The sequence below is a fragment of the Theobroma cacao genome, chromosome 3 (assembly GCF_000208745.1).
Source record: "Theobroma cacao cultivar B97-61/B2 chromosome 3, Criollo_cocoa_genome_V2, whole genome shotgun sequence".
NCBI lineage: Eukaryota > Viridiplantae > Streptophyta > Magnoliopsida > Malvales > Malvaceae > Theobroma > Theobroma cacao.
The window spans coordinates 9,632,996-9,696,528 of record NC_030852.1 but is presented as its reverse complement, the minus strand read 5'-3'; the positions used below and the strand labels follow the sequence as shown (position 1 = coordinate 9,696,528).

At 34.0% G+C, this 63,533-nt stretch overlaps 4 long non-coding RNA genes across 4 annotated transcripts; 2 read left to right on the top strand and 2 right to left on the bottom strand.

Annotated features, from left to right (window-relative positions):
• On the bottom strand, positions 2,869 to 4,615 carry LOC108661327. The gene is made up of 3 exons (XR_001927085.1): positions 4,578 to 4,615; positions 3,843 to 3,925; positions 2,869 to 2,997 (listed from the first exon to the last, which is right to left on the bottom strand). It is a non-coding gene; the product is annotated as an uncharacterized LOC108661327 (long non-coding RNA).
• LOC108661287 lies at positions 17,973 to 19,183 on the top strand. The gene is made up of 3 exons (XR_001927044.1): positions 17,973 to 18,013; positions 18,706 to 18,780; positions 19,152 to 19,183. It is a non-coding gene; the product is annotated as an uncharacterized LOC108661287 (long non-coding RNA).
• LOC108661312 lies at positions 27,970 to 29,865 on the top strand. Its single transcript, XR_001927070.1, has 3 exons — positions 27,970 to 28,092; positions 28,783 to 28,857; positions 29,729 to 29,865. It is a non-coding gene; the product is annotated as an uncharacterized LOC108661312 (long non-coding RNA).
• LOC108661299 lies at positions 36,629 to 38,298 on the bottom strand. Its single transcript, XR_001927056.1, has 3 exons — positions 38,261 to 38,298; positions 37,533 to 37,609; positions 36,629 to 36,666 (listed from the first exon to the last, which is right to left on the bottom strand). It is a non-coding gene; the product is annotated as an uncharacterized LOC108661299 (long non-coding RNA).

Below are 63,533 nucleotides of genomic sequence, written 5' to 3'. Positions count from 1 at the left end.
GAGGATTCCAGTTGACATCTCTACCACACAGACAGTAGGTTTCTAGCACCAACACTGGGTGTATTTTGGGCCACTTGTCATTGTAACCATTATTGTACATTATAACTTTGTAAATTTTTGTATGTGTGAATTTATTTTACTTACACGTTACAAAAGATTTCTTACACGTGTTTCTATAAATATTGTTTTATATAAAAAAAATACTATATTTTAATCAATATTTTGAATAGTGATATTTATCTATAAATCCTTTAAAAATATTTTTGTCTTTTGATTTACTTGAGCAGGAAACTACTGGAAATTGTTTAAAATGGAATGTTTAAAAACGATTGCTCACAGAAAATGCAAGAAACTAATATGTAAGCCTTGCTGGGTTCTGATTAGCATTTCGTGTAATGAATGTTAATTGGGACGTTGCAGCGGTTGTCATGGGCTCGAGGGAGGTTCCGGGTCGTGACAATCTATGTAGTTTTTGATGAATTAAATGCCTTGCAAAAGGAAATTCCTACTGATGAAGATGATACGAATGACTTTGAAAAACAAATGGAAGAAATGAGCTTAGATGACAATTAAAATAGTGAAAAAATTCCCTAGAAAGAGAAACAGAATCTCCATCCTTAGAAACCTTGCAAAGGACAGAAAATCAACATAATGATCTTTCAAAGAGCTAAAGGTATATCAAGGATCATCCACAAGAGCAAATCATAAGTCAAGACTAGGAGAAGAACTAGAGAAACATGTGAGTTAACAACTTTCATTTCACAAATTGAACCTAAAAGCTTTAAGAAGGCAGAAAAAGAAGAAAGTTGGACATTGGCCATGCAAGAAGAGCCTAATCAATTTAAGAGAAATCAAGTGTGGACTCTAGTTTCTAGGCCATTAAATCATCCCATAGTTGGCACAAAATGGGTCTTTAAGAATAAGGTAGATGAGCAAGGAAATGTTATTAGGAACAAAGCTAGGTTAGTGGCTCAAGGGTATAACTAAGAGGAAGGAATTGACAATGATGAAACCTTTGCACCTGTTGCTAGGATAGAAGCTATAAGATTGTTACTTGCATTTGCTTGTTTCATGAACTTTAAATTGTTTCAAATGGATGTAAAAAGTGCATTTTTAAATTGTTTCATTCAAAAGAAAGTTTATGTTGAGCAACCCCCCAGATTTGAGGATTATGAAAAACCAGATTATGTGTTCAAACTTCATAAGGCCTTGTATGGACTAAAACAAGCTCCAAGAGCTTGGTATGAAAAACTCTCTAGGTTTTTAGTTGAGAAAGGATATAGTAGAGGTAGCATTGATACAACACTATTTGTCAAAAAATGCTTGAATGATTTAATTGTTGTTCAAATCTATATGGATGATATTATGTTTGGTTCAACTAATGAAGCTTTATGCAAGAATTTTGCTGAAGAGATGCAGGGTGAATTTGAAATGAGCATGATGGGTGAGCTAAAATTCTTTCTTAGCCTTCAAATCAAACAAAGTGAGGAAGGAATCTTCATCAGCCAAGAAAGATACATTCAAGACATGCTGAAGCTGAAATCAATTAGCACACCAATGAGTCCATCCACCAAACTTGATGTTGATAAAAAATGGAAAAATGTTGATCAAAAACTCTATAGAGGTATGATTGGATCATTACTTTATTTGACTGCTAGTAGGCCTGATACTCAGTTTAGTGTATGTTTGTGTGCACGATTTCAATCACAACCTAAAGAGTCACACTTGACTGCAGTAAAAAGAATCTTTAAGTACCTTATAGACACACAAAATTTAAGATTGTGGTATCCTAGAGGAACATCCTTCAATCTTATTGGATATTCAGATACAGACTTTGCTGGGAGCAAAATAGATAGAAAGAGCACTAGTGGAACATGTCAGTTTCTAAGAGATAAGCTTGTATCCTGGTCGAGTAAAAAACAAAACTCAGTTGCACTCTCCACAGCTGAGCTGAATATATTTTTAGGTAGTTGCTATGCTCAGATTTTATGGATCAGACAACAATTAAAAGACTTTGGCATAACCTTGCATAATGTACCAATATTTTGTGATAACACTAGTGCCATTAATATATCAAAGAATCCTGTATAGCAGCACTCTAGGACCAATCATATTGAGATTAAACATCACTTTATTAGAGACCATGCAATTAAAAGAGACATTAAAATTGAGTTTGTTACCACCATGAAACAATTAGCTGATATATTCACCAAACCCCTAAATGAGGAAAGATTTTGTGAAATTAGGAGAAATTTAGGGATGGTTAATGTGTAGGAGCTATAAGAAAATCTTTTGAGTTTTCCATTCACAAAATAGTAGAGACTTAGTTAATTAAGAATTTCTTAGTCAACTAAGAGTATTCTGACTCTTTATATCACAAATCGATACCCCCCTCGAACTCGTGACAACAGTCGCGGTGTCCCGATAGACACTCATTACCCGAAATGTCAACTCGAAATCTCGCAAGGCTTTAATATTAGTATCTCATTTCCTTTGTGAGCAACCATTGTCAAATATCATGTTCTAAAAGATTTTAAGCTGTTTCCAACTTAAAACAAATAAAATATTAATTTTCGTTTCACAGGGGTATTTTGGTAATTTTTCTAAAAATTTCGAAACTAGCCAATAATGTAGTATATAAGTGCAGAACACATATTTCAAAATCAAAAATAAATTTAGATGTCTAAAACATTCGTTTAAAATGAAATTATGATTATTTGGATATAATAAGAAAATAAAATAAATATTAAGTAAAATATTCTATTTTCTTATTAAACAATATTTTCAGAGTTATATGTAGATAATTTTTGTAGCGTAAAAGCAAAGTAAATTCATACATACTGTAATATAGTAAACCACAGTATTTAATTTAATTTACAATGACCAGTGGGCCCCCGAATAACCAAAAGTAAAGAGGACTGTGAACCTACAGTTTGGAGAAATGCAAATCCAAGGGTAGTCCTCGACGAACTCAGCTATCTACAACCTAATCTGAACCTGAAATGGGTGGAAAAGAGAGTAGTGAGATTTTATAATCCCAGTGAGTAAACAAACATCATTCGAAATATCTAAAGTTGAGTAAAAGGAGACAATTTAAATATTTCATCTCAATATTTATTTCATAACATAAATATTTATTTCATTTAAATATTCAACATGGCTTATGAGTATCTTAAAAACTTGGCTCCTGCCAAAATCATTCTCGGGGATACCTTGGCCGAGGCATCTAACCGAGTCCGCCAAGGCTGTTAAAAAGTTCGTATACACGTAAACATATTTTAGTTTGAAAAACATAGCCATTCCTTGGCGTTAGCGAAATTCATCATCACGAGGTGGTTCAGCGTGACGTGAACTCTGTCCATACCTCAGGAGATACCCTACGCGCCTCTCCGATCGAGGTATATATATATATATATATCCAGATTCTGCACCCCTCTAATAGGCTCGTCCACAGAATCCACCCACTGCAGCAAGCTAAACCCACCATATAATAAAATTTTAACAACATGACAGGGCTAATATAATGCTACCCAGCCTGCAAGGGTAAAATAAAACAATTCATACAATTCATAAAACACAGCCCAACCAGTCATGCCAACACAATAACAATATAACATAAGCCATCAATTTCCAATCATAAATTTACAACATACCAGTGGTCTCCAATTACTCTATTTTTAAAAGCATTATTTCGTTTCAAGACAATTTATAAAATCTTTTCATTTAAACACATTTTGTTTACAAAACATAAAAATTTACCATTTGAACTCATTTTCATAAAATTCACCAAAACCTTATAAAACCATACTTTAGATAATTAAAATGATGGTAAGGTTACTCACTATTTCGGGAGTCGAATTTCTAGAGTACTCTGACTATCGATCCTCGGGTACAATTTTCTTGCCTTTATCGGAGGATTCACCACCTAGACATAGTACAAAATTGAGAAACTTACTACATTGGTACTAAATCGAAATTAAACTAATTTAGACTAATAATGCATGATATGGAATGCAAAAATGTTCGAATAGCCGTTTAAATATGATATTCGACCTAATTCGCACTATTCTCGGTGTAATTGGCTAAAACCTCCAATTTAACTCCAAATCGATTTCTTTCACTTTCTACACTTCAATTATACTTAAAATACCTCAATGACTGTGAATATGATCCAATTTATCAATCCGAATCACAAATCACACATGTCTATACATTAGGTAAAAATTCAGATTTTCATGCCAAAATTTCCCATTAAATTTCTAGCCTCACTAATCATTAAATATCACCAAAATATCATGAAATATCATCAATTTCAGCCTCAATATCCTCCCTAGAAAATTTGGCCTCTTTTGGGTAATGGGAGAAAATGAATTTTTTTCTTGTTGTTTTGTTTCTAAATATGCTAAACTAACTAAAAACACAAACATAACTTAGAATCAAATCGATCCAACTTCATTTTCTTTCCATACCCATTTGGTCAGCCATGAATTCATCATGCAAACTTGAGTTCTAAGCATGGAAAATGAAAAAGAAAGCATGGGTAGTGTAAATCACAAGATAAAATCACAAAATTTTACCTTTATTAGCTTAATCCCTTGAAATCCCACACTTTTTCTTCAATTTTTCCACCTAGGTTTTGTTCTTTCTTTGTTCTTCTTCACTTCATGCTTTGGCCGGCCATAATGAAGAAAATAGGGTGATTTTTGTTGATTTTAAAGCTAAAAAAAATAAATGGATATTAACATGCCATGTGTCACCATTTCATTGATCCATTTTTATTTCTTAACTATTAAGCTTTCTCTCTCCACCATATAAATTCCTTCAATTATCCATGATAAAATTGGATAAAATCCGTGTGCTGGACAAGTGTCAGGTGTGTAAAATTACAATTTTGCCCCTAAAATGGTACAATTACCATTTTACCCTTATGCTTCGAAAAATATCGGGATCACAATTTTTTTTTCACTTTTCAACCTCAAATCATACTCCTATACTCAAATCATACTCCAATAAGTCAAATGGGGCAAAAAAATCTTTTCTAAAAATTTCCATTTTGTCCCTAGGTGGTAAATGACCATTTTACCCCCATATAGTGAAAATTTTGGTTTAACTCCAAATTGATCCTCAAACTCTGAATTACCATTTTGAGTCATCCATGGACTGTGAAGCTCTTAATCTCACCTTAAAATTCCTATTTGATCTAGTTCGAGGCTTAAATCAACTTTGTTGTACCTTTAGGTACAATACCTACTTTTGTAAATTTTTCGGGACTCTCCTAGCATGCAATCATGCTATCATCACATGTATGTCATGACAAGTATTTTATAAGGTCAAGCTTTACACTTTAAATAATAAGCCTCAGTCACGTAAAGAGAGAATGAATAAAATAGTAAAAATGAACAATCTACCGGGTGAAGAAAAAAGAAGAGAAAAACCACCCAACTAAAAAAGATAAAAATGAGAGGTAAAGTGTTAAATTTTGAAAAGGAGAAAAACTAACAACATTTAAAGGGGAGTCAGATTGTTTCTCATAACTTCTCATCCATATTCTTCATTTTCTCTTACCAGGAGCCTCTACTCAGAAAAATCGAAATCCCATCTCTCCCCAATCCTCAAACCCTAAGCCAAAAACATCTCAAAACCAAATGGCAAAATCCCCCATGTCCAAAGAAATTATGGAAAAGAAGAAGTGCAAATGGCCAATGGAAGAGAGTCCACAAGCAAAAATTCAAAAAAAGAAGAAAAATATTGTGTCCCCCTTTGAGGTTAAGAAAATTAAGAAAAAGCAGACAAAGAAAGAACACAGAGCAGAGAAAAAGAAAAAGAAAGAAAAATCCTCCAAGAAAGATAAGGTTTTGTCCTCAAAGTTTAGAAATAAAACCCATGAGGATAGGTTCAAGAAAATTGATAATGCTCCGATTACATGTGGAAAATTTATTGACTGGAAGAGCTTCGATAAATCTATTAGATTACTTTGAGGAAATGAAACTGAAAAAATTTAGCACTTTCAAGAGCCGAACCTATAGTCCTAGCCTTGTAAAAGAATTTTATGCTAGCATAGCTATAGATGAAAATGAACTAGAGGAGCCTGAAGATTTCATTAAGGATGGTCTGAATGTCTTCATAAATGGAAAAGAATTTTTTTGTGACTGTTGCAGACTTAGGAAGCTTGCTTAAAATTGAACGTGAAAAGGGAGATTTTGAAATGCTTGAGAATTATGATCCATTATCTCTATGGGAGATTATAATAGGAAAGAAAGAAAAATACTCATCCAAAAGTAATGTTGGTCTCATTACAAGCCCCCAAATCAGAATTTTGCATTATTTTATTGCTACAAACATTCATGGAAGAAGTGGCAGCTTTAGCTATGTTAGTCTTTAAGACTTATGGCTGATGGAGCATGCTTTCAATGGTGCTCCATTCAATCCAAGCTGATTCATGATAGAGAGAATGAAGGGAGCTTGTAAAGTTGACAAGGTAAAATTTACCATATGGAAATGTGATCCCCTCATTGGTTAGGAAGAAGGAGATATGGAGCTCTAGATATGAAATGGATTTAGTGAAAAGCAGGGACTAGGCTATATATCTTGGTAGTCTGCCTAAGATGGGGTATAAAATGGATGTAGAAAAATTTGTTAAGACCCCCAAAGTCACTCTAGGAGAAGAATCTTCTCTCTCTGCTCAACTTGAGACAACTCCCTCCCAGTTCTCAAATGAAATGGTTCTGAATCTGCTCATGTGAATTGATGGAAAGTTTACTGACCAGACTGTGAGGTTGCAGAAAATAGAAGAAAAGTTGGAAGAACTTGAAAATATGATGAAAGGAAAAGGGAAATCAACTTCTGAACTTGTTACTGCAAATACCTCAGCATCAGTAGGACAAGCTGCTGAAGGCCCTGCCTTTCAGGCAGAAGGTTTAACTTTTCAAGCTACAAGTTCTGTAATTCAAGCCGAGGGTCTTGAACCAGAAGTTGATCAACCAAGGAAATCTCTAACTCTTGAGCCTCAGAATAAAGATGAATCAAATCAAGGCACTGAAGTGCTTGGCTCGTTTGAAAATTCCCTATCTCATCATGAACCATAGCAAGATCAGCCATCTCCCCCAAATTCAGAAGAAGTCTTAATAATGGATGTTTTCCACCAAATGGTCAAGGAATAACAAGCTGAAAAGGAAGCAGCTAAAGGGAAAGCACCAAAATCAGTATCTCCAAGAAAATCCCCTGAACCAGCTTATGCTACAGAGGAACAATCTGAGAAAGGAAAAGAAAAAGCTGCTGCAGCTCCACAAGCCAAGCCTAAACCATCTGGTAAAGGCAAGAAGACAATGGCAACCAAGACTAAATTCCTCAAGAGAAGGAAATCCTCTAGAATAGCCAAAAAAGCTGGACCATCAGCCATCTCTTATCCTCAAAACCCCCTTGAAATTTTTGGTAAATCATCCCCTGAACCCTCACCACATAAATCACTACCAAAACCATCTCTTAAACCCCTTAATGTTTTCTATGGCACTGATGAATCTACCCCTTCAACCTCTTCAAAAACTGATTGAACACCCCTCAGTTTAATGATGACAAAAAATGGGAGAATTATAGAAAACTTAGGAGAGATAGAGGGTAGAAATGATTTAAGGGCAATTTAGGAATAGAACAATGACTATTGTTTTTCTGCTATTTTTTTTGTTCTATTGAAAGTTGAACATTTGAATTTTGTTGTTTATGTTATTGTGTTGAATATGGGATGTTATTAAGCTATTTATATTATTTAGTTGCTGATGGTTGAACATTTAAATCTGTTCTCGATGTTTATAGTATTTTAACTACTGCTGTTTAAAGATTTTGTGCTGATATTGGGCTGTTATGCTGATAATTAATTTTTATCATGATATTGTGAATGGAATTTGATTGAAAATGTATATGGATGCTGATTATACTATATCTATTGGATGATTAATGGGGCATAAATAAAATCTGATAACAATATGCTGATGACAGACTATTAACTGAAATATTGATGATATTTTGTCAACTAGTCACATATTGTTGATTATTCTATATGTCTGCATAAATATATTATGAATATATAATGTCATTATCTGTATGACATAAATAAAAATTTGTTGAAATGAATAATAAAACATGCACACACTAAGGGGGAGCACACACTTAAGGGGAGGAAAACCTCCATTTTCTGCAAAACAAAAAGGAACCAATAGACACTATGCTGTTAATCAAGAAATGTTTTGTCATCATAAAAAAAAGGGAGATTGTTGGCCCCATTAGTTTTTGATGATAATAAAACATTCCCATTCATTTGTGTCTAATATTTCTACTTGAGTGTACAGGATAAAAATTTGTATGCCAAGAATAAATAAATCATTCGAAGGCACATATCTAAAATCATATGAGTAAGGAGCCACAATTGATCAACAAAACAGAAGCCTTTTTAGTTGGATAATGAAAGGTATTAATCAGCTAAAATTAAAATAAAAAGTTGGCAGGCTCAAGAGGTTTAAGAGACAGAGAAGACTTAGTCGATTAAGAAACAAGTCAGTTGACTAAGAGCTTACTACCAGAAATCTGGACTTCAAGACAGAAACAACTTAATCGACTAAGAGCTCACTGTTAAAAACTAGGATCAGAAGACAGAGACAACTTAGTCGACTAAGAGCGCAGTTAGTCGACTAAGATCATTTTGTCAAAAAATTTGAATTAAGCATTAGAAGACAGATTAACGAACAAAATTGCTACCAAATTGTTTCCAATAGTCAAAAACTGCCTAACACCTGTTAGAGCTGATTCTTCAAGTATTTAAGAAGCTCCCAATAGCTAGTAAATGTAATTAAGGCTTTCAAGAACAAAAAGACCTCAAAAACCAAGAAAAACTCTTTACACTCTTACTGCACTTTACTCCTATCTTTGTATTTGAGATACGCACTTCACTTTGTACCACTTAGATCAAGTAAATGATCATAGGTACACATTTATATCTCTTTTCCATGTATACTTAGAGTGTGTGACACACTCTAAGGGAATTTGTTCAAGTTTGGATTGCTTGATTGGGTGTTTAGTACCTAACTTAGCCTAAAAAATTTAGTTGTTGGGTTTTGGTTGATCTCGGTAAAAACCATTATGAAAGGTTTTGGCTGAGCCTGGTAAAAGCCATTGTAAAAGCTTGGTGAAAGCTTGTGAATTTCACCATTCTTAATGATTAGTTTTGAAAATCCTTGGTTGAACAATTAAGGTCGTGGATTTAGGTCTTGGACCAAACCATTATAAATTTTTGTGTGATTGTCTGCTCTGTTTTTAGTTTTTCATTCATCTTTAAATCTTTCTTTTATCTTGCATTTGTCCTCAATTAGAAGCCAATTTTAGCAAGAGCCAAAAAGTGCTATTCACCCCCTTTTAGTACATTTACTTAGGACTAACACACGAGTGATTTGTTCTTCATCAGTAGCTTTGCCCTAAGTGTGATTTGTTTCTTTGTCGGTTAGCCACCATGCATGATTTGATGATGTCCAGGGGAGGGCCACTTTATAATTATGACTTGGATTGTGAGTGATGTGATATAGCCTTGGTAGGCTTAAATAACTCTGATTGGAATTTGATATGATACTCCAACTACTAGAGTGTGCCATGGAGAATGATTTGGAATGGCTAAAGGATGAGCCTAGTGATTTGAATATCATTTGTGGAGGCTTTAGCGATTATGATATGCCTTTGATTTTGGAGATGTTTGTTAGAACATTTGGATGCACTGATAATGCAATATTTATATGTGTTTGTCTATGTATTTATGATTCTGTTTACCTGCACCACTCACTGAGTATTAGATGACTCATCCATTGTGTACCATGTGCAAAGAAATAGGCCACAAAATTGCATGGCAAAGGTCGTCTAGTGACAAACTGATTTCGGTATTTAATAGGTCTCCACCTGTCATGTTCATTCTACTGCATCAGTTATGAGCTTTTACTCCATACTTAGATTGATATGCATGTAAGCACACTGTGTGATGTGAATTTGTGTAAGGATTGTTACGTATGAACTCCATTTGATGGCCAACGTATGGCCTTATGAACATTGTATAAGTTATGTGCCAGGGATAATGTTATATATATTTAAATTCAAAGTTTATTTATGAATATTTCGATATGAAATTCCTGAGCTATGTGTTATGTGTATGTATGATTTTGAACTCTAAGACTAGCTTGGGTCTCGTTGGCTTCGCCTACTAGACTCGTGCACTAGTCATGGACCCTTAGGTTTGGGTCGTTGCACACATTGTTCATACGCAACATTTAATACAATATCCCTAAAGTTATACATTGGCCAACAAGTGGGTTCATACTTACAACCCTTAGTTCAAATTTAAATGGCATAATGTGCCTACATACATAGCTACTGAACCAAGCTCCATAGGCAGAAGCTCATGATAGTCACAGCAAAATGGACATGTCAGGATGGGGACCTACTGGATGCAAAAATTGGTTTGTAAATGGACAACCCATGCCCTGTAGTCCTATGGCCTATTTATTTGTAAATGGTACAATAAATGAGTAAGTCATCTAATACTCAATGAGGGGTGCAAATAAATCAAACATATATATATATAATTAGCAATATATGCATACACATATTATGCACTATTAGTGCAACCAAATGTTCTATCAAACATCTCCAATGTTAGGGGCATATCGATCATCCATATTAAGTCTCCTCAAGTAGTATACATCATTAGGCTGACTCTCAAGCCATTCAAGTTATTCTCCATAGGCACACCTTAGTCACCAAAGTATCATATCAAATTCAATAAAATCTACCTCAGCCTATCCAAGGTGATATCACATCCCTCATACTTCAAATCACTATCATAAAGTGGTCCTCCCCTGAATATAGTCAAATCATGGACGATGGCCAACCAACAGAGTCAAATCACACTCAAGGCTAAGCCGTTGGTGGAGAATCAAATCACACGAGTGCCGAAGAAACAAACAGAGAATCAGAGTCATTATCCGTAGTAATCTCCCTATGGATGGCATCATAGAGAGTAATCTCAGACAAGTGGCATCATAAACATAATCATCATCTGAAGTAATCTCAATGGATGGCATCAAAGCACTATAAGCAGGACTAATACCATCGCCCTTGCTTACCACCATCCCTACAAGCACATATAGTCACAGGGCATATGACTCCACTCAATCATCAAATCAAATCAACATCCGGAATTCTCATCATTGAATGAAACATAAATCCACAAACGAGGCCATAATGCCTTAGGTATCTCATATACCACTATCTATATCAGAGATCACTTTTATGCTCATAATCCCTCAAAGGGTTATCTGTTTAGAGTAATCTACTCCTAGAAATCCACCATACTCACTAGACTCCCTAGTTTGGGCTTAACAAACACAAGCCACTATATGGCTTACACTAAGGCACACATACACATCGCACAAACAAGTAAACACACATACAGATATTGTTCTCTGGCCTAGGCATGTTCATCTAGGAATTTATATGCATACAATTTCTATTCTAATACCATGGCAACATATTTGACAATGTGTCATGTCTCACATGCATTTCAAATAAAACCCACTCATAGTGACAATTAGAGGCGCTCCATAGCCAAGCTCAACTTTTATCCTCCAACCATCCTACAACTCACAAATTCATCAATAATCTTAATTTCCCCCTTAGAACATAGCAAAACATCACAAACATCACAAAAATAATTATTTCCTAGTTTTCGAAAATGCCCAGCTTTTCAAAAATAACTCAATTCTTAACAATCCATTATACAAGCTCAAAATCTTCAACAATGAGCTAAATCCTTACATTAAAAGCCAAATTGCACAAATCTAAACTCCAAATTCCATTAAATTAAAGGAAACTCACCAAAGTTGGCAAAGTTGAATTTCTAAGTTATTAATCGATTAAATTGAAAATCAATTAGTAAAAAGGCGTAATTTTACCTTTAGAGGAGTTTCTCAAGATCCAATCTGCTCCAAATAGCTCCAAAAATCAGTTCGAGATTAGGGTTTTTGGAGGGGTAGAGAGAAGGTGTTTAGGTTTTGTTTTAAAATAGGTAGAATGCTCAAAACTCATTTTATTTTTGCAAATACCCCAAGATGTATTAATACATTTGCATAGATTTCGACTAAATCTATTCATATATTAGGTAATTTATCGATAAAAATCAAGCAAATTACTTACTGCTCTAATCGTATTGATATATGGGGGAAATCTATCGATACTTTTCCACGATGGGTCCCCTGCATCAAATATATTAATACATTTGGACAATGTATCGATAGATGTTAATCCTAATTCAAATCTATCAATACATTCTTAAATGTATCGATAGAAAACCCTAAGAACACTTTATTTTGTTCTTCCTACCAAGAATGTATCAATACATTGGGGAATGTATCAATACATTTTCCCTTGTAGGTGCATTTTCAACCTTCAAGACTCCCAAAAAATCCAAATTTAACACCCCAAATCATTCCTTATTTAAATCATACCTCAATCAACTATTATAACTCATATTTCTTGTGTATATATCATCAAATATAACATCAAATTCAAATCAAAACCTTAAGCTATAGTACTTATCACACATTTTCATAAAAATTTTCGTAAGTGTCAATATGCATAATCCTATACGCTTAGCATTCTTAACTTATCATCAAAGTCCTCAAGGCACAATATATTTCATAAATCATTCTCAATTGACTTAGTTCATATCGAAAATTGGGAGTGTTACAATGTATATGCAATGTATCAATCGATGTTCTTCCTAATTCAAATCTATTAATACATTTGGACAATATATCGATAGATGTTCATCCTAATTCAAATCTATCAATACATTCTTGAATGTATCGATAGAAAACCCTAAGAACACTTCATTTTGTTCTTCTTGCCAAGAATGTATTAATATATTAGGGAATGTATCAATACATTTTCTCTTCTCGACGTATTTTGAACCTTCAAAACTCCTCAAAAATCCAAATTTAACACCCCAAATCATTCCCTGTTTAAATCATACCTCAATCAACTATTATAACTCATATTTCTTGTACTTATATCATCAAATATAACATCAAATTCAAATCAAAACCTTAAGCTATAGTACTTATCACACATTTTCATAAAAATTTTCCTAAGTGTCAATATGCATACTCCTATAAACTTGGCATACTTAACTTATCATCAAAGTCCTCAAGGCACAATATATGTCATAAATCATTCTCAATTGACTTAGTTTGTATCGAAAATCGAGAGTGTTACAATTTATATGCAAGGTTGTAGAATAACCATGCTTAATTATATTAAAATCATTAAAATGCCACATCTACCCAGCTCGATGAAGAGTGCTTAACTCTCTTGCATTTTTCATCGATCACTCGATTTTCCAAAACTCAAACTTCCTCCACAACACTTATCACAAAGTTTCCATCATTAATATTTTGTTCTCGAACAAGATTTTTGATTAATAATCATCTTGTTTTTCCACAAATATTTTCCAATAATCCTTTAATCCACAAATCAGTAGTTAATGTAACTCTAACTAAAGCATTTAAACTATCACTAGCTAAAGTTAAGAACAACTTTACCTTGGTGAGCTTGACAATTCCAAAACTAACTCAAAACCAAAGTTTTTCATGAATAAAACAATATTTTGAGAATCCATAATTTTTGGAAATCAAACCTTAAATATAAAGACTTAAAACCAAAAAGCTTTACCTTCCAAAATCTTTAAAATCAAAATCCAAGCTTGAAAATGCTGTTTTAGTACTTGAAATCCATGGATTTGTTGAAGATGAGAATTGAAAGAAAAGAGGAAGAAGGCGGTTGTGTTTTCAAGGAAAAACCATGTTTTTGCCAAATGGGGAAATGTCTAAGGTTTTAGGGCTTTTAAAATGAGGTTAAAAAGATCAAATAACCTTTTTCAATTCTACGCCTAATCTATCGATAGATCGAGCCAATCTATTGATAGATTTGGCTCGAGTTGCTATCTATCGATAGATTGGCTCAATCTATTAATAAATGTTCTTCAAAAACCTTTTCTGGGTTTGAACTATTGATATATGATGAACATCTACCTATAGATGTGGTCTAGAATGTATTTTTAAAGTTCAAAACATTCCCTTGGGGGGCATGCCATTTTGCATGCAATAGCACTTGCACGCATCAAGCCAACTAGTTATCATAAATTCTCCCCTATACAATTGGTTTATGGTCAAGAACCAAATATTTCCCATTTAATAATTTTTGGATGTGCGGTATATGTCTTAATTGCTCCACCACAATGTACAAAGATAGGTCATCAAAGGAGGTTAGGAATATATGTTGGATACGAATCTCCATCTATAATTAAATATTTAAAACATTACCAAGAGATTTATTGACAACAAAGTTTACCGATTGTCATTTTGATGAAACAATTTGTTCAACATTATGGGGAGAAAATAAGCATATGGAAAAATAAATTTCTTGGAATGGATTATCATTATTTAGTTTTTATCCTTGCACAAATCAACGTGAAATTGAAGTTTAAAAATTAATTCATTAGCAAAATATAGCAAATCAGTTTCCAAATGTATTTACTGACCTATAGAGAATAACTAAATCTTATATACCATCTGTAAAAGTTTCTATTAGAATTAATGTCCTTGTAAGACAAGGCATACCAAAAGCATGGGAAACCACTTGGTTCCAAAGTTAAAATCCTCAAAAAAGAAAAGGAGAGCAAATATGCAAAAATGGTCAAAAAGACAAAACAGAAACTTTAAAAGAAACCCTTGACATAATTGATAAAATTCTAAAAGAAATTCAAGAACCTGAAATCATTGAAAATGAAGAGATCTCAATAAATTATATCATAACAAGGAAAAGATGGAATCAGAATGAAATAGACATCAATGATATTTTTGCATGTAATGCAGCTATCAATATTATGGAAAGGATAAAAAGATCTTAAACCTACATTTGTTGAAGAATGTAGACATAGAAATGATTTGCCAATGTGGAAAGACACAATCAAGGTGGAATTGAATTCACTTACCAAACGTGAAGTTTTGGGGCCTGTAATCCGTACACCAAATGATGTAAAACCAATGGAATATAAATGGGTATTTGTGCAAAAATGTAATGAGAAAAATGAGATTTTGAGATATAAAACATGGCTTGTCACACAAGGTTTTACCCAAAAACCTAGTATTGATTATGAAGAGACATATTCTCTTGTGGTGGATGCAATTACAATTCTATATTTAATTAGTTTGGCAATACATGAGAAGATTGAAATACGTCAAATAAATAGGCTCACTTAATATCGATATCTATATAAAATCTTTAAATGATTTAAGTTGCCTGAAGCACACAATTCTTGAAAAATTTATTCAATCAAATTACATAACTATGTATATGGATTAAGCATTCCAAACGCATGTGGTATAATTGCCTTAGTGAATATTTGTTAAAAGAAGGCTATAAAATGATTCTATTTGCCCATGTGTTTTTATAAAAAGATTTATATATGAATTTGTGATAATTATTATTTATGTTGATGACCTAAACATTATTAGAACTTCTAAAGAGTATCAAAAGTCGTGGCTTACTTAAAGAAAGAATTTGAGATGAAAGACCTTGGAAAAATAAATTTTTGTTGGGGTCTTCAGATTAAGGACTTGACAAATGAAATTTTTGTCCATCAATCAAATTATATAACAATAGTGCTAAAACAATTCTATATGGATAGAACACATCTATTAAGTTCAGCAATGATTGTAGGGTCACTAGATGTGAAAAAGGATCATTTTCGACCTTGTGAGGATGAGGAAGAGGAAGAACTACTTGGTCCTAAAGTATCATATCTTAGTGCAACCGAAGCACTAATTTATCTTGCTAGCAATACATGATCTGATATATCATTTGCTGTAAATTTATTAGCAAGATATAGTTTTTTTCCAACTTAAAGACATTGGAATGGAATTAAACATATATTTTAATTTCTTTGAGGAATAATGGACACAAGTTTATATTACTCAAATGTATCAAAATCAAATTTAATTAGTTTTGCAGAAGCATAATATTTATCTGATTCACACAAAGCTCAATCCTAGATGGATTACTTATTCATATATGGAGGTACGACTATTTCATAGTGTTGGGATGAGCTCTGTAACCAATTGGGATTAGTTAAGGCTTGATTCCAATCATGCAACAATAACATTCATGTTGAATGATTAGAGGTTTTTCATCACCAATAAGACGTTAATTATAATCGGTTATAAGTATAATTGGATGAAGTCCATGAGATTAATATGCCGTACAAGGAAACTATAATGGTTTGTAGTTATGAAATCCCTGTGCATCAAAGCATAATCTCTAAATGTTCCTAGTCGATGTATCATTGAAACTAGACATCAATGATTTCTAGAGACTGGTACATTCTATGTTTCTTACTTGAAAAGTAAACAATCGATCTCATAGGTTGAAGTGTAGAGATACTTAGAACTATAATGTAGGTGTTGCCTAGAAGAGCAAGTTCATTGAACATGACCCGCCATGAGAAGTGCATTTGGTATTTCACTCAAGTGTTTATGCAATAATTCTCATGTGTTAGTTGTGTAAATACTTCTTAGACTTGAAACACTAAGTTGTTTTATATGTGGAGTGTTATGCTTTGATTTCATCCCTACGGGTGCCTAACCAAGAATGCCAAAACAAGAGAAAGAATGTGAAGGCAAATGAGTGGTCAAGAAAGAAATCATCACTCCAAGCGATTTAAGGGACATATCCTAACAATTGTTGGTTGATATTTTGTTGAAGTCCTTGGCCAAGGCGAGTTAGAGATTATGAAAAAATGTTTCATAAGTCTCTATAAAACTAATGATTTAACTTTAAAAACAAATATGGAGATCAATAAAGAGAAGACACTGGACCATACTCATAGACTATACACTGAAAGGTTATCAAATAACCCTTTGACTCTCCTAACAATTGGATGGCCATGATGCATTGCTAAATGCCAATCTTGGTCTATGGAATTGAATTAATTAATTTAATATAAATTATAATTCAATTCCATTATCAACATGTTAGGAACCTAATGGGTCACACACAATAAATTGCATTGTAAATTAAATTGGGAGTGTGATGATTTAAGTTGGACTTAAATCATAAACTAGGTTTTTAACTTCTAAAGACTTAATTAATATACTTTAATTAACTATAAGGCCAATATTGTCAAGCCCTACTCTATAATATACTTGCCATGTTATTCATGTATTTGACAACATGCTTGCATACTTGAATACCTCGAAAAAATGGTCAAAAGACGGTAGTGTACCTAGTGGTACAACTAAGTTGATTTAAGCCTCGAACTAGTTCAAATAAAGATTTTAAGATGCAATTGAGAGTTATTGAAACTTATAATGACTTAATATGGTGATTCAGAGTTCGAGGATTGATTTTGAGTTAAATTGGAATTTTCATAACGTAGGGGTAAAATGATCATTTTTCCACTTGAGGGCAAATTTGGGATGGTGGATGCAATTTTGATCAAGTTTGACTATTTGGAACATAATTTGACCTTGAGAAGTGAAAAATTTTAATTTCGACAATTTTTCGAACACAAGGGCAAAATGGTCATTTCATGTGTCCACAAGGACGTAATTAGAATTTTTAGAATTTTACACCACCTTGACACTTGTCAAACCCATGAAATTCATTTTATACTTTGGATAATTGAGGGATTTTATGTGATGGAGAAGAAATGCTTAATTATTAAGTTTTATGTATGGACCAATCACATGGTGACAAGTGTCAAGCTTTAATATTAGCATATTTTCCTTTATAAACACAACTAAAACTCTCCCATCTCATTTCTCTTGGCTAGCCAAGGCAAGAACAAAAGGGAAAAAGCATAGAACAAACCCTAGAGAAGAAAATCAAGAGAAAATTCATTGGATTTCAAGGAATTAAGCAAGTAAAGGTAAAATTTCTTAATTCTAGCTTGTGATCTACCTTTCCTATGCATTCTTTTTCAATTACCATGGTTAAAATTCAAGATCTCATGAAGGATTCATGGCTGACCGAATTTAGGGAGAGAAGATTTGATGATTTATTTGGTTAGATTTCAAGGTATCTTAGTGTTTTTAGTTGTTTGGTGATGTTTAGCATGAAAAACAAGCAAGAAATTTCATGCCCTTCACCCACACTCCTTGGCTGAAATTTTCAAGAGAGAAATTGGATAATGGACTTTGATGAATTTCATGCTATTTAGGTGTTTTTAGTTGTTTTATGATGTAAGGTGTAAAAATCAAGCATGAAAATTACATGTTCTACACTAAACCTTCAATGGCCGAATTTTACAAGGAAGATATTGATGATGGATTTTTGTGATATTACATATTATTTAACTTGTAATTGATGACTTGGAGTGTTGGAAGTGGAATCAAGTTAATTGGAGTTGAATTGGATGTATTGGCCAATTAACCGGTGTATAGATCGAATTAGGCCAATACCATTTTATTTCGATACATAATTGAAGCTACGTAGAACACCATATTTAGATAATAATCCGAACATTTCGCATCCCATTTCATGCATTCATATAGAGCCTAAATTAGTTTTATAACGGTTTAGTACAAATATAGTAAATTGCTTGTTGTGCATTATGTTTAGGTGGTGAAACTTCCGATAAGGGTAAGGAGATTGTACCCGAAGATCGGGACTAGGAGTACTTCGACTCCCGATATTGTGAGTAACCTTATTATCGTCTTAATTATCTAAAGTAGTTTTTATTCGTTTTTGTGATTTTATAGAAAAATGAGTTTAAATGGTAAATCCTTATGTTTTATAAGTAAAATGTGATTAAATGAAATGAGTTTTATAAATCATTTTGAAATTGAATAATGATTTTAGAAATTGAGTAATTGGAGACTGTTTGATTGTGTTGTAAATTTATGGTTTGAATTGAATGGCTTATGGTGATATTGGCATGAATGGCTGAATTGGAAATTGTGTTGAAATTATATGAACTGTTTGTTTTGCCTTAACAGGCTGGGTAGTAATATAATTGCCATGTCATGCTGTCGAAACTTTTATTGATTTGGTGGGATATTGATTAGTCACTGCAGTGGCGAGTTTCCGTGGACTAGCGTATTAGAGAGGGGCATGGTAAACTCGGTTATATTTTACCTCGGTATGAGAGGCGTGAAAGGTATCTCCTGAGGTGAAGCTTTAGAGTTCACTACGCGCTAAACCACCACTGAGGGTGAACTTAGCCAATGCCAAGGGACTGTTATGCTTTTAAACATAAAAATGTGTTTTATGCGTATATAAACTTTTCTTTAACAGCCTTGGCGGACTCTGTTGGATGCCCCGACCAAGGTATCCCCGAGAATGAGTTTTGGCACGAGCTAAATTTTTAAGAAATTCATAATCCATGTTGATTATTTGAGTGAAATGAAATTATTTTATTTATGAATCATAGTACGATGAACTATTTTAAGTTGTCTCCATTTACTCGACTTTAGATATTTTAGATGATGTTTGTTTACTCACTAGGTTTATAAAAACTCACCCCTTCTTTTCACCCATTTCAGGCTTAGGGCAGTTTGTAAACCGCTGATTATATCGAGGGTTAGCTTTTGGGTTTGGGGCCTTAGAAATCGCAGGTCTATAGTCTTGTACATATATGTTTATTTTGGGGGCCCACATGTTATTGTAGAATATTTTGTATACCTAGCTGGGTGTGCCACTGTATGTATGAATTTATTTTGCTTTTACGCTACAAAAATTATTTACGCAAAGTTCTATAAATATTGTTTTATAAGAAAATAGAATTTTTTATTTAATATTTTTGTTTAATTTGAATAGCTATAATTTCACTTTAAATTGATGAATTAGACAACGAAACTTATTTTTAGACATGAAATGGATGCTTATTACTCGTATATCATATTTTTATCGTGTTTCAAAATTTTCAGGTAAAAATGACCAAAATATCTCTGTGTGGCAGAAATTAGTTTTTTGTTTGTTTTGATTTAAAAATAGTTTATTTTCCCTTAAAACATGATATTTAGTAACTATTGCTCACAGGGGAGATGTAAAACTGATGCGAGAGCCTTGCGAGGTTTCGGTTGACATTCCGGGTAATGAATGTCTATCGAGACATCGCGACGGATGTCACGGGCTCGAAGGGAGTACTGGGTCATGACATTTCTATTGGTATTAGAGCTTTTGGTTTTAAAGTTATTTTAAAAACTACAGTGTCAGTGTGACCGCCAAGTTAGGTTAGATTAAGTCGAATGCATGCATTTGCATATAGAACCTAAAGTTGTCTAAACTCGTTCTGATTCTTCTTATAAATTATTATGCCTCCTCGAAGTGGACTCCCACCTCTCGCTAGATTAGTTGGGAGAGGAAAAGGCACGAGTCTGACCTAGTACAATGACAGGTACTATGTCTGTATTTGATAGAGATGCATATGTCTTAATAGATTCTGGCTCGAACAGGTCTTATGTGAGCACAACATTTGCATCATTTTCTGATAGAAACCTATCACCATTAGAGGAAGAAATTGTAGTTAACACCCCTTTAGGAGAAAAGCTAGTTAGAAACACTTGTTATAGAGATTGTGGGGTAATGGTTGGTGAGGAAGAATTTAAGGGTGATTTAATTCCTCTAGAGATCCGGGATTTCGATTTAATATTAGGTATGGACTGGTTAATTGCACATCGGGCAAACGTGGATTGTTTCCGAAAAGAAGTTGTACTTCGAAATTTTGAGGGAGCAAAGATTGTATTTGCAGGGGAACATCGAGTATTACCGTCCTGTGTAATCTCAGCCATCAAAGCTTTGAAACTGGTACAGAAAGGGTATCCAACATATTTAGCACACGTGATCGATACTTCAAAAGGGGAACCTAAGTTAGAGGATGTCTCAATAGTAAATGAGTTCTCTGATATATTTTTCGATGAATTACCGGGACTACCTCCTGATTAAGAGCTTGAGTTCTCTATTGATCTACTCTAAGGATGAGCTTGAATTTTGCTATGCTTAGTGTAGAGCCAAAGGATTAAAGGACTAAATATGGATTTAGTAGTTTGAAATTAAATGATTTGAAAATGTTGATTCTAGTCTAAATGCCATATGGAGATTTATATTGGACCTTGATATACAAATTATTTTAAGGATCAATTTAAAAGTCTACTTGGATTAGTATGCAAACTATGGTGCAAATGATTGGTCTTAAATTTGATTTCTTCAAAGGTAACGGATTTAGAAAATGTTGATTTTCGAATATGCTTTAAGAGGAAGTTTCTGCATCCTAAGCTTAAGAAACTTTGATCTTATGACCGTAAAGGCGAGATGTAATAATTAAGTAAATTATTCATTTTATAAATGTAATTGGTTAAAAACTGGAGAGTAAAGTCAAGATCTCGACGATAAGTGGTGTACAATTTGAGATATGTCGAAATTGAGGAAAGTAAGAAGGGATTCTTACTTGTGGTAATGGATGTTGACAAGTGTTAAAGAATGAGATGAATTTGAAAATGTTGGCTTAGTCTATTATATGTGATAAGCACAAGAGAATATAATGGTTATGAAAATTGTGACGTAAGCTTGGAGGAAAACCAAACAGTTGAGGATGATTAATATAGTAACCTTAAATTTAGACGAATAACGTTGATTAAGTAAACTTAAGCAGCCACCGTGCCGCAGTAGTAGAAACACCTCATATCTGGGACGTAGGAATAAGAGGTGAAAGACAGGAAGTTGAACTTACGAGTTGAATTAAGGTCATTGGACTTGATGTTAAGCTTCGTTAATTGGAGTTTTAAGGTTTTGAAAGGTATAGATATGAATGAATTGGAAAGTTTCTTTGTTGACTTATATATTGGCAATGTATAAGAGTTTTGAAATGAATAGACCGAACTGCAAGTGTCAAGAATAATGGTTAGTAGTGCTTTAAAATATTTTATATATATGATAAGGAAATGTGGAACTTGGAATTGTTAAGGAGCTTAATGGTTAAAGCATAAGTTATGAGGTCATGTGAGGTTGAAATTAGATATTGGTGATGATGTCGATGGATACCTCAGTAAAATCTATATTAAGTTTGTAAATATCATAGTTGATTGTGCAGACGCTAAAGATAATGTATGGGTATATTGGTGTAAAGGAATAGTACAAGATAATTGAAGGTAATCCTGATTATAAAGTTGGTTAATAAAAATTTCCTAATGTGGGAAAATAGTATTCAAATGTAAGAAGTGCACATGACTTCAATGAATTTAAATCTTAAATGACTAACTAATATGGAAATGAATAAGGACGTGTATGATGGAAGGGTACAAGGTAAATGAGAAACGAAGATGACTTTTAGGAATTGTGCTATTGCATAAGATACGAGGATGAATTAAAGAAAACCTCTGAAGGATCAATAAGATTGCAAAGCATATGTGGATACCCGATTGTCATTGGATGAAAATGATATCTATGATTGAAATGTGGTTAATGACATTGTGATGCAAGGATGCGTGGTATAATGGAGCTTATACATAGGATTGGAAATGATAAGAAAATAGTATAAGCATGTAAATTATGTGAAGTTATGCATAGGCACAATGAGAATCCGTATGGATTACATAAGAAATAATTGATTGTAGGATGTTAATTAAATGGTAACTCAAACATCCAAAAAGGTAATTTGGAGTTGATTATACCCTAATATTCATGGATTAAACTTGACCTATGGGAATCAAATAGAAAAGTAAAAAGGGGAAACATGTGTTATGAGAATATGATATTGAACTTTAGTTATGGATTAGAATGAATAGAGGGAATTTGGTTCGAACATAGTTGACGAGGGTCCTTACCGATAGTGATGGATAATCATCTCCATATATATATATATATATATATGGAGATGATTATGTGATCAACTAAAGTGAAGAATTATTCATGGTAACGTGAGTTTTGAATTCGACGTGTTTAATGAGTTGTATAGATGATACGATGATAAAAGTTACTGGTGGCCGGGTATGAAATGAGATATAGTCGAGTTTGTAGCGAAATGTGTCACGACCCGGTACTCCCCTTGAGCCCGTGACAACCATTGCGACATCCCGGTAGACATTTGTTACCCGAAATGCCAACCGAAACCCCGCAAGGCTTTAGTACCATTTTTTTTCATCTCCCCTATGAGTAATCATCGCCAAACCTCGTTTTTAAAGAATTTTAAGCTTTTTCCATTTCAAAACCATGGAAAAATAATTTTCACCTTATAGGGGCGTTTTCGTCATTTTTCCTCAAAATTTTCTAAACCCCGACTAAAGATGTAGTAGATGAGTGGAAAACCCATATTACATTATTTAAAATAATTTTGGGGGTCTAAAACATTTATTAAAAATGATATTGCAACTATTTGAATAAAATAAAAATATTCAATAAAATATTCTAATTTCTTGTAAAACAATATTTATAGAGTCATCGGTAAATAATTTTTGTAATGTAAAAGCTAAATAAATTCATACGTACTATAATGCAGATAACTGGGATATGAAATTTACTTTACAGTGACTTGTGGGCCCACAAGGAACAAAAGTGCACAAAGGTAGTAAACTTACAGTTTTTGGAGTAATAAAGCCAACTATAATCTTTGACAATATCTGCTATCCACAGGCTACCGTGGGCCTAAAATGGTTGAAAAGGAGGGTGGTGAGATTATAAAATCCCAGTGAGTAAACAGATACCATCTAAACCATCTAAAGTCGAGTAAATGGAGATAGATAAAATAGTTTAACATACTGAAATTCATCACCTTTCAACTTGTTTCAACCAAATAAAATCAATTCATATAAATTGAGTAATTAACATGGCTTATGAATTTCTTAAAACTTTGACTCGTGCCAAAATCATTCTCATACCCAGTTATCAAAGATACCTTGGCCGCGGGCTATCCCAAACCGAGTCCGCCAAGGCTATTAAAAAGTTATGTACTCATAAATCATGTTTTTTTATTTTGAAAATATAGTCGTTCCTTAGCGTTAGCTGAGTTCGCCCTCACGTGGTGGTTTGGCATGAAGTGAACTCTAAAAGTTATACCTCGGGAGTTACCCTACTCGCCTCTCTAACCGAGGTAAGAATATGACTAGGTTTCGTGCCCCTCTAATAGGTTAGTCCACAAAACTAGCCCACTGCAGCAAGCTAAACCCACCATACAATAAAATTTGTAACAGTATGACATGGCAATTTTATCATTATCTAGCCTATCAAGGCAAACAACAGTTTATACATTTCAACACAAATACCAATTCAGCCATTCATGCCAATATTGTCATAAGCCAATCAATTAGAACCATAAATTCACAATACATCAAATGGTCTCCAATTACTTTATTTGAAAAGCCATTATTTAATTTTAAAACAATTTTATGAAATCATTTCACTAAATCACATTTTGTTTATAAAATCGAAAAATTAATCATTTAATTCATTTTTCATAAAATTCACAAAATCGGATAAAATATACTTTAGATAATTACGACGATAGTAAGGTTACTCACAGTACTAGGAGTTCGATATACTCCTATTCTCGATCTTCGGGCACAATCTCTTTACCCTTGTTAGAGGGCTCACCACCTATACATCATACGTGACACGAATTTCAATAAATTGTGTCAATTTATTATAAACTATTTCAGGCTTTATAAATCTATATGAATGCACGAAATGTGATGCAAAATGTCCGAATAGCCATTTAAATACGGTATTTGACCTAATTCGCACTATTCTCGATGTAATTGGCTAAAACCTCCAACTTAACTCCAAATCGATTTCTTTCACTTTCTACACTCCAATTATACTTAAAATACCTCAATGACTGTGAATATGATTCAATTTATCAATCCAGACCGTAAATCGCACATGTCTATACATTAGGTAAAAATTCAGATTTTCATGCCAAAATTTTTCACTAAATTTCTAGCCTCACCAATCATTAAATACCACCAAAATATCATGAAATATCATCAATTTCAGCCTCAGTATCCTCTCTAGAAAATTTGACCTCTTGTGGGTTTGTGAAGAACAAAGTGATTCCTTACTAAATTTTCATACTTTCCATTACCAAACAACCAAAAACACTTAATTAGCTTGAACTCTAGCAAAATCAATGCTCAAAACCTCTCCTCTCAAATTCGGCCAGCATGGGTTCATCATGAAAACTTGAGTTCTAAGCATGGAAAATGAAAAAGAAAGCATGGGTAGTGTAAATCACAAGACAAAATCACAAAATTTTACCTTTATTAGCTTAATCCCTTGAAATCCCACACTTTTTCTTCAATTTTCTCGCCTAGGGTTTGTGTTCTTTCCTTTCCTCTTCACTTCATGCTTTGGCCGGCCATATGGGTGAGAAATGGGCTGATTTTGTGCTAATTTATAATGAAAATAATAAATGGATGAGATTTTGACACATGCCACCATTCCATTGGTCCATGTGTCATACTTAGCCATTAAGCAATCTTTCTCTACCACTTAAATTTCCTCAATTATCCATGAAAATATTGGGTAAAATTCATGTGCTGGACAAGTGTTGGGTAGTGTAAAATTATGATTTTGCCTTTGGGCGGTAAAGTGACTATTTTGCCCATATGCTCGAAAAAATGCCGAAATTAAAAATTTTCACCTCTAAAACTCAAATCATACTCCAATGAGTCAAATGTGATCAAAATCTTTTCTAAAAATTCTCATTTTATCCTCAGGTGACAAAATTACCATTTTACCCCTAGAACATGAAAGTTCCAAAGTGACTCCAATTCAGCCCTCAAACTCCAAATCATCATTTTAAGTCATTTTGGGGTTTTAAAATTCTCAATTTCATCTTAAGATCTCTATTCAGACTAGTTCGAGGCTTAATTCAACTTAATAGTTCCATTTGGTACAATATCGACTTTTGGCGATTTTTTTCGAGGCTTTCCAAGTATGCAAGCATATTGTCGATCACATGAAGGACATGGCAAGTACTTTATAAGGTCGGGCTTGACAAAATGTCTCACATGCCAACAGATCAAGGCGGAACATCAGAAACCATCGGGGTACTCTTTAGCCTTTACCTATTCCGAAATGGAAGTGGGAACACGTGACTATGGACTTTGTATTGGATTTACCATGGACGTAGTGTGAGAATGATGATTTGGGTGATTGTGGGTAGATTGACTAAGTTCACCCATTTCTTGGCTATTTATAGCACGTATTCCATTGAGAGACTGGCTAGACTTTAAATAGATGAAATAGTGAGATTACATGCAGTCCCAGTTTCTATCGTGTCAGATCGAGACCCCCGATTCACTTCTCAATTTTGGCCAAAATTCTAAGAGGCTCTCGGAACTAATTTGAGGTTTAGCATGCCTTTCATCCATAAACAGATGGATAATCTGAAAAGACCATTTAGACTTTGGAGGATATGTTACGGGCTTATGTCATTGACTTTACTAGGAGTTGGGATAGACACTTGCCATTCGTGGAGTTCACGTATAATAACAATCTAGTATTGGGATGGCGCCATACAAGGCTCTGTATTGGAGAAAGTGCTAAACTCCACTCTACTAGGATGAAGTGGGTGAGAGAAAATTGTTTAATGTAGAACTGATTGATCTGACTAATGACAAGATCAAGGTTATCCGAGAGCGATTAAAGATAGCTCAAGATAGGTAGAAAAGTTACTCGGATAGACAGAGAAAAGATTTGGAATTTAAAGTTGATGATAGAGTTTTTCTTAAGGTTTCTCCTTGGAAAGGCAATGATTTGAATACTTTGAGGTATTAAGTCTTATTTGATTATATTATTGTAGTAAATTATGGTATCTTGTTGGATAATGAAAGATGTGATCAGGTTTGCAAGGCAAAGAAACCTTAATCCAAGATACATTGGACCCTTTCGTATTATTGAAAGGATTGGGCTAGTGGCATATAGACTAGAGTTACCCCCAGAGTTGGATCGGATTCACAATGTCTTCCACGTCTCAATGTTGAAGAAGTATGTACCGATCCCTCCCATATCCTCGAGACACCTCCGATTGAGTTGCAAGAAGATTTGAAGTTCGAGGTGTAACCTGCACGTATTCTAGATCGAAAGAATCAAGTGTTGAGGAATAAAAACATTCCAATGGTTAAGGTGTTGTGGAAAAATGCTCAGATAGAGGAGATGACGTGGGAAGTTGAGCACCATATGAGAAACCAATACCTGCATCTTTTCTCCGAGTCCGGTAAGTGAAATTTTGAGGTCAAAATTTTATTTTAAAGGGGGTAGTGCTGTCAAGCCCTACTCTATAATATACTTGCCATGTCATTCATGTATTTGACAACATGTTTACATACTTGAATACCTCGAAAAAATCATTAAAAGACGGTAGTGTACTTAGTGGTACAACTAAGTTGATTTAAGCCTCGAACTAGTTCAAATAAAGATTTTAAGATGCAATTGAGAGTTATTAAATCTTACAATGACTTAATATGGTGATTCGAAGTTCGGGGATTGATTTTGAGTTAAATTGGAATTTTCATAACGTAGGGGTAAAATGGTCATTTTTCCACCCGAGGGCAAATTTGGGATGGTGGATGAAATTTTGATCAAGTTTGACTATTTGGAACATAATTTGAGCTTGAGAAATGAAAATTTTTAACTCCGACAATTTTTCGAACATAAGGGCAAAAAGGTCATTTCACGTGTCCATAAGGACGTAATTAGAATTTTTGGAATTTTACACCACCTTGACACTTGTCAAACCCATGAAATTCATTTTATACTTTGGATAATTGAGGGATTTTATGTGGTGGAGAAGAAATGCTTAATTATTAAGTTTTATGCATGGACCAATTACATGGTGACAAGTGTCAAGCTTTAATATTATTATATTTTCCTTTATAAACACAACTAAAACTCTCCCATCTCATTTCTTTTGGTCGGCCAAGGCAAGAACAAAAGGGAAAAAGCATAGAACAAACCCTAGAGAAGAAAATCAAGAGAAAATTCATTGGATTTCAAGGAATTAAGCAAGTAAAGGTAAAATTTCTTAATTCTAGCTTGTGATCTACCTTTCCTATGCATTCTTTTTCAATTACCATGGTTAAAATTCAAGATCTCATGAAGGATTCATGGCTGACCGAATTTAGGGAGAGAAGATTTGATGATTTATTTGGTTAGATTTCAAGGTATCTTAGTGTTTTTAGTTGTTTGGTGATGTTTAGCATGAAAAACAAGCAAGAAATTTCATGCCCTTCACCCACACTCCTTGGCTGAAATTTTCAAGAGAGAAATTGGATAATGGACTTTGATGAATTTCATGCTATTTAGGTGTTTTTAGTTGTTTTATGATGTAAGGTGTAAAAATCAAGCATGAAAATTACATGTTCTACACTAAACCTTCAATGGCCGAATTTTACAAGGAAGATATTGATGATGGATTTTTGTGATATTACATATTATTTAACTTATAATGATGACTTGGAGTGTTGGAAGTGGAATCAAGTTAATTGGAGTTGAATTGGATGTATTGGCCAATTAACCGGTGTATAGATCAAATTAGGCCAATACCATTTTATTTCGATGCATAATTGAAGCTACGTAGAACACCATATTTAGATAATAATCCAACATTTCGCATCCCATTTCATGCATTCATATAGAGCCTAAATTAGTTTTATAACGATTTAGTACAAATATAGTAAATTGCTTGTTGTGCATTATGTTTAGGTGATGAAACTTCCGATAAAGGTAAGGAGATTGTACCCGAAGATCGGGACTAGGAGTATTTCGACTCCCGATATTGTGAGTAACCTTATTATCATCTTAATTATCTAAAGTAGTTTTTATTCATTTTTGTGATTTTATAGAAAAATGAGTTTAAATGGTAAATCCTTATGTTTTATAAGTAAAATGTGATTAAATGAAATGAGTTTTATAAATCATTTTGAAATTGAATAATGATTTTAGAAATTGAGTAATTGGAGACTATTTGATTGTGTTGTAAATTTATGATTTGAATTGAATGGCTTATGGTGATATTGGAATGAATGGCTAAATTGGAAATTGTGTTGAAATTGTATAAACTGTTTGTTTTGCCTTAACAAGCTGGGTTGTAATATAATTGCCATGTCATGCTGTCGAAACTTTTATTGATTTGGTAGGATATTGATTAGTCATTGCAGTGGTGGGTTTCTGTGGACCAGCCTATTAGAGAGGGGCACGGTAAACCCGGTTATATTTTACCTCGATACGAGAGGCACGGAAGGTATCTCCTGAGGTAAAGTTTTAGAGTTCACTACACGCTAAACCACCACTTGAGGGTGAACTCAGCCAACGCCAAGGAACGACTATGCTTTTAAATGTAAAAATGTGTTTTAAGCGTATATAACTTTTCTTTAACAGCCTTAGCGGACTCGGTAGGATGCCTCGGCCAAGGTATCCTCGAGAATGAGTTTTGGCAGGAGCCAAATTTTTAAGAAATTCATAAGCCATGTTGATTATTTGAGTGAAATGAAATTATTTTATTTAGTTGAAATGAGTTTGAAACTTTATGAATCATAGTACGATGAACTATTTTAAGTTGTCTACATTTACTCGGCTTTAGATATTTTAGATGATGTTTGTTTACTCACTGGGTTTATAAAAACTCACCCCTTCTTTTCACCCATTTCAGGCTCAGGGCAGTCTGTAGACCACTGATTATATCGAGGGTTTGCTTTTGGGTTTGCACCCTTAGAAATCGCAGGTCTATAGTCTTGTACATATATGTTTATTTTGGGGGCCTATATGTCATTGTAGAATATTTTGTATACCTGGCTGCATATGTATGAATTTATTTTACTTTTAAGCTATAAAAATTATTTACACAGAGTTTTATAAATTTTGTTTTATATGAAAATGGAATATTGTATTTAATATTTTTGTTTAATTTGAATAGCTATAATTTCACTTTAAATTGATGAATTAGACAACGAAACTTATTTTTAGACATGAAATGGATGCTTATTACTCATATATCATATTTTTACCATGTTTCAAAATTTTCAGGTAAAAATGGCCAAAATACCCTTGTGTGGCAGAAATTATTTTTTTGTTTGTTTTGATTTAAAAATAGTTTATATTCCCTTAAAACATGATATTTAGTAACTATTGCTCATAGGGGATATGTAAAACTGATGCGAGAGCCTTGCAAGGTTTCGGTTGACATTCCGGGTAATGAATGTCTATCGTGACATCGCGGCAGATGTCACAGGCTTAAAGAGAGTACCAAGTTGTGACAAATATTATAATTAGTTATAATATTAAAACCTTAATTGCTAACAAATAAATAAATTTAATTCAATTTTAATTTACAATGACTTAATTAAAAAGGTTTAATTAAGTGCTAGGCTAATATTATAAGAAGTCATAATATTGAGGCCTTTTACAATTTAAGACATTAATTGACCTAGATATAATTATCATTTTTCAATTACTCCTCATAATACAAGTGAAATACTCAAGTTAGGTTTTTGAATCGTCAGATAACTAACAAGAAAGCCTAACCGCACACTTTCTTAAGTGACTAGAAAAATAGTTTTCCAACTTTATGATTCGGCTACGAAGAGTGTGATTGTGTGGAGAGGACAAGTCGTTCTCCACCTTGCTAGCACAAAAGCATAGTTGAGAAAGCTCCTTCTTTTTGAAGGTTCAAGTGCAACCGTTAAAAGCTAAGCATTTGAATGGCTCATGTTTTTTGCTTCCTTTGTGGTGTTCATGGGTTGGACAAGGAAGAGGTAGCATCGTGATAGCCACATCACTTGGTGAAGGTAATGTTATTTTTCAGATTACTTCTCTTCTAGTTTTGTTTGTATTAAAACCACCAAGGTGATCCATGGGTAATAACATGGCATAGTACATTTAAATTTTTATTTTTTTATTGCATATGATAATTGTTATCTCTAAGTTTCAAGCCATTTCAGCACATAGTGTTTTCTAAAACAAATTATAGTTGTTATTTATTCTAACCATCCAAAAATTTTAGCAATTAATGAGACAAGTTGTGAATGTCTCTAGTTAAGATCTATAACTCAACATATTCAAAAAACATGTGGCTTGTCCACCAAGAAGGAAATTCCAACAACCTTATATGAGGATAATACCACTTGCATAGCCCAATTAAAGGAAGAATACATTAAAGGCGATAGGACAAAACATAATTCACCAAAAGTTCTTCTTCACTCATGATCTCTAAGAAAAGAGTGATATTATTGTTCAACAAATTCGTTCAAGTGATAATCTAGCAAATTTATTCAATAAAGCTCTTTTTACTACAACATTTGAAAAGTTAGTATAAAATATTGGAATGCACCATTTTAAATATCTTAAATAATATAGTCGTCAGGGGCAGTAAATTATGCACTGTACTTTTTTCTTTCATCAAGGTTTTTCCCATTGGGTTTTTTTTATGAGGTTTTTAATGGGGCAGTATTTCAAAAGTATATTCTTGAAAAGAATTATGTACTCTTTTTCCTTCATTCGAATTTTTTTCCATGAGGTTTTTTCCTAATAAGTTTTTAACAAGGCATAATCTTAATATAATGGACATTCAAGGAAAGTGTTATAAATAAATGTGCGAATGTCCATTATATTACGACCCAAGCAAGTCAAACCAAGTCAAACAATGCAACAAGCCAAACACAAGAAGTATAATCTAATTTAAACTCTTAGATTTGATTATGTATATCTAGATTTGGATATATATTGAGTTGGATTAAAATTAGGATTTTAGGGGTTACTAGCCTATAAATAGGCCTCTCACTTTATTTATAAATACACATTTTAATAAGATCTTTTTTACTTTATTAATACTTTTTTCTTATAGTTGTTCTTTCAAAGAGATGTAAATGGGTAAGGTACCCACTATTTTTTAGGTACCCGACCCTTAAACCATTTAAATACTAAGATACCTAAACCCTATAACAATCTGAACAAAATTAAAATAACTACTCAAAACTAAACCCTATTAATATATCACTACCTATTAATTATCCAAATTCATTAATTACTTGATTATTCAAAGTAAATTTTTAGTATTTGGATACCCATTTAATAGCCCAAACTCGAAATTGAAAACTTGAATAAAAATGTTTTACATTAATTCATATATAATTAACTAACAATTAAAAACTATTCCATCAATCAACAACAATACAACATAAAAATAATTCAAGTGTAGCATTGTAGTACCCCGTACCCTCATTTAGCAGACAATGAGACCCTATCGATAAGACAAAGGGTTGCTTGATGTAAATTTAAGTGCCATAGAGCGGAAACAGGTGAAAAGAATATTTTGGAATAGAATATTATTTTATGAATAAAATAATATTAAAATATTAATATTTTATCAATTGTAGAAATTGGTCCGGAAGAATGGCAATATGACTAATCTAAGTGGGGGAGAGGAAGTAAGAAGAATTTTGAAGGAAAAATGATATTAGGAGGGCCGGCGCGTTATTATTTAATTAAGCTAGATCATGTAAGTAAATATTTAAATATTATGGCGATACCGCGTTGAAGTGCAACTTCGATATGTTGATTATGTACGTGTAAAGGAAGAAAGATAGAAGGAAATAGAAATTTAAAAAGTGTTGGAAGGACAAAATTGTAAAAGATGAAAGTTTGGAGGGTATTACAGTAAATAAAAAAAAGTTTGAGGGCTTATCTAAAATTTTAAAATTTAGAGTTAAATGGGAATTTATTGTCAAAGAAGATTGGATTATGAGGAAATTGTGGGGAGAAAAAAAAAGATAAAGATGAAAAAAAAGACAAGTTAAGAAATAAATAAAATAATAAATAAAATATAATAGAATAAAGAATGAGTTAGGCAGCTGTCCATGTCATGAATGAGGTAGTAAAAAAAAATTTATTTTAAGGCATGAATTAGGATGTAGGGGCTAGTCATGAAGAAGAATTAAAAAAAATAAGGAAATAAAAAGGAGTGGGTGAGTGGTGGTGGAGAGAGAAAAGTGAGAATAATGTGTCATGTGATCAATGCTTAAAGAAAGTGCAAGGAAAAATCAACAAATGGTAGAAAAAAAATGAATAGATAAAAATCAAGCCGGCCATGTGAAATAGCAAGTGGATAAGCATGGCTTGGAGAAAAAAATGAACGATGGAAAAAGGTGGCATAGGGAATCCGCCAATGATGGTAAGAAATAAAATAAAGGAAGTCTTTTTTTTAAGGCTAGGCATTTGTGAAGTTCAGCCATAACCAAGAGAGAAAGAGAAAGAAAGAAAGGAAGAAGAAAAGAAAGGGGAAAGGAAAGGGAAGAAAAAGAGAAAGAAAAGAAAAGAAAGGTGAAGGCTCTAGTAGTGAGAATCAAGAGAAAAATCGTGGGAGAAAGGAAGAAATTCTTGTCTTTTTCTTCCATTTCACCAATGTTTTGATGCTTAGAATCTCAAAGGCATACATGCACACATGTTTTAAGGAGTGATTCAAGGGCATTTGGAGAAATATTAAATGGGTTTCAAGATTCAAGAGAAATAAGGTAAGGATTTTGATGTTTGCATGAATAATCTTTGGAAATGAGTAAGTAATTGTGTAAATATGTTTGTGGCAGCAATGGTGGCCATAAGCGTGAAGAAATTCTAAACTTGTGTGCAAAACCCAGAAAAACAAAAAAAAAACAAGAGGTAAGCATGTAATATGATTACATGGTGTTGAGCAAGCTTTGGTTGGTTAAAGTATATGGATAGTATGTTTAATAATTGTGAGTGATAAGGATGAAAAATATGAAATTTGGGTAGAGAATCATTAATCAAGCTGTTGCCTATATATATTTGTGTGCGATTAAACATATTAAGTTTAATTTGTTGCTAGGCAAGTTTGTCGTGGTGGCGTGCCGGACGAGGTAACGAGTGATAGGCGATTAGAATTAGCTAGATACGCGCTTGAATCAATAGCGACAAAGCATCCTGTTATTGTGAGGTAAGTAGAGGGTGTCGATTTCCAAATGTCCGTAACATATACATATGTGATGATTTATTTTCAATGCAAAAATTGTGGAAAGCATGAGCTGGTAGAAAACTTAGGAAATTGTGGATGCAAATTGTTTTTAGAAATTGTTTTGGATATATATATATATATAGATAAGTTATATATGTAAACTGCTTTAGAAACTAGGAAACAAGCCTTTTATACTGTTTTGAATCAAAATTCGTGCCTTGTATCTTTGTGTGATATGCATAGTTAAATGCATTCGTTAAATAATTTAAAATGCTAGATTTGAGCATAAGTTTTATTTTGATTTTTGTACACTGGTTTACACCGTGCCATTTAAATGTGAAAAGAAATTTGAAGGATTATTGAACTTGGATTTCAAACGTTTACAAGAAAAAGCCTTGAAAAACTTGATTTGGTTTTAAAAATGGTTTTGACAAACCGAGAGTGTTGAGAGGAAGCCGGCTATCACTTCGATTAAGTGTGACCCTCATGCACGAGTGAGCTCTAGCTACAGAACCTTTGGGTCTTTGACGGGCCGTTAGACATGGTTGAGGCCATGGTCTGTGATATATACGTGGCTAGGCCATCAGTGATACGTGGTTGCGACCGCTTAATTCTTCGATGTCGGCTAATATCGTTGAAACCGCCATGGCATATGTGGGGTTTGGTGGAGCGAGGATCCCGGATGCTATTACGTGGTAGCGGGACCACGAGTTTTATTTCATCTCTTACTCGAAACTAAAAATCTTTTTGGGTTTTCGAAATCATATTTTTATGCATGGTGAGAATTTTATGATTTTCAGTAGCTCCCTTGTTTATTTAATGATGTAAATTTAACTACTCTCACACAAGGTGATTTACAGACTTGTTATAAGTTTTAAAGGTTTAACTTTACGGGAGCATGCATGTTACACTGATTAGGTTTAAGTAAGCTATAAAAGGTTTCGACAATAGAAACTTTTATGCGCACTGATTTTGATATACATATATATATATGTGATTTGAATTGTTCAACTTGCATTAAATTTCTTGATTTACCCATAAGGCACACAATCCTTTTTAAGTTAATTGTTTACATATTCTTATATTTTTCATTTTCAAAACTTTTACCTTATCGCTTGTTTCCCATCTACACCCTACTCATGGAGTCTATGATCATTGAGTTTGTGAGACTCACCCCTTTATCTTCTTTTGTAGATAAGTGATCAGTACAGGTGTGTCACTCAATGGATCTAATTTTTCTACGACGTAGGTAACAGCATCTCATAGCCCTCCACTTTAAGTCACTCCGCTACCTAGGGTTGTGTTACATAAAATTGCTAAATGTTGCAAAGTATTGTTAACTTTATGGATATGTATTGTTAAAGACCTTGTGATCGATATTTGATTAATATTATCTAGAATTGAGTAAACAGTAGTATATTTATTATTAATCGCTTACGTACTTAAGAGTATATTTAATGAATTTAATTGGAATCTCAAATTAGGCTTGTTCGGGATTTGGTGGGTTTACTCATAAGTCTTGGACTCCAGTAACGATCGAGATAAAGGTCGTTACAAAGTTGGTATCAGAGCCCTAGGTTTAGTCGAGTCTTAGGTGTTTTTGTGTCAAGCAGTGGAGTAGTGGGGGTCAACGTAGAGTTTTGCTTATAGTTAGTGACTGCAACACCGATTATAGGCAAGAGGTTGCGTAGACCTCTTTATTTTAGAAAACTACCTTGTGTAATTATAAGAGATAATGAAATAATGAGAATTGATTGCCGATGTCTAGGTTTGAGATGCCGCCTCGAACTCGAGTGTCCTTGAGGGCTGTAGGTAGGTTAGACGTGCCCAGAGAGACCGACGAGCGATTATGGATTTTTGCCCCTTAAGGGCAAGGTCATATTAAGATAAGGGGAAGGGGGAAATCCCGACGTTCAAGTGAGGGTAGCTCGAGTGGTCGAAGGAGTGATAGTACGGACAACACTAGGGTAGGTGGACCTATTTTAGAGAACGTTACACTATATGAATTATGTCACGACCCGACACTCCCCTCGAGCCCGTGACAACCGTCGTGACGTCCCAATCGACACTCATTACCCAGAATGTCAACCGGAACCCCGCAAGGCTTTAATATCAGGTTCTCATTTTCCCTGTGAGTAACCGTTGCTGAATATCATGTTCTAAAAGATTTTAAGCTGTTTCCAACTTAAAACAAATAAAATAATAATTTCAGTCTCATAGAGGTATTTTGGTTATTTTTCCTAAAAATCTCAAAATCAGTTAAAAATGTAGTATATAAGTGGAAAACACATGTTTCATAATCAAAAATAATTTTGGATGTCTAAAACATTCATTTAAAATGAAATTATGACTATTAGAATAAAATAAAAATATAGAATAAAATATTCAATTTTTTAATAAAACAATTTTTTTAGAATACTGTGTAAATAATTTTTACAGCGTAAAAGCAAAATAAATTCATTCATGTTGTAATACAGATAACCAAAATATAAAATTTGGTTTACAGTGACACGCGGGCTCACGAATGACTAAAAGTATAAAAAAAAATGAACCTATAGTTTTTGGATGTGGCAAGTCCAACTGTAGTCGTCGCTGTTATCAGTTATCTACAATCTATTCTAAACCTGAAATGGGTAAAAAAGAGGGTGGTGAGATTATAAAATCCTAGTGAGTAAACAAACATCATTCAAAATATCTAAAGTTGAGTAAAAGAAGACTATTAAAACATTTCATCAAACTGTAATTTATCACCTTTCAACTTATTTCAACCAAATGAAATCAATTTATTTAAATCAAGTAATCAGTATGGCTTATGAATTTCTTAAAAGCTTGGCTCATGCCAAAAATTATTATCATACTCAGTTATCTGGGATACCTTGGCCGAGGGCTATCCTAACTGAGTCTGCCAAGGCTATTAGAAAGTCATGTTTTATTTTGAAAACATAGCCATTCCTTGGCGTTGGTCGAGTTCCCCCTCACGTGGTGGTTTGGCGTGAAGTGAACTCTAAAAGTTATACCTTGGGAGTTACCCTACTCGCTTCTCCAACCGAGGTAAAATATAACGGGGTTTACCGTGTCCCTCTAATAGGCTAGTCAACGGAAACCCGCCTACTGCAGCAAGCTAAACCCACCATATAATAAAATTCAATAACATGATATGGCAATTATCGTAATTCACAACCCTTCAAGGCTAAATATATAATTCATATATTTCAACACAAATATCTATTCAGCCATTCATGCAAATATTGTCATAAGCCATTTGATTTCAAATCATAAATTTACAATATAACAAGTGGTCTCCAATTACTCTATTTTTCAAAATCATTATTAAATTTCAAGACAATTTATAAAATCTTTTCATGTAAACGCATTTTGTTTGTAAAACACAAAGATTTACCATTTAAACTCATTTTCATCAAATTTCACCAAAATCGATTCAAAACATACTTTAGATAATTAAAATGATAATGATAGTAAGGTTACTCACAGTACTAGGAGTTCGATATACTCGCTATTCTCGATCTTCGGGCACAATTTCTTTAACTTTGTTAGAGGGCTCACCACCTATACATCATACGTGACACAAATTTCAATAAATTGTGTCAATTTATCATAAACTATTTCAGGCTCTATAAATCTATATGAATGCACGAAATGTGATGCAAAATGTCCGAATAACCGTTTAAATACGGTATTCGACCTAATTCGCACTATTCTCGATGTAATTGGCTAAAACCTCCAATTTAACTCCAAATCAATTTCTTTCACTTTCCATACTCCAATTACACCTAAATTCCCTCAGTGATTGCGAATGAGATTCAATTTATCAGTCCCGGGTCAATAATCACACATGTCTACACATTAGGTAAAAATTCAAATTTTCACACCAAAATTTCTCATTTAATTTCTAGCCTCACCAAACATCAAATATCACCAAAATATCATCAATTTTAGCCACAATATCCTCCCTAGGAAATTTGGCCATTGATGGTTGATAGGGAAAATGAATTCTTTTCTTGTTGTTTTGTTTCTAAATATGCTAAACTAACTAAAAACACTAACATAACTTAAAATCAAATCAATCTAACATCTTTCTCTCTCCATACCCATTTTGACCAGCCATGAATTCACTATGGAAACATGAAATCTAACCATGGAAAATAAGGAGAAATGCATGGGAAAGGTAGATCACAAGTCAAAATCAAGAAATTTTACCTTTGATTGCTTGATTCCTTGAAATCCACCAATTTTCCCTTGAATTTTCCCACCTAGGGTTTTTGTTTTTCTTTTCTCCCTTTGTTCTTCCATTGCTCTTGGTTTGGCCGGCCATATGAAGAGAAAATGGGCTGATTTGTGTTAATTTATAAGCCAAATATTTAATGGTTATAAATATGCCATGTGTCACCAGTTCATTTGTCCATTTTTATTTCTTAACTATTAAGCTTTCTCTCTCCACCATATAAATTCCTTCAATTATCCATGATAATATTAGGTAAAATCCATGTGCTGGACAAGTGTTGGGTGTGTAAAATTACAATTTTACCCCTAGGGTGGCAAAATTACTATTTTACCCCTATGCTCCGAAAAATATCGGGATTACAAATTTTTCACTTCTCAACCTCAAAACATACTCCAATAAGTCATATATGATCAAAAATCTTCAAAAAATTTCCCATTTTGTCCTCGAGTGGCAAAATTACCATTTTACCCCTAGATAGTGAAATTTTTGGTTTGACTCCAAATTGATCCTTGAACCCCGAATCACCATTCTAAGTCATTATGGGACTTTGAAATTTTCAATTTCACCCTAAAATCTCTATTTGATCTAGTTCGAGGCTTAAATCAACTTTGTTGTACCTCTATGTACAATACCGACTTTTGTAAATTCTTCGGGACTCTCCTAGCATGCAAACATACTATCCATCACATGTATGTCATGACAAGTATTTTATAAGGTCGGGCTTTATAGCACTACCCCCTTTAAAATAAAATTTTGACCTCAAAATTTCATCTGCTGAACTCAAAGAAAATGTGGGGTATTGTCTTCTTATCTGATGTTCAACTTCCCATGTCATCTCTTCCATTTAAGCATTCATCCACAATACTTTAACCATTGGGATGCTCTTATTCATTCCTGTACTTATCCTCATATTTATGTTTACCTCACATTTATGTAGCTTCAATCTTCTTAATCATATTAGTCTATCACGTACGGCTTAACCGTGCTATAGATTACATTTCCTTGATACCATTTCCTTAACTATCTCTCAAAGTCTCTTATATCCATGCAACTCAACCTCTAATGGGATTTCTTATCGTTACGCTACCTTTATAACTTGTCAACAATCAATAATTCCCACTTCAGAATACTCTTTCCATATTATAACTGCTTCCAAATCAATTTTTCTCCTAAAGGGGTGTGCACTACAATTCCTATTCAAACATTTAATAATACATAAGGATCAAACACTATTTATTTGTCCATATATATATTTAGCATCACAGATAATTTAAATTTGGTAACCATTAGTAACCATATTCTCAAAAAGAAACTCTCGTATTTTATGATCAAGTACTTATTAAGTAGATATCGACTATTTCCACAATACATTTAAACAAATAAACATACTTTTGGATGTATCCTTATGGACTTAATCAATCCTTAAATTCCTAGGTCATAACCAACTGGTTAGTTATACGTCACCTACAAACATATTCAACTTGTGATTCCTCAAATTTTTCTCCAAACAGTAGATCTCATGGCCTCATTAGTTTATCAATTTGAAGATGAAAATAAACATTTATCTCCCCTCACGTACACTTTAAAATCAAAGTATCATTTATCAAGATATTTCTTATATCAACTTCTTTCGGCCCTTTTTACCTAGGAAGATTAAATCCATAATCATCCATTTTGAGTCATGGGCTTATGCCAATCAAGGCAAATTTTCACACTTTTGATTACATGAAGTTGATTGCACATATTCCATTCTCGTATGAGAGTTAACCACTAGTTGGCATCATCCCCAAACAACACGTATCATATAAATCAAATTTTTAGAGTCAAAGTTCATATTGGAGTAATTCAACCCTATGTCATATCTCAGCACCAAACCCTTACTTGTACATGAGTACTTGAATTTTCGAATCATCATTTCTTTTCTTTTTTTATTTAAGTAGATCTTTACAATTCCCGTAGCGTATTTCTATTCCTTTATAGATAATAGTGTCATTTAATCAAACCGTATCATCCTCATTTTCTAAACATTCAAAACACAATTCAACCTTTGCCAACCATTATCAAATACTTTGCCTTGATAATTACTTAAAAATAAATTGAAACTTGTGGGGGAGTACATTTCACAATTTATGTTTTGCATCTACAATTATGTCTAAACCAGAACCTCATCGACTCCATAAAACAGTAGGATAATCATTGCTTCAAACCAGTATTTTCAAGTATACTTATGCTTCTATCCCATCCTCATACGTATATGACATTTCAGTCATGAGTCTAACTTGACTGTATAGCTATTTGCTCCTTAAGCTTTAATGTTTTCTCATTGCGAAAAGTCTTTCAAATTTATCACATCAGAGTATTAATAAGGTGGATACATATCCATATTTTATAGTTCAAGGTCTAACGCAGCAAACACTGTCTCATCATTAAAGTTCTACCCTTATCTATCGATCATAGCTCCCTTACAAACTTACCTATACATTCCTAGTTTACTTACAAGCCACTCATGGCCATCCAACTTTTGACCTCTTATAGTAAGCCAAACTAATTTATTCTCTTATGCTTTTCCATATGCTTCCTTTAATAAAGTTTCACTCTTTCATACGAATATAACATCATTCTTCCTTAACCAATTTACAAATTGTACTTGAAATTGCAAGACTTAAAACCAGATTCTCCTCAAGTATTTTTCAATATTAATACTAATATTACTCTCCGCTTATAGCTTCCTTTTTATAATCACATAACTTAGTGCTTGCTTTTACAAGATCCACGGCAGAACTTCTCTTGGGTATTTCCTTGAAGATATCTATCTTAAACTTATGTCTCACAAGATATGATCACTTAACCCGTAACTTAGCCATTTATGTGGGATCCTCTTCGGGCCCACTCCAAGGTATTGTTATGTCTGGGTCCCTATCACTTGACTTACTCGTTTCCATCGCGCTTAAGGGCCACATGACGAGCCCTGCAGGACCTTCTCGCCAAGTTTCGAACCCCAGACCTTTTGCTGTTCCCTGAAGGGAACGTCTTTAACCAGTTCAGCTTTAACTCATTCATATCGATATCTTCCAAAACCTTAAAATTCTAGTTAACAAAACTTAGAATCAAGTTCAATGCCTTTAGGTCAACTCGTAAGTTTAACTTCACATCTGTCTCATTTTATTCATGCGTCCAAGACATGAAGTGTTCTTAACACCGCGGCATGGTGGCTGTTGGAGTTTACTTAATCAATGTTATTCATCTATATTTAAGGTTACTACACTAATCATTCTCAACCGTTTGGTTTCCCTCCAAGCTTACGTCACAATTTCCATAACCATTTATATCTTCTTGTGCTCATCACATATAATAGATAAAGTCAATATTTTGAAATTCATCTCATCCTATAACACTTGTAATCCGTTATTCATACTTCATCACTTAACATTGATATTCCTCATCGATATCTCATATCTTCATCTTTCTTTACACTTATATTCACAATCCTCATAGAATCAAAAATCCATTATAAGCGTCACTTATATCCTTTCAAATTTTGTAGCTACAACTGAAATTTCAAATTTCACCTTTTCTATATTAACATTGATATGCCTTTATCATAGCATTTAGTGCAATATTGATGAAGGAATTGTCTCCAAATAACTCTTAAATACATAATTATCAAATTGTACACCACTAAATATTAAGATCTTGACTTTATTCATCAATAACCAATCACATTTATTAAGTGAATAATTTACTTAGTTATCACACCTTGCCTTTGTGATCATAAGATCAAAGTTGTCCTAAACTTAGGATATAGAAGTTCTCTCTCTTAAAGTATATCCAAACATTAACATTTTCTAAATTCCTTACTCTAGAGAGATCACCTTCAAGACTGATCATTTGTATCATAGACCACACTTTGAACCGAATAAACTTTTAAATTGATCTTTCAAGTAATTCGTATATCAGTCTCAATTATAGAACTTCATATGGCACTTAGACTAAATTCGACATTTCCAAGTCATTTAACCTCAAGCTGCCAATATCACATCTAGTCCTTTAATCCCTCGGCTCCCCTTTTTGCTATGCATAGCAAAGTTCAAGCTCATCCTTAGAACAGATTTGTTTACTAACTTCTTACTTCATGACCACACATCAATTATAGAAATCATTGATACTCACTCTCAAGTTAATTCACGTGCTTATATCCATGAATTATAATAGGTCCAATCAATTCTTGAAATCTCACAATCGCTTAATTGAAATCAACACCAGTTCCCTCTAACCTGCTATACCTATTCCAGACATATTCACATATAATATATTTCAAAATCTCAACACCACTTTTATATGGGCATAACACGCTCAATTAACATAGCGTTCTTATCTATATGCACATAAGTATGAATTTACTCTTACCTCAATGCTTAATTTATGCACTCCAAGCGAATTACAACCATCACTATTCATTCTATCCAAATTGCACCCCTTATTACCATTATCACACGTGTTCCTTTATATTAACCCCAGTACAATCCATAGTCCCCAAATCTTTTTCCAATTGACAACCATGAGTTCACTTATAACTCCACCAACTGAATAAATTATCACGGCCTATTAGTCCAACTCTAAATTTTTTCATCCTTAATCGGAGGGATATATCATTTCATTAATCTTTCATTAAGAGCACTCATTTTAAGATCTCTATAACACTGGCTCGTGTCATGGGTGGCATCTTAAACTCGGACAACGGCCCTACTTATGATCTTTGCATGACATTAACAAGGAAGTGGATTATTGGGAACAGAAGTTCCTATAGCTCCTATAAGATCTATAAGAAAAAACAGAACGAGTCTAAACAACTCCAAATTCTATATGCAGATACACGTATTCTATTCTACTTAACCTGACTTAAGTTAACTTGGGCCACACTAACACTGTAGTTTTTAAAACAACCTTAAAACAAAAAGCTTTGTACTATGATCTTTAAAACCAAAGGCTTTGATCTTTAAAACCAAAAGCTCTGATACCAATATAATTGTCACGACTCGGCACTCCCCTCGAGCCCGTGACAATCGTCCCGACGTTCTGATCGACACTCATTACCCAGAATGTCAACCGAAACCCCGCAAGGCTTTAATATCAGGTTCTCATTTCCCCTGTGAGTAACCGTTGTTGAATATCGTGTTCTAAAAGATTTTAAGCTGTTTTCAACTTAAAAAGAATAAAATAATAATTTTTGTCTCACAGGGGTATTTTGGTCATTTTTCCCAAAAATCTCAAAATCAGTTAAAAATGTAGTATATAAGTGGAAAACACATATTTCATAATAAAAAATAATTTTGGATGTCTAAAACATTCATCTAAAATGAAATTATGACTATTTGAGTAAAATAAAAATATAGAATAAAATATTCAATTTTCTAATAAAAGAATATTTTTAAAATACTGTGTAAATAATTTTTACAGCGTAAAAGCAAAATAAATTCATAAATGTTGTAATATAGATAACCAAAGTATAAAATTTAATTTACAGTGACACGTGGGCCCACGAATGACTAAAAGTATCAAAAGAAATTAACCTACTGTTTTTGGATGTGGCAAGTCCAACTGTAGTCCTCGCTGTTATCAGTTATCTACAATCTATTCTAAACCTGAAATGGGTGGAAAGGACGGTGGTGAGATTATAAAATCCCAGTGAGTAAACAAACATCATTCAAAATATCTAAAGTCAAGTAAAAGGAGACTATTAAAACATTTCATCAAATTGTAATTTATCACTTTTCAACTTATTTCAACCAAATGAAATCAATTTATTTAAATCAAGTAATCAATATGGCTTATGAATTTCTTAAAAGCTTGGCTCATGCTAAAAATTATTATCATACTCAGTTATCTAGGATACCTTGACCGAGAGCTATCCCAACTGAGTCCACTAAGGCTATTAGAAAGTCATGTTTTATTTTGAAAACATAGCCATTCCTTGGCGTTGGTCGAGTTCCCCCTCACGTGGTGGTTTAGCGTGAAGTGAACTCTAAAAGTTATACCTCGAGAGTTACCCTACTCGCTTCTCCAACCGAGGTAAAATATAATGGGGTTTACCGTGCCCCTCTAATAGGCTAGTCCACGAAAACTCGCGTACTGCAGCAAGCTAAACCCACCATACAATAAAATTCAGTAACATGATATGGCAATTATCGTAATTCACAGCCCTTCAAGGCTAAATATATAATTCATATATTTCAACACAAATATCTATTCAGCCATTCATGCAAATATTGTCATAAGCCATTCGATTTCAAATCATAAATTTACAATATAACAAGTGGTCTCTAATTACTCTATTTTTCAAAATCATTATTCAATTTCAAGACAATTTATAAAATCTTTTCATGTAAACGCATTTTGTTTGTAAAACACAAAGATTTACCATTTAAACTCATTTTCATAAAATTTCACCAAAATCGATTAAAAACATACTTTAGATAATTAAAATGATAGTAAGGTTACTCACAGTACTAGGAGTTCGATATACTCCTATTCCCAGTCTTCGGGCACAATCTCTTTACCCTTGTTAGAGGGCTCACCACCTATACATCATACGTGACATGAATTTCAATAAATTGTTTCAATTTATCATAAACTATTTTAGGCTCTATAAATCTATATGAATGCACGAAATGTGATGCAAAATGTCCGAATAACCGTTTAAATACGGTATTCAACCTAATTCGCACTATTCTCGATGTAATTGGCTAAAACCTCCAATTTAACTCCAACTCAATTTCTTTCACTTTCTACACTCCAATTATACCTAAATTACCTCAGTGACTGTGAATGAGATTCAATTTATCAATCCTGGGTCAATAATCACACATGTCTATACATGAGGTAAAAATTCGAATTTTCACACCAAAATTTTCCATTTAATTTCTAGCCTCACCAAACATCAAATATCATGAAATTTCATCAATTTCGGCCACAATATCCTCCCTAGGAAACACGACCATTGATGGTTGATGGGAAAAATGAATTCTTTTCTTGTTGTTTTGTTTCTAAATATGCTAAACTGACTAAAAACACTAACATAACTTAAAAATCAAATAAATCTAACATCTTTCTCTCTCCATACCCATTTTGACCAGCCATGAATTCACCATGAAAACATGAAATCTAACCATGGAAAATAAGGAGAAATGCATGGGAAAGGTAGATCACAAGTCAAAATCAAGAAATTTTACCTTTGATTGCTTGATTCCTTGAAATCCACCAATTTTTCCTTGAATTTTTCCACTTACGGTTCTTGTTTTTCTTTTCTCCCTTTGTTCTTCCTTTGTTCTTGGTTTGGCCGGCCATATGAAGAGAAAATGGGCTGATTTGTGTTAATTTATAAGCCAAATAGTTAATGGTTATAAATATGCCATGTGTCACCATTTCGTTAGTCCATTTTTATTTCTTAACTATTAAGCTTTCTCTCTCCACCATATAAATTCCTTCAATTATTCTTGATAATATTGGGTAAAATCCATGTGCTGGACAAGTGTTGGGTGTGTAAAATTACAATTTTGCCCCTAGGGTGGCAAAATTACTCTTTTACCCCTATGCTCCGAAAAATACCAAGATTACAAAATTTTCACTTCTCAACCTCAAATCATACTCCAATAAGTCATATATGATCAAAATTCTTCAAAAAATTTCCCATTTTGTCCTTGAGTGGCAAAATTACCATTTTGCCCCTAGATAGTGAAATTTTTGGTTTGACTCCGAATTGATCCTCGAACCCCGAATCACCATTCTAAGTCATTCTAGGACTTTAAAATTTTCAATTTCACCCTAAAATCCCTATTTGATCTAGTTCGAGACTTAAATCAACTTTGTTGTACCTCTAGGTACAATACTGACTTTTGTAAATTCTTCGGGACTCTCTTAGCATGCAAAAATGCTATCCATCATATGTATGTCATGACAAATATTTTATAAGGTCAGGCTTTACAAATTAACTGCTGGATTACGGAATTTAACCCAACAGTTTACTGAATTTACTCAGCGATGTGCTAATGCAGCTGAAGAGTAAATGGATTGTAACACCCCGTACCCTCGTATAGTAGTTAACATAACTGTCTCAGTAAGACAAAGGAATAATTGATGCAAGTTTATGTGCTAAAGAGTGATAAAAGAGTAAAGGAATGCTCCAAAGTAAAATATTTAGCACATGTGAAAATAATAATTAAATAATAATATTTTTGTTAGGGATGAATTAACACGTTAAAAGGTGATTTGGAAGTGAAACAGGACATAATAATACATTTCGAGACTAAAGGAGACAAGTAGAAAATTTTGAAAAAATAATATTTTATTTAATAAAATAATATTAAAATATTACTAATAATAATAACAATAAATGAATAAATAAATAAAATGAAATGAATAAAGAAAAGATGAATAATGAAAGGGTAGGACAAGTGGAAAATGAAGCAAGGCCTTTTGACTTGACTTTGACCATATGGGAGAAAAAGAAAGGAAAAATAAAGAAAAAAAATGGAACAAAGGTGGAGTGGGCAGCCGCCCATGTGGCAAATGAATAACTTAAAAAAATATATTTTAAGTGATGAATTGAGTTAGTAGGGGCTGACCATTTAAGGAATAATAAACGAAGAGGAAATGATAGTGGGAGGCTGGCCAAGTATAAAAAATAAAAAATAAATAAATATAGTTGACAAGTACAAAATGGATAAGGACGGCTGGAAAGAATAACAAGAAAAAGGGAGAAGCGCTAGACTTTGAGGAGACAAAACGGGAAGGAGAGAGAGAGTTGGTGAGAAAGAGCAAATTTTATTTCCTCATGCTGCTGCCAATAGCCACTTATGGAGCAAATAAAATGGAGAAAGGAGCTGATTTTAAGAGAGGAAAGGGGCTGATTTGCTGCCAATTTAAGGAGGAAAAATGAGGCTTTGTGCTGCTGGATTTTGAGGAAGGAAAAAAGAGGAAGCTGGGTTTTTAGGGTGCTACCGGTGGTGAGAAAGAAAGAAGGAAAATGTGATCGACGTTGAGAGGGAAAAATGAATGATGGTGGCTGCAAATATGGTAAGAAAGAATAGAAGCAGAAGAGAGAGAGAGAAACGGGAAAGAAAGGAAAAAAAAAAGTAAAAAGAAAAATAAGAAAAGAAAAAGTAGGCATAGCCCAATGAGGATAAGTGGAAAGAGCCCATGAGAAGGGCCCAAGGAAGGATAGGTCCAAAAGAGTAAGAAAAAGAGAGAAAAACAAGGAAGAAAAGAAAATGCAAAGGTAAAGGAAGTGAGTTGTACGGGAGTGCTGAACGAAATAACGAGCCATTGACAAGCAAAAATAGCGACGTAGTATCCCGCTATTTCGAGGTGAGTAGGGGGTGTCAATTTTAAAATTTTTGTAATTATTCCTATATATATATATATATATTTGTACGTGTGATTTATTTTATATGAAAAATTGTGGAAAGCATGAGTTGGTAGATTTCTAGGAAATTTGTGATTGCCATGATTTTCAAATGTGTTTTGAATATATATGTATAAATTATACGTAAAGTATTTTAAATCGAGAAACAAGATTTTCAAGATGATTTATATAAAAAATGTGCCTTATATATTTGTGCAGTGTGCATTCATGATTATAATGCTTATTCACCATGCGAGTTATTGTTTTGAAATTCATGCACCAACTTTATTTTATGAAAATGATAATAGATTTTATCATACCCTGTGTTGAATGCTTTGGAAATAATTTTGAGACGAGCTTTTAAAGACATAACAAAATTTCAAAAATGGTTTTACAAACAGAGAGATTTGAGAGTAGGTCGACTGTCACTTCGGTTAACTGTGACCCTCGTGCACGAGTGAGCTCTAGCTAGAGAACCCTTGGGTATTCGATGGGCAATTAGGCGTGGCGGGAGCCACGACCTGTGCTATATGTATGCGTGGCTAGGCCATCAGATGATTACGTGGTTGCAACTGCTTGATTCTCTAATGTCGGCCAACATCGTTGAGACTACCATGGCATGTGGGATCTGGTGGAGCGAGGCTTTCGGAGGTTATTGTGAAACCTCTACCTTCATAGGCGCGTAACTCAAGGTGGAACTTATGTTTAAAGGTTTAATTTGGGCTAATGATGCTAGTTTTACGTTACTTATAATTATTTTATGTCGTTCTAGGAGTAAGATGAAAAATAATTTTAATTGGTGAAGAAAGGTGCATAATGAACAGTAGCCCTATTTGCATATATTTTAGTTTTTTAAGTATATCTCCCACTACAGAAGTTCAAATAACATGATTTTTAACCATTAGAAAGCTAAGAGGTAGGGCTACAACTTTTATGTTTACCACTTTTCCCAATTCTAGAGAGAATGTGGTCAAAATCTTTGTCGAAGTGAAAGGTTTGTGCCAAAAGAACCGAAATTGGTAGAATGTTTGAGCACCGCAACGCTGGAAATTGAGAGCCGCGACCCTCATCATAAATTCTACAAATAACAAGATTTTTGGGTTTTTGAAGCTATGACTTTTGGGGGCTACTTAAGGGACCTCTTTCAAAGGATTTTGGACCTTTCCGTAGTGTCAAAAGAGTAAACGATTTCACAAGAACAAGAGGAAGACAAGTGGCATTGCTAAGGACATTATTGTAATTTTATGAATAATTGGATAAGTTTTAACTATAAATATCTTTATTCTCCAGCACCTTCCTTAAATTTCGAGCACTTGGTCTTCTTGTTCTTCCTCCCATCCCACATTTCTTCACCTTCCATGGGAGTACTCTTCAAGCTTCCATAACTCTCTCAAGTTAGCCTTCATTTTCATGCTTTTGTGCATTTTTTTTATAGAACCTCTTATGCTCTTTCACTCTTTCACCTTAAAACCCTTGAAATGTCTTAGATCAATACTTTCTCTCACTAATTAGGGTTTTAGAGAGAGAAAGAAAGACCTTCTATAATAGTTGGGAATTCTTGAAGGGATATTCAATTGTAAATCTAGCAAGGTGAGCATTGAAATTGATTTGATATTTTAGTTGTTGAGATTGATTAATAGTTAGATTTATGAGTGTTTTGTAGTTGAGGCGGTTTATTCATTTTGGTGTGATTATAATAGTGCAAATAAATAGCCATTTGATGGTAGTTGGAAGCTAGTTAGGAATAACCAGTTGAACATGATTTAGGAGATTGCTTTTAGAATTTTGGTTATGTGATTGAGTTGATTGTGATGCTAATGTGTGATAGGCTCCACTGAAACCCCACATCACCATTCGGGGCATTAGTGGAAGTTGGAGCTGCTTTAAAAATCAACAAAGACAGGTGAGTGAACTTGTATTTCAAAACTGTTTTGGGATATGTGAATGTATTTGGACAAATATTTTGAATGATTTATCCAATTCTCTTTCAAAAAAAAAAAAGTGCTTGGGAACAAGCCCTTATGAAATGTCTTTATGTTGTGAAATGGAAAGTGTGATGAACGCATGTGTTTCGGTATAATGTTGATATATATATATGTATAGTACATTGGTTAATAATATTGTGTAATGGATATAACTGTGTGTGTGCACATGTGGGGGGATGCACATACTGGTGATGACGGTGGTGAGGTAGGCAGATGATGATATTGCTCGTGTGCACAATGTGGGGGGATGTACACGACAGCATTAGATATGCACGATGTGGGGGCATGCACACGATGACTTCAGCTATGTGCACGATGTGGGGGGATGTTCTTGAGCTGGGGAGGCGATGGATGTATATATATACATATATGTTTGCATATGTTCACATGTATTAATGCAATAAAGATTTTATGAATAACGTGTGTGACTATAATGTATGTGGAATCCTGCTAGCTGAACCTTGAGAATTTTTTTTGTGATCCAAATTGATTTGCATTGCAGTGAAATGGTTTATTTGGGATGAAAGGAAGTCTTTCTTGTTGCTCTATTTCTCGCTGTAGCGAGAATGAAACTTTCTGTTCCGTTTATCATTTGGCTGGTTTTTGCCATATTTTCCACTTCTCTAATTTCATGTTGGATATGAATTCTCTATCGTCACATGATTTATCAACCAAGGGTTCAATTGAGGGTTTTAATAAGGACTTAAGCTAAAGTGCATCGTTTTCAAATAAGTGCATTATGATTTCAAACTTTTCCTTATTATATTGCTTGTTCTCTTCATATGTTCACTCACTGGGTTTATTCTCATCGGTTTCAACTTCATGTTTTCAAATCAAGAGGCAGCTAGTAAATAGGTCGAGGTGTCTTCGTATATTCGACCCTTGGTAGGTGTCTCGGCATTCAGTAGCTGTACATTTGTCTGAGTCTCTCCGCTGGAAATCGAGTCTACTTTTTTATATGTATGGTCAAACCTGATGTAAATTGTTAAGACATATTTTAGACAATGTATGTATATTTGGATTGGTATGTCACTACGAGTCGGAAATGGTTAGCATTATTTTGGTTCGAAATTACAAAATGTGACTTTAGTAACTTTGATGGAATAATGAGCAGGATAATATAGATAGGTTTGCTAGGGCTTAATGGACTACGTCCATTAAGTCCATGCACCGGTCACGGCTTGGAAATCGGGTCGTGATAGTTATTACGTGGTAGCGGGACCACGAATTTTATTTGATTTCCTACTCGAGACAAAAATCTCTTTGGGTTTTTAAACTCTTATTTGTTGCATGGTGAAAACAAAATTATACGATTTTCTGCAGCTTCCCCTGGTTTTACTGTTATATGAATTTTTACCCTCGCGTGTGAGGCGATTTGTGAATATTGTATAAACCTGGTTACTATTTGGTTTCGCGGGTGCTTGCCCAACTTTATTGATTTGATTTGAGTATTACATGAGATAATTTTGACTGCGGAGATCTTTTACGAACACGAGGTTTAAAATGATATTTTACTGATTTAGTTTGAAAGTGGATATTAACCTTCTCGATGCACAAAAGTTTACTTACTTGATTTGATATACATTATAGTTGTTTACGCCTTACAAGAAATTCTCGATATTATTTTCTTTATATAAGTCACAAATCTCCATTTGGATTAAAATATTTTTATCGACTCTTGTGATTTTTAATATTCAAAATCTCTACCTTATTGCTTGTTTCCCATCTATGCCCTGCTCACGGAGCCGATGATCATTTAGTCTGTGAGACTCACACCCCCTTATTTCCCCTTTTTGTAGATAGGGATCGACCTAGCATGTAATCATCGACGTGTTCAGTCCATATGGATAGGTAAAGGCATCTCCTAGCATTTCCTTCCAAGTCGCTCCACTGTTAGAGGTCAATTAGTAGCTCTTCGTTCATTGAGTTGTAAACAACTATTGATAACGGTATAAGTAAATAATTAGAGATTGCGAATTTTAATGTATAAATTTATGACTAAATGGTTTGAAGCTTGAATTGATTAGCATGTTTATGTTTCCCATTCATGTTATGAAAGTATATTGTTTTAGTTATTAATATGGGATGGTGATTGTATGTAGTGATCTAACAGACATTTCAAGTTAGGCTTGTTCTGGACTTGGCGGGTCTTCTCGGAGGTCTCGAATGCTGGTAGCGACGAGAAAGGGTTGCTACAATGTTGGTATCAAAGCCTTAGGTTTAGTCGAGTCCTAAGGATTTTTGTGTCAATCAGCGGAGTTGTCGGAGTTAATGTAGAGTCTTGTTTATGGTTTGTGATTGCAGCACAAGTCATAGACAGGAGGCTATATAAACTCTTATTCCTAGTAATCTACCTTTTTGCTATCGTCATGTAAAGGTTATAAGTGGTGCTGTTGTTTGAGCTTGAGATGCCACCCGTGACATGAGCTATTGTTGGAAAGATTTTAAAGCAAATGCTCCTAATGAACGGGCACTGTAATGATGTAATCCTTCGACCAAGGATGAAGGAAAGTGGAGTTAGACTAATAGGTCCAAAATAACTTATGCATTTGGTGGAGTTATAAATTGAGCACAGGATTATTAATGGGGAGAAATTAGACAATATTTAATGGTTATTAAGGTCAATGTAAAGGAGCCCATGTGATATTGGTAATAAGGAGTGCATCTTTATTGGAATAAATATTGATCGTTGAGATTCACTTGAGGCTTATACATCTAAGTATTAAGAGAGGTGTAAACTGATACTCACATGCACGGAGGCAAGTGCACTGTGTTAATTAAGCTTGCCCTACCCATATATGAATGGTGTTGAACTTTCGAAATATTTTATAAATGTACATGTGTTAAATATGTGTATAGCAGCTTAAATGGAGCTGGTTTTGAATTCAATTAAGTGACGGTGAGATCCCAAGGTTTGATTTGAACTATTATGGGTTATAGTTGTAAGTGCATGAATTAGCTCAAGGGTGGAAATCAGTGACTATTATAATTGATGTGTGGTCAAGAAGTAAAAGGTTAGTAAGTAAATATGCTCTAAGGATGAGCTTAAATTTTGCTATGCTTAGTACGAAGCCAATGAATTAAAGGACTAGCGGTGAATGTGGTAGTTTAAAGTTAAATGGCTCAAGAAAATTGATTCTAGTCTAAATACCATATGGAGTTCTAAATTTGAGCTTGATATACAAATCACTTTAAAGGATCAATTTAGGAGTCTAATTCGATTAGTATGCAAACTATGGTGCAAATGATTAGTCTTGAATTTGATTTCTTCAAAGGTAAGGGACTTAAAAAATATTGATTTTTGGATATGCTTTAAGACGGAGCTTTTGCATCCTAAGTTTTGGACAACTTTGATCTTATGACCGCAAGGGTGAGGTGTAATAATTAAGTAAATTATTCACTTTATAGATGTGATTGGTTAAGGATCGACGAGTAAAGTTAAGATCTTAACATTAAGTGGTGTACGATTTGATATTTATGTATTTAAGAGTTATTTGGAGACAATTGCTTAATCAAATTTGGACTAGATGTTATAGTAAAGGAATATGATTGCTAGTAGTGAAATATGCCTAAACGACGATTTTGGCATACCACAAAAAGGGGTGAAATAGATATGTTGAAATTAATGTTCTGATAACGTGCGTACGATAGAAAGTTAGTTTGTAAATTGTAGTTTTCATGATCATGAAATAGATGAAGGTTATCAATATGTGAGTATACACTTGGAGTTGTAATTTGTGAGTTTGGAGTATTTAAGATATGGTTGAAGGGAATTAGCATTAGTCAAAGTACATAAATCTTTTAATTAATTCCTGTGGGGTATGAAAGATAGTGGAAAGGAGGCACATAGTGTCGTGATACTATATGGTGATAATTGACTTAGAAATACACTATTTGAAGTAAATATGGAAGTAGGGAAAGATGAAATTCCTGAATTAATAATAAGGTAAACATAAGGTGTTGATCCAGATGGATTAATTTCATGACAATTTTAAGTTGAAGTGACTAGACTATGTGAGTTGCAAGAAAAGGAAAATAATCAGTAACGAATGTTAAAGGAATTGTGGATGCTAGAATGGATGAATAAATATGTGTGGTAATATGGAATTGAAAATTTGTCATACCATATGGAAAGGGTATCTTTAAGTGAGACTTGTTTGATTGATCACAAGTGCTATGAGACAACATAAAATTAAAGTTATTGACTAGACCTAGAGCATGTGACTAATGTAGTAGTCTTAAAGGTAGGAGAATTTCCTTGTGGAAGAAATTTCTAGCAGTTGCACTGTTGCAACACCAACTATTCGGTGCCACAGCGCTAGGAACATCTCAAGTACTAGACGCATGAGTAAAATGTGGAAGTGTGGGAATAAATTACAAGCTGAAATCAATTCGTTAACCTTGGTACTAAACATTATTATGTGGAGGTTTAAATGATTTGGAGAATATTACTTGAACCAAAAGGTTTCTTCATTGTTTTAGATATCATGGCATGTAAGAAAAAGGAAGATGAAAAGTCTTTGGGATAAACTACGATGTAAAAAATTGAGAGGAACATTAAGTTAATTAAAGATGAATTTTAAGAAATAAAGAACTGCCAATACCAAGTGAGGAAATGGGGAATGAAGAATTATAAGGTTGGCATAACAAATGAGCTAATTTACCGTATTGTTAGAAGGATTTGCAATCTTATTTGATATAGTTGGAAGAAAAGAGATTAGTAATAAGACAAGGTCAATTTTGTGGTGTACTAGAAACCTAAGAACATAAATAGAGGTATGAATGGATGAGGACACATTAAAATATCTTAGAGAATAAGTGCATGCTTTTGAACTGAAGGTGTTTGAAGGATTAAAGAGTAAATAAGTAACTGAGTGATTGGAAATGTATAAAAGTCTTGAAACGAATAGACTAAACTGCAAGTGTCAAGAATAATGGTTAATAATACTTTAAAATATTTTATATACATGATAAGGAAATGTGAAACTTGGAATTGTTAAGGAGCTTAATGGTTAAAGCATAAGTTATAAGGTCGCACGATGTGAGGTTGAAATTAGATATTGGCGATGATGTCAAGGGACACTTAGGTAAAATCTATATTAAGTTTTATAAATATCAGAGTTGACTGTGCTGACGCTAAAGGGAAAGTAATGATATATTGGTATAAAGGAATAGTATAAGATGATCGAAGGTAATCCCGATAATGAAGTTGGTTAATGAAAATTTCCTAATGTGGGAAATTAGTATTCAAAATGTAAGAAGTGTACATGACCTCGACGAATCTAAATTTTAAGTGATTAACTAATATCAAAATGAAAAAGGACATGTACAATGGAAGTACAGAAGGTAAATGAGAAATGAAGGTGACTTTTAGGGATTGTGATATTGCATAAGATGTAGTGATCTAGCAAAAATGAACCTGAAGGGTCAATAAGATTGTAAAGCATACATGGATACCGAAATATAATTGGATAAAAACAATATTTAGTGATTGAGATGTGGATAATGACACTATGATACAATGATACATAGTATACTGAAATTCATGTATATGGTTGGAAATGATAAGAGAAAAGCTTAAGTTTGTACATATGTAGAGTCGTGCATCAGTATAATGCGAGTTCATATGGACTATATAAAGGATGAAATATGGTAGAATGCAAGTTGAATGATAACTTAAATGTCCAAAGAGTACTTTGGGAACTGATTATATTTTGATGTTCGTGGACTAACTATGATCTATGGAAATGAAACAGAAGGATAAATTGGAAACGACAAAATTGAGGAAAGTAAAAAGGGGTTCTTACATGTGGTAATGGATGTTGATATTTAATGGATGTATATATGTACATGTGTAGTTACTCATGTCATCAGTGGGAATATAGAATTATTTTTAGCGATTTGAGAATTGAACATAATATGCTTGATGAGTTGCATTAGTGGTACAATAATAAGATATACCATTAGAAATTCAGCTATGTGAATATAGAGAGAACTCCGGAATAATATTTAAGATGGAATGATATGATTGAGTTGCATGAATAAATGAAATGCTATTTCTTAATTATGCTTAATTTTGTGTGTGGCAATAATGCGATGGATAAAGAATAAATGGTGCTAGTATTATAATTTGAGTAGATGAAGGGATTGAGTAAGAAAGATAAAATTTAATTTCGTCAAAGATGGTCAAAAAGTTCTAAGTCATAGTAAGGATAATATATTTTTAAGCATAAAGGGACTAGAACTACTGAAAAGAGTTTAATGGCGAATGAAAGAATTACATTAAAGATAAAGCTTGACAAGTGAATTGCCTTTCTACATAATTTGAACGGTATTAAATTAAAAATGATATAGAAGTGTGAATCTTCAGACATGTAATTAACGAAAAGATGGAGAAGATTGGAGTTGCATAAGTGCAAGATAAACATGAAGTATGTGCGAACAATTGAAGGCATTAATTTTCCCCCAACGTTGAGAATACGTATAGGAATGAATATGGCATGTTTATGATGTTGTAAGCTACCAAATATGGTATAGAGATGAAATGAATGAAGTAATAAAATGGTGATTAGGTATACATAAATATAACATGTGATCGAAATTGGCTTGATTGAGAGGGAGTTATGTTTCAAAGTTAACGATGGAGATAAAGGCATGCTTGGCATTTTAATAATAAGTGATAATGATTGTGGAAGGTACCCCCAACTTGATTTTAAAAGGTGATAATAGACATAAATGAAGTATTCTAATCGAATGGAAGGTAAACAAGGTGGATAAACCAAAATTCCTTATAGAGGAAGGGATAAAATAAGATCCTAGAGTGGGATTAACGACCCAACGTTGACATGAATTTGGGGATCAATTCTATTAAGTGGGGGAGATTGTAACACCCCGTACCCCCGTATAGTAGTTAACATAACCGTCCCGGTAAGACGAAGGAATAATTGATGCGAATTGATGTACTAAAGAGTGATAAAGGAGTAAAAGAATGCTCCAAAGTAAAATATTTTGCACACGTGAAAATAATAATTTAATAATAATATCTTCGTTGAGGATGAATTAACGTGTTAAAAGGTGATTTGGAAGTGAAGCAGGACATAATAATATATTTCGGGACTAGAGGAGACAAGTAGAAAATTTTTTAAAAAATATTTTATTTAATAAAATAATATTAAAATATTACTAATAATAATAACAATAAATGAATAAATAAATAAAATGAAATGAATAAATAAAAGTTGAATAATGAAAAGGTAGGACGGGTGGAAAATGAAGCATGGCTTTTTGACTTTACTTTGACCACATGGGAGAAAAAGAAAGGAAAAATAAAGAAAAAAAATGGAACAAAGGTGGAGTAGGCAACCGCCCATGTGGCAAATGAATAAGTTAAAAAAATATATTTTTAAGTGATGAATTGAGTTAGTAGGGGCCGGCCATTTAAGGAATAATAAAGGAAACAGAATTAAAAATGAAGGTGGAACGCTGGCCAAGTAAAAAAAATTAAAAAATAAATAAATATAGTTGACAAGTACAAAATGGATAAGGATGGCTAGAAAGAATAACAAGAAAAAGGAAGAAGGGCTAGACTTTGAGGAGACAAAACGGGAAGGAGAGAGAAAGTTGGTGAGCAAGAGAAAAATTTATTTCCTCATGCTACTACTGACAGCCACTTATGGAGCAAATAAAAGGGAGAAATGAGCTGATTTTGAGAGAGAAAAGAGGGCTGATTTGCTGTCGATTTAAAGAGGAAAAATGAGGCTTTGTGTTGTCAATTTTTGAGAGGAAAGACGGACTTTGTGCTACTGAATTTTGAGGAAGGAAAAGAGAAGAAGCTGGGTTTTTAGGGTGCTACCAGCGATGAGAGAGAAATGAGGAATACGTGGCCAGCGTTGAAAGGGAAGGAGGAATGATGGTGGCTGCAAATATGGTAAGAAAGAAGAGGGGCAGAAGAGAGAGAGAGAAACAAGAAAGAAAGAAAAAAAAAGTAGGCATAGCCCAATAAGGAGAAGTGGAAAGAGCCCATGAGAAGGGCCCAATAGCAACAAGGAAGGATGGGTCCAAAAGAGCAAGAAAAAGAGAGAAAAACAAGGAAGAAAAGAAAATGCAGAGGTAAAGGAAGTGAGCTGTGCGGGAGTGCCGAACAAAATAAAGAGCCATTGACAAATAGAAATAGTGACGTATTATCCCGTTATTTTAAGGTGAGTAGGGGGTGTCAATTTTAAATTTTCGTAATTATGCGTATATATATATATATATATATATATATCTTCACGTGTGATTTATTATACATGAAAATTTGTGGAAAGCATGAGTTGGTAGATTTCTAGGAAATTTGTGATTGCCATGATTTTCAAACGTGTTTTGAATATATATGTATAAATTATACTTAAAGTGTTTCAAACCGAGAAACAAGCTTTTCAAGACGATTTCTATAAAAAAATGTGCTTTATATATTTGTGCAATGTGCATTCATAATTATAATGCTTATTCACCTTGCGAGTTATTGTTTCGAAATTCATGCACCAACTTTATTTTATGAAAATGACAATAGATTTTATCATACCCTGTGTTGAATGCTTTAGAAATAATTTTGAGACAAGCTTTTAAAGACATAAGAAAATTTCAAAAATTGTTTTACAAATCGAGAGATTCGAGAGTAGGCCGACTGTCACTTCGGTTAAGTGTGACCCTCTTGCACGAGTGAGCTCTAGCTAGAAAACCCTTGGGTCTCTGATGGGCGGTTAGGCGTGGCGGGGGCCATAGCCTGTGATATATGTATGCGTGGCTAGGCCACTAGATGATTACGTGGTTGCGATCGCTTTATTCTCCGATGTTGGCCAACATCGTTATGACTGCCATGGCATGTGGGATCCGGTGGAGCGAGGCCCCTAAAGGTTTTTACGTGGTAGCGGGACCACAGATTTTATTTGATTTCCTACTCGAGACAAAAATCTCTGTTAGTTTTTAAACCCTTATTTCTCCCTTTTACAGATGGGGATCGGCCTAGCGTGTAATTATTAGTGCGTTCAGTCCACTGCGGATAGGTAAAAGCATCTCCTAGCATTTCCTCCTGAGTTGCTCCACTGTTAGAGGTCAAGTAGTAGCGCTTTGTTCATTGAGTTGTAACCAACTATTGATAATGGTATAAGTAAATAATTAGAGATTGCATATTTTAATGTATAAATTTATGACTAAATGATTCGAAGCTTGAATTGATTAGCATGTTTATGTTTCCCATTCATGTTATGAAAGTATACTATTTTAATTATTAATATGGGATGGTGATTGTATGTAGTGATCTAACAGGCATTTCAAGTTAGGCTTGTTCGAGACTTGACGGGTTTTCTTGGAGGTCTCGAATGCCGGTAGCGACAGGAAAGGGTTGTTACATGGATTTAGATTCACAAGATTCGAATTATGATCCAAATACAAATATAATAGAAGAGGAAGGGTCAGAGGAGAAGGATGAAAATGATTCAAATGATGACGAGGGAGATGACTCAGTTTCATTATCTTCATTTATGAAGCTAAAACCTCCATCCTTCACTGGTTCCACAGTGGGAGAAGACCCACGTAGATTTTTGGACACCATGGGAAGGATCTGTCGCGCTTTAGGAGCTTCAAGCACAAGCTTAGTAACATTGGCTAGTTTTCGTCTAGAGGATGTAGCACTACAATGGATTATGTCATATATGTGGGATAGATCTAGTGATGCTGGTCCGCTTGGGTGGAAGGAACTTGATAAAGCCTTTATGGATAGATTTATGCCTCGGAGTGTGTGAGTGGCTAAGGCTAGGGAGTTTGAGGCTTTGAGACAGACACTCGGGATGACGGTGTCTGAGTATGATGTACAATTACGCAATTATCTAGGTACACCCCATACTTAGTATCTTTAGAAGAAATGAGAGTGAATTGGTTTGTGGTTGGATTGTTCGAGTATTTGTTTAGAGCGGTTGCTCGGTAGAGGTTCGATTCGTATTCTGATGTCGTGGATTGTGCCCAACTAATAAAAGGATACAGTGTGGAGGCTAGGGCACTACGTGAAAGCACTAGACAGACTAAGGCTGAAGGACAGACTAGTCAAAGGCACACTGGTCGAGAAATGACCTTTAAGAGGTCAAGTCAGTCTAGTCGAAAAGAGAATATGCAGAATAGAGAGTAAGTGTCAACTAGATCTTAAGGGTATAAGAGAAACCCCTAGTTCAACAGTCCACCTCGTCGTGGGAACTTTTCTAGATCAAGTAACCGCCGAGGACCTGGTAAAGAAATGACTAGCCCTAACAGTAGACAGAAGGGCCATATGAGTCCTTAATATACACGTTGTGGTACTACGCATGTGGGGCCATGTGCTCAGTCATATAATGTGTGCTTTAACTGAGGTCAACCGGGGCATATGAGAAGGGATTGCCCATATGAAGGAAGATCGCAAGGAACTAGCCGTTTTTATGTACAACCAACATCAACGGTAGCATCTGTAGTTTAACCTCCAACTAGCAAAAATCGACTCAATAAAGGTAAAAGAATAGCTTCTACCTCCCAATCCCGACCTATGGAGTTAGTGCCACAAGGCACTTCCGGGGGAGGACAAGTGAGAATGTTTGCTGTGGGTCCATAAGATGTGCTTGCTTCTAATGATGTGGTGATAGTTACTTTCTTAATTTGCGATCTGAAGCATTAGTTTTATTTGATCCCGGGGCTACCTATTCTTTTGTTTCCCCTTATTTTGTGTCAAAGTTGAATAAACCTTGCAAAATCATGGTAGACCTGTTGGTAGTGACCACACCTTTAGAAGAAATTTATATGGCGAAGTTTGTGTATAAGTTTTAGTTAGTTAAAATTAACCATCGGAAGACATTGGTGGATTTGGTGTTGTTGGTGACATTGGACTATGATGCGATATTGGGAATGGATTGGTTGTATGATTGTTATGCCAATGTTGATTGTCACTATAAATATGTGGAATTTAAGTTTCCTGAAGAAGTCCCTTTTATTATTTATGGACATAGGAGTCGTGCAACAAAGGAATATTGGTAGGAGTCGTTAGGGTGGAAACGAGATAGAATTACTTGGCATGTGTAGTGGCCAACGAAGATATGCTAATGGAGGAAGAAGTTCCAGATATTAAAATGGTGCCAATAGTTAACGAATTTGAAGATGTGTTCCCAGATGAAGTGCCAAGCTTGCCCCTAGAAAGAGAAGTTGAGTTTTGCATTAATTTGATTCCTAGCATGGAACCAATATCCGAAGTTCCCTATCGAATGGCACCAGCAGAAATACGAGTGTTGCGATAGCAATTACAAGAGTTAGGAGAAAAAGGATTTATTCATCCAAGTACTTTGCCTTGGGGAGCTCCAGTATTATTTGTAAAGAAAAAGGATGAAAGTTTGAGGTTATGTGTAGACTATCGGAAGTTGAATAGTGTGACTATTAAGAATAAATATCCATTTCTCAAGATCGATGATTTATTCGATCAACTGTAAGGAGTACAATGTTTCTCGTAAATTGATCTACGCTTGGGGTACCATCAGTTAAGAGTCTTGGAGGAGGATATATCAAAGACCGCATTTTGTACGAGGTACAGACATTATGAATTTTTAGTGATGTCTTTTGGTTTAACTAATGCTCCCACCGCTTTCATGGATTTTATGAATAGAGTATTTCGGCTCTATTTGGATAGATTTATGGTAATATTTATTGATGATATCCTGGTGTATTCTCGAAGTCTCAAAGAGCATGCACAGCGCCTGAGAATGGTGTTACAAACACTTCGAGAACATGAATTGTATGCGAAGTTCTCTAAGTGCACTTTTTGGTTGGAGAGTGTTAGCTTTCTCAAGCATGTAATATCAAAAGAAGGAATTAGCGTGGATTCGCAAAAGGTTGCATCGATCCAAACTTGGTTAAGACCAAGTATGGTTATTGAGGTTCAGAGTTTTCTTGGACTGGCCAAATATTATCATCGATTTGTGTAGGATTTCTCAAAAATCGTGGCACCATTGACCAAGTTAACTCGGAAAGGAGCTAAGTTTGAATGGACTAACGAGTGTGAAGGCAGCTTCTTAAGACTGAAATAGTGCTTGATTTCTGCACCTATCTTAAGTTTACCAAATGGTACAAGAGGTTATGTTGTGTATTGTGATGCATCAAGTGTTGGACTAGGATGTGTGCTGATGCAAAATGGTAGGGTGATCACTTATGCCTCAAGGCAACTCAAGAGGCATGAGCAAAACTATCCTTTTCATGATTTGGAAATGGCAGTGATAGTGTTTGCCTTAAAAATTTGGCGTCATTATTTGTACAGGGGAAGTTTTGAAATATATACTGATCACAAGAGTTTGAAGTATATATTTCAATAGCGTGATCTCAATTTGAGGCAACGTCGATGGATGGAATTGCTTAAGGATTATGATTGTACCATCCAATATCACCCTAGTAAGGCGAACGTGGTGGTTGATGCTTTAAGTCGAAAGTTTATGGGTAGTTTGGCACATTTGTTTACTGAACGAAGAAGTATAGTACATGGATGGCAGAGCCTAGGCAGTATGGGGGTCAAGATTGATATTGGTAGGCCTAGTGCCCTTATTGCTCATTTTCGAGTACGACCAATGATCTTGGATCGAATTTGAATGCCTAAGAACAAAATGAATTTGTGATGAAAATTTTGGGATCCGAAGAGTGAGATCAGGAATTTGAGTATGGAGATGAGGGATTGTTGAAGTATGGATCATGAACGTATGTACTGGATCGAGATAACCTGAGAGAAGAAATTTTTGAAGTAACTCACATTACTGCCTATATCGTACATCTAGGAGCCACTAAAATGTATCATGATTTAAAAATGATTTATTGATGGCCAAGGATGAAGAAGGACATAGCTGAATATGTAGCTAAGTGCTTAACTTGTCAACAAGTTAAAGCTGAACATGGGAAACCCCTAGGTTTGCTACAACCCTTGCCAATTCCCGAATGGAAATGGGGACACGTGGCTATGGATTTTATGACAAGATTGCCCTGTGTTAGTGGAGGATATGATTTGATATGGGTAATAGTGGATCGATTGACTAAATCGGCTCATTTCATTTATGTAAAAACTAGCCATGGGTCAGCTAAGTATGCCAAGATTTATACTGATTGTATTGTATGATTGCATGGAGTTCCCCGTGACCATAGTGTCTGATCAAGGGCCATAGTTTAATAATAAGTTTTGGAGAAGTTTACATGGAGCTTTAGGTACTTGTTTAGACTTCAATACTGCGTATCATCCTCAAACGAATGGTCAGTCAGAGCGAGTGATACAAACGCTCGAAGACATGCTAAGGTCAATCATGTTGGATTTGGGAACCACGTGGAATCAACAATTACCTTTAACAAAACTCGCATATAACAATAGCTACCAAGCTAGTATCGGAATGGCTCCTTTTGAAGCGTTATATGGATAAAAGTGCAAATCGCCCATTAGATGGTTTGAAGTGAGAGAAAAAAAATTGTTAGGTCTTGATTTGGTGTAACAAGCAACTGAGGTGGTGAGTTTAGTAAGGGAACGTCTAAAGACAGCCCAGAGTAGACAAAAGTCTTATGCCGATAATAGGCACCGTCCATTGAAGCTTCAGGTGGGAGATTTTGTATTTCTAAAGGTATCTCCCCTGAAACGAAGTAAAAGATTCGAGAAGAAAGGGAAATTGAGTCCAAGATATATTGAACCTTTCGAGATTTTGGAACGAATTGGGCCCATAACATATCGGCTAGCCTTACCGATGGAACTAGCTCGAGTGAATCCTACATTTCATGTGTCTATGTTAAAGAAGTACATTAGGGACCCGACACATGTTATACGTTATGATTTGGTTCCATTGGATGAAGGAT